General features: G+C 39.9%; 2 protein-coding genes across 6 annotated transcripts in view; both read left to right on the top strand.

Moving 5' to 3' along the window:
• The first annotated feature begins 13,256 nt into the window (after positions 1-13,256).
• On the top strand, positions 13,257-66,176 carry znf462 (zinc finger protein 462). 5 transcript variants are annotated; one of them, XM_008424432.3, is made up of 13 exons: positions 13,257-13,676; positions 42,443-42,697; positions 42,907-48,104; positions 48,828-48,962; positions 51,580-52,007; positions 54,078-54,196; positions 55,466-55,663; positions 58,598-58,838; positions 58,934-59,073; positions 59,974-60,197; positions 61,291-61,699; positions 62,030-62,159; positions 62,456-66,176. In XM_008424432.3, exons 2-13 carry the CDS (start codon positions 42,484-42,486, stop codon positions 62,673-62,675), a joined length of 7,656 nt encoding a protein of 2,551 aa, XP_008422654.2. In that variant the 5' UTR covers positions 13,257-13,676; positions 42,443-42,483; the 3' UTR covers positions 62,676-66,176. The 5 variants fall into 5 exon arrangements, with proteins under 5 accessions (XP_008422654.2, XP_008422657.2, XP_008422655.2 ...); XM_008424435.3 differs by lacking the exon at positions 13,257-13,676 and adding an exon at positions 14,291-14,557; XM_008424433.3 differs by lacking the exon at positions 13,257-13,676 and adding an exon at positions 23,152-23,650.
• A 3,161-nt stretch (positions 66,177-69,337) lies between these two features.
• The window catches only part of rad23b (RAD23 homolog B, nucleotide excision repair protein), a 6,741-nt gene continuing 3,989 nt past the window's right edge, over positions 69,338-72,089 (top strand). The window contains exons 1-5 of the mRNA XM_008424437.3: positions 69,338-69,544; positions 70,189-70,270; positions 71,399-71,478; positions 71,726-71,997; positions 72,070-72,089. The exon at positions 72,070-72,089 is cut by the window's right edge and continues 33 nt beyond it. Coding sequence (XP_008422659.2) covers positions 69,479-69,544; positions 70,189-70,270; positions 71,399-71,478; positions 71,726-71,997; positions 72,070-72,089 — 520 coding nt within the window. The 5' untranslated portion in view covers positions 69,338-69,478. The remainder of the gene's footprint in view (positions 69,545-70,188; positions 70,271-71,398; positions 71,479-71,725; positions 71,998-72,069) is intronic.

Genomic DNA, 72,089 nt, shown 5'->3' with positions numbered 1-72,089 from the left:
AAAACACCCAGCTTTCTAAGATATTTAACATTATCATGTTTGGTATCTAAATTCTGCATTCTTAGCTGTCTCTTTAAATTTACTGTTGCACAAAATAGATTGAATTTACCGCTGCGTAAAAAAATGCTGTCATGAATATTTAGATATGTCTTGAAGCAACCATAAATCGCTGCAGTTTGATTATCTCATTTTTACTTAGTTTAGCAATCATTAGGAAGATTTCCTAAGGGAATCGAGATGGCGATCATGCTAATATTAGCATATTAGCTCACAGAGAACTGCTGTGCTTTAGATTCTGTTAGCTGGTGGAAACCTAACTCTGATCTTCAGATAAAACACACCACCCCCATAGAGAGAGACATGGTGGCGGCCTCGTGTTATGAGGATCTTTTTGTCAACAGTGACAAGAAAGCTGGTGACAAGATGGGTGGTAAATACGGGGCAAATCTAAAAAAAAAACTGGGAATTTCTAGCAAGACTTGAACATCTCTTCCCACTTGTACCACTCAATTTGATTTGGTTTAAGCTATGTTGCAAAGAAAAACGGGCAAAAATATCCTAAAATGTTCTAAATTATTAACAAAAGAATATTAATTAAACACCTAATATGTGGAATTACACAGTAGATATGAATTTGAGAATCCATAAATCTGTGAGCATCCGAGGACAAGCTTGAGCGATCAAAACCGATTTGCATAAAATTGCTTCAGAGCAGCAAAGTGAACAATGCAAAGATAAAAATGTGAAATGTTTCCCAGACTTTTTTGTGACTGTTGGCAATAGATGTTGCTGCCTTGTTTGCCTCTTTGCTGCAATCCCAACTCTGCCTGCATTAGCTGAGATGCTTTTAAGGGGAGCTGACAGCAAAATGGATTAAATGGGGTTTGCTGACAGAATACATATCAAATCTTAGGGCATGCAATTGTGGGGCTGCAGCATTTGCAAGGCTTATGACTTCTGCTGAGGCTGTGGATCCATCGCGCCTCTGCCGGCTCTCCTCTCCTCACCGCCGTTCAGATGAGGAAGAAGGAGGGAGGAGAGGGGAAAAAGGAAAGAGCTCTTGATCACTTGCTTTGTCTGAAGTGAGTCACCTTGCAAATATATGAATAGCAAATGCGGGAAAAGTAATCTGGTGGTGCACAGGTACATCCTGCCATTTGCATATCTGCCAGCCCCCGTGTTTAGCTGCCGCATTTTGGGACTTGGCATCTGAAATATGCAAAGGTATGCATATATTTCAACCCCTTTTTACACTACGCCATTCTTCTTCTGCAGGTCACCTACTTTTGTCTCCTCAACCCTGTACATCTTTCCCCTTCACCTTTCAGCTCTTCCCCTCTGTACCCTATCCTTTCCCTACCACCCCATGATTTTATTCTCACTGGGTCTCCCTCAGACATCAGGGTGCAGTTTCTCCCCTCCTGATGGGGTTCACGACGGGGCAGCAGGTGGAACAAGGAGCAAGTGACAGATCTTCCCTTTCTTTCTCCCTGCATCTCTCACCCACTGTCCTGCCGGAGGCTTTCCTCGGACATTCTTCCTCCTTCCTTCCAACAGCTTTCCATCTCATCTGACCACATTGATATTCAAATCTGATGCAGGCTGAGTTCCACCTTCACTGAAGGTCTTTCCAGACAACCAAGAGAGAAGAAAGTTGCACCACGTTTCAAGCCTGACTAAGTGACAACCTCAGACCTCTAGCCAATAAAATGCATGCAGTAAAAATGCACAAGCCTGCATGCCGTCTTTCCAGAAGTGTTCGTACCTCTTGAACTTAAATTTACAACATTGTAGCTGAAATGTGTCACATTCAACGGTTATATTCAACTGTGGGATTAATGTTTTAAGGGAGACATACAAATTAGCTCCATCCATCCATCCATCCATCCATCCATCCATCCATCCATCCATCCATCCATCCATCCATCCATCCATCCATCCATCCATCCATCCATCCATACATACATACATACATACATACATACATACATACATACATACATACATACAGTGGAACCATGTTTTTCTTGCTACACTTGCTAAATTTGAGTAGAGCATGATTACTGGTTGTCTTGCCAACCAATAAGAGTGAGCTTTTGATCTCTACACTTCCTCTAGTCACCATGGGCTGTTCCTCTGATTAATGCTTAACAGCCATTTTGTTAGTGGTATTTAGACAGGGAATAATTTACGCACAGGTGACCTCTGCTTATCAATTAGATGATTTCTGAATGCATTAATTTGCATCATAAATTCTTTCTTCTTCCATTCACGGTAAATTATGTACTTTGTTTTGACTGACAACATAAAATCCCTGTCAATACATTAAAGGGTTTATGGTAACAAAACATGGCAAAGATGTAAACATACGGACATGATTGTGCAACAAATATAAATGTTAGTCAAAAAGGTTCCGCACTGCAAATACGTGTGCAGATTAGGTTCACTTTATCTTTCTGCTGAAGAGACGATCCTGGAGGAGAGGTGAGGAAGCACTGTTTACCTGCCTGCTGCTGCTCTTATTGACATGGTCCCACATGACATATGAAGGGAGCCAGAGTCTAGCATCTGGCCATGAGCTATCATTATCTTTGCCTTCTCCTCTCTGATGAATCTTGCCCAGCTCCTTGCTGAGGAGCACGGCTTTATTTAATGGGCTCTTTCAGCCGTGGTTTGCCAGGCGGAAGCCTCTTACAAACCCATTTAAAGAAGGTTCTATGGATTTCATGGCTCCCCGGGCACTCTCTCCTCGTTTCAATAAGGTGAAGTCCAAGGCTTTATCCATCTGTCAATGGGCCAGGGGAACGGTGGATGCAGCAGTTTTTTAATCCCTGAGATGCCACTGTCCACTCTGTGCTCGGCTGTTCTCTGATAGGACAGCCTCGTTGTGCGGCGCTCACCTGGGGACTTTTGAGTTCCTGTGGCAGAGCAGATTTATTGTTGCATTGATGAGGATAAAGTCAGGGCATCTTAGACTGTGCCTGTACACAGAAACTCAGATAATAGGATGGGGGCGGGAGCGACAGAGAAAGAAGATCCAGGTGCTTCTGAAGTAATTACACATCTACTATGTGGGATGTGCAAATATGTCTACCTCAAATTTATTCATCATTTTCTTGTGAATTTTACACAAGAAAAAAAGCAATTTTTTTGTGAAGTTGGTTGTAAAGTTACAATCACATTTGCAGGAAAACATAACGAGGCCATAAGCTAAAATAAAAAGAATCACACACCAAATTTTTATAAAACTCTCACTTATTAGTTGCTGCATTGTATTATATTTGTAATGCTGATTATATCAACGGTATTAGCGATATATTTTGATGGATTCAAAAGGATATTAAGCAACTTAAGATCTAAGAAGAATACCGTAAAGTCAACTTCATGAGATGCAATTAAAACCAAAAAGTTAAAGGTTTAAATCAAGGTTTACAAATGGATCATGTAATGAGATAGATTTTTTTAATCTTTTTTTTTTTTTTTTTGACATTCTCGTTGCTGTTTGTTGTGGCAAGATAAGCTTAGCTTGTCATCAAGCCTTTTCTGCCCCAGTTCTAGTTGTCTGAAGAATTGCTCTGAGCACAAATACGAGCAACTTCGGGTGAGTCGCTATTTTCCTGACTTACGAAGATAAAACCACACCAGCCTTCCCTGCACTGGTTTTTCAAACACAATTCCACTTTGTAGGTTGGTGGCTATTTTTGTAGCCGATTCCAGACGTGTAAAAGGTTGGCACACATGCACCTTACTTCACAGATTTTTTTATTTTTATTTATTTTTTTATCCTACATACATGTGCTTCCTCGTGTTCCCGTATTGGTGGTCTCTCTACATGGTCACTTAGAACGAGTGTGTACATGCGTAGCCGTTTCTCTGTGTTTCGTTCACCTATACCTTTCGACCAATGATCTCTGAAGACAGGTCTCAGCCTCCCCTCAACCCTTCAAGGATAAGCAGATTAATATTCTCATTTTGGTTTTATTATTAAACAGTCAAGTTGGTCACTCCATCATATTTTTATTATTATTATCATGTTGGGATGTTGATTTGCTATGATAAATTTATAATAAAGTTTCCTTATTAAAATAGAATAAAAGAAAAATAGATGAAGACTTTAACTTATGATAAATGCAATTCTGACTTCAAGTATTCTAGTGTGATATCACTTAGATCATTTTTAAGCAAAAAAGATGTAGTAATTTTTTTGGTTCTGATAAATCAAGCCAGAGGAACGTCATCAAGTGTTTCAGAAATGAAAGTATTCTTCACTCTGAGTCTCTTGATTGTGCCCTGGAGAACGGGGAGGCACTCGTTAATGGCATTATCAGAGGCAATCACTTCACTGAGGTCAGACAATGAGGACTTAAAAGCCGTAAAGTTTGCAACAATGAGAAATTATCTGCCAACAGCGCACTCAGAGTCACACAAAAACACATTTTCCCGTATTTTTTGTCTCTGGTTTGGAAAAACCAGAGACTGGAAAATCAAAGAAAAACTCAAATTTACATCAATATAAACTTAGACATTGTACATGCGTCAACAATATTCTGGAAGAAAAATAACAGAAAATGCGTTATTGCATTCTGTCGTGTTGAGCAAGATTTAAATATTTTACATTGTATGTAAACTTTCATGGTCCTCAGTGTAGAAATTATGGTATAATTTTTCAACTTAAGCTGTTCTTAAACCCTGTAACACACCTGAAGTATAACAAAGCAAGAGACGAACCATAATCTACTAATTAATCTTGAAAAATCTTCTCTGAATACAAAGTATTACGTCTTAGTCTTTGAGATCAGATTGTCATAACTTGACCTTAAGTGCAAAACGTTGCTAAACACGCGACTGATCTAGAAACACTCTGACAACAACTGACCTCCTTGCTGTGAGCTCATTCCACTGACACTGAGGAATTTGAAACATCTGTAGTGGGGGAATTAAGCCCACTCCTCTTTACAAAAAAAATTCTCTAAATCCTTTAGGTACTTGGATTCCACTCACAGCTCAAGCTTCAGACCTCTCTGCAAATGATTGAGGTTCTGAGACTGCCTTTGCCACTCCATGACCTACATGGGATTTATCCACATCCGCTTGTTTTTCTTGTTGGTTTCGGGTCACTGTCATCCTGAAAGTCCCAAACAGGACCCGTCTACAGTGTCCTAGCTGAGGGGAGAAGGTTCTTCTCCTAGCTTTTATAGTACGTGAACTTATTTATCAGCTCTTCATTGCAGTGACGTCATCATTCACCCCTATAAAAACAAAGATCCAAGCATGATGATCCATCTCCATGTTTTACTGTGAGGATAGGGCTCCTCGGGTTAAAGTTCTTGTCTTCAAAAAATGTGAGGTCCAGTTTGTGTCAAAGAGCTTGACTTTAATTTACATCTGTCAATGACACACGCTCCTCTTAATATTTTAGATTGATAGTGTGACAAATTGGTCAAAATTATCAAGTTAAAGGGATGGGTTAGATTAGACTTTTGATTTAAAAATGATAAAACTATTACTATTTCATTAGTTTTAGCTATTTAATGATAAACTAAATAGCTTAACATTAAATGTTTTGGGGGGAGAAAGTACTCTGTTAATCAATGTTGACATGAAAACTAGAAAAAGTCTTATGAAGATCTTTTTAAATGAAAGGTATAACATTTATAGCATTTTTGGTGTTGATTTTTTTTTCCTTGTCTGGAAGGACTTTTGTCTATTCTAATAAGTGGATATGGGACATTCTTTTCTTTGGAAAATACTTGCTGTTGTCATGAAGGAACGTCATCAAGTTGGACCCAAAATGCAGACAGGAGTGTCACCAAAGTTTTGTTTGTACTGCAAACAAAAAAAAAGGTTTTATGTCTGTTTAAGACACAATCTTAATATTCAAGATACTAAATTATATCCACAAAGACTTTGCCATACACTCATATACAAATTATTCAATTCAAACTAAACCCATTCTTATATAACATGTTCTCATTTGATCACAGGTTGAGAAGCTTAAGAAATGTCATAATATTTTGCATCTAAGGAATATATTCTACTAGATCTACCGTCATTGTGACAGTTACTTGTGACCTACGCTGGTAATGATCAAGGAACTCTCATCTTTGCAGGCTGAGCAGTCTAAGCCAGCATCCACTGCGACTGTCAGGTACAACAGAATTTTAAGTGACAGAGAGGGAAATGTGTGAAGATGTGTGAAGAGCTTCCTAAAGCTCGGGACTGTTACTGTAGAGTAAGCACATCAAGAGGAAAGTTTATCATTTAGGCTTGTTTGGTGTCACAGAACCCGGGGTGAGTTGTCCATTTAAGGATGAACTCTTCTGTTGCTATCCAAACCAGAGTCCGACATGCCATGAATGTTTAAAAATAATGGACAGAATTTGTATGTGGAAAAGAGGAATGAAGCAAAACAGAGATGCTTTGCTTGGTCTGGTGGCTTTTCTGTTTTTGCATAGATTGTTTTGGATTGTGACAATGGCTGATAATCAGAATCTTGTTGCAGATCAGCAAAACTCCCTTTTGGCTCTGTGCAAACAGCAAAAGAGGGTGTTTACTCATTCAATATAACCTACATGGATATAATAGTAAGTGATCAGGATGCCTTCTGGGCACCATCCTTTAGAGGTTTTCCTGGGTCCAGCCCCCTGAGAGGAGATGCAAAAAACATTGGAAAAGCAATATTTCCCTTCTGGTCTCCAAATGCCTGGGGATCTCCCAGGATGAGCTTGAAAGTGTCACTGGGGAGAGGGTTTTCTGAGTTTGTCTCCTGGATCTGTTACTGGTGAATGAAAAAAAAAAAAAAAAAAAGACAAATGACCTGATGGTCAGGCAGACTAAAACCAACATATGTGTAACAGTAAATTCTGAACTTTATTATTCTCCAAACATATCATTGCTCAGGTGAGCTGAAACATTCTGCTTTAATTTTATCCCCAAGATTTACTGACAGCATCTCTATCAGCAAACGTCTGATACTAAAAATAGCATGGAGGAAATCAAAGAAGGTGTTCTTTCAATGAGTTCTCTGTTTTTTCATAAGAGAAAGGCTGATAGACATTTGGAGAATGTCTATCAGCCTCCTAAAGCAGAATGTTTTTTTTTATATCTCATTATTGTCCATTCCAGGTAAACCGTTTCATTTCAAAGGAATAGGTAATGGTGTGGTTGGATTTGAAAATTCAGTTTTCTTTCACCTTCTCTTTTCTAATTACGCCTGGATGTCTCTAACAATTTGACTAGATAGACCATGCTTGTATCCCTTGACATAGTCAAAGTTCTGACTGATACTGGAGTCTTATACTTTTCTTTAAACTTGCATAAAATAAAAAAATAAATAAATAAAAAAACCTAATTTGTTTCTTTGGTCTGTTTCAAATTAATTGTTTTCAAGCATTAACACATAACTAGCTTACTGTTTTAGAGTTTGGCATCGTAGTATCTGCTTAATCTGTATGACTGGTTCTATTGATTGTAAGTAGCTAGGCTAAAACTAATTGCAAATAATTCAATTTTTCACCTCGCTACCTCTTTACATGCAATAAATCAATCAATTTTGTTTGTATAGCACATTTCAGCAACAAGGCAGTTCAAAGTGCTTTACATTATAAAAGCAGAGAAATAGTCATAAAAAATACTTTGATATCAATAATTGAGAAATCCAGTAACGGACATTACCTTTTGATGAGTGCAATGTTTCATTCATCATGTTTCAAAGGCAACTCTAAACAGTCTTGATTTAAAAGAATTTAGTGTTTCAGCTGTTTTGCAGTTTTCTTGAAGTTTGTTGCAGATGTATGGTGTATAGAAGCTGAATGTTGCTTCTCCATGTTTGGTTCTGGTTCTGGGGATGCAAAGCAGACCAGAACCAGAAGACCTCAGAGGTCTAGAAGGTTGATACAACAGCAGACCTTTAATGGTCTTAGTAGGCCGTTCGGTGATTTATAAACTATCCATCCATCCATCCATCCATTTTCTTTACACCCTTGTCCCTTAGTGGGGTCGGGAGGGTTGCTGGTGCCTATCTCCAGCTAACGTTCCGGGCGAGAGGCGGGGTCACCCTGGACAGGGCGCCAGTCTGTCACAGGGCAACACAGAGACACACAGCCATGCACACACACACACACTCGCACCTAGGGGCAATTTGGAGAGGCCAATTAACCTGATAGTCATGTTTTTGGACTGCACAGGGAGAACATGCAAACTCCATGCAGAAAGACTGGGGTCGGGAATCGAACCCAGAACCTTCTTGCTGCAAGGCAACAGCTCTACCAGCTGCACCACTGTGCAGCCCGATTTATAAACTAACAACAGTATTTTAAAATCTATTCTCTGAGCTACAGTGAGCAAGTGTAAGGACTTTTGAATTGGGGTGATGTGCTTTATCAAATGAAACATCAGCATCGGTCCCCCTACAACCCTGCAATAAAATGCTGGGATACATGATGGATGGATTTCATAATAATCATTCTACTTAAATTTTCTTATATAATTTAGACTCAGAAAATGTCCCCAGTTCCTAAAATGCCCACAAAGTTCCCTGTCACTGTTCACCTTGTAACTAACGACACCCCATCTCCTGATTCCCCACTGCTTTGACCATCTGAATCTGTGGTGGAAGGTCCTTTTTTAGCTGTGCAGGCTAAGTTTGGAAGGTGTGAGGGGGAGGCCGGACCAGTGGGGATGTCCTGGCGCAGTCTATCCTCTGTTGTATGCCGGACTCCTGGCCATCCCGTATTAATCAGATTTGCTTCACCGGCCATATGTCCAAGCAGCATGATAAACCCTCACTGCTCTCCAGCACCTCTTAGCATGCACTGTCAACACAGTGTGCATTTGTCTACAGTACACGTGTTGTTCCTCCAGAGGTGTTTCTTCAAAGAACTGCTGAGACATTGAATATGTCTCGCATCTATATCTGAGGTGTTGTTTGTTTTTTTCTCTAAAGGGTGTTAAAGAAACAGCTAGAACAGTGACATTGCATCAGAGGAAAACCCAAAGGAGGAGGAAGTCACTTTTTGGCAAAGGGACCATTGCCACATTGGTAGGGAAATACATGGGGCTATGTACGTCACTGCAACAGGAGAATTGGCACAATAGAAGTGCATTAACTAAAGCTCATTCCTGTTTCCATCTGTCATCTCATCCTTAACAGGATGTTTCATACTTTGTATTCTTACACGAACCCGCTCCCAAGGTGTCATCGTTCGGATACAGTTTATTTCACACTGCTTAGCAACAGTGTTGAGGAGATACTTGTTTCAACCCTAGTGGCAAGGATTTCACATTGATAACACAGAGAGCAAAAATCATTTGTCCATCCAAAGCTTTCTATTTCGCTCCACAAAAAGATGCATCTTGCAATCCATAATTCATAAACGAAAGTCACAAGAGGGAACATCAGCACTTATCAAACATGATTAACTACGTATCTTGTATCACAAATTGAATTTGGTTCTGTATGGATGCATGGATCTTAGACAGCAATCATCAGAAAGCCTGAGGTTGTTATGTGACACAAGCAGGAAAATGAGTAAGAGTTGGAGAGTCGAAGCCTCTCAATGTTAATGAAAACAATGAATTCCAATGTTTGAAAAGTCGGATAAGATATGGCCATTTATTGTCCACAAACAAAAACCAAAAATAAAAATATTACAATAACGAAGACTTCTGATTCCATTTTATTTGTTTTGTGGGCATAACAACGTGCCTTGTTAAAGTACTCATACTTCTTTAACTTTTCCTAATCATGCCAAAGCCATAACTTTTCTTGCTTTGTATTGGAATTTTATGTGATAACCTGTAGAATGTACCACATAACTGCAAAGTCTGAGGAAAATGATTCTGTGCAGATCTCAGACGGTTTATTCAAGAGCGTAAGCAAACAATTTCTATCAGAAGACAAATGAACAAAGCAAACTGGTTCAGGAGAAAGTTGTGAAGTCAAAGTTAGTTTGATTCATTGTTAAGTTTATATGACAACAACCCAAGTTTTAAACATCTCAATGAGGACTGCTTATTCCATCATCTGAAAGTGGGAAAAATATGATACAACTACAGACCTAATACATAGCCGTCCTGACTGCCTGTTTCACATGTAGACCTGCTCCAACATACCTGAATCAAATACCTGACTTAAGTCAGGTGACCAACCATTGAAACATCTAAAAAATGCAGGATGTCAGCCCATGACCTAAACTGAAAGGCTTGGCATTAGAGAAAGAACCAAGAGGTCCCTAGTAACCTATTGGCAGGAGGGATAATGTGTTGATAGAACAAATGTCAGTCCTCCAATCTACAGATCTAACAATAAAGCCATTGTTTTATTTAAATAAAGATAAATTAAAATGTGCATTTTGAAGAAAATGGAAGATGTGAGCTCTTATAGTATGTGTGTATATATATATATATATATATATATATATATATATATATATATATATATATATATATATATATATATATATATATATCAGAAGACAAAAAAAAAATATTGATATATATATATATATATATTTTTTTTTTGGCCTAAGAAGACTAACACTGCACTTCATGAACAAATGTTTCACCCTCTGGGTGTACAGTACTTGTGAGACCAGTCGTCTCCATAGTGAGTCAAAAGGGGTTCTTGTCCTGCATGTTTCAGATATTTAGACATGGACATGAAAATGCCAATGACCACCTGACTGAACATGGGTAAAAGAAATAGAAACTTGTGCCCTCTCTACCCTGCCTTTTCTAATGCTACCCTGGGCAACCGCCCATATGGCCGTTTTAAAAACAGCCACTGTTTTCAATACACCCGAATCAAGTGAATGGCTCACTACCATCCTCCTGTCATCCGTCTGATGAATGATATTAACTCAGAGGGGCTGAACTCAAATCCACGCCACACTTTTTCACAGATATATATGTCTTTTTTTTTGTAAAGCCATGTATTATTTTCCTTCCACTTGAGGAACATGCTCTACTATGAGGTCTATGAGATAAAATACAGTTAGATAACATATACTAAGCTTTGTGGTCATAAAGTGACACAATTGATCAATTATTGGGGGCAAATACTTTTCAAGGCACTTCATATTGTCCTACAGAACACATCTTCTCTAGTAAGAGGACCAAGGAGTCCTGCAACAGATGGCATTTCCCATCCCTCCCCTTTCCTCCCCCAGGGCCCATATATCAACAACATAGTCAGTCTGGGATTAGATGAAGGAGCAGAAGCTGCTGGATAGTCTAAATCCACAGAGGAACAGTGGTAAGATCTCCATGATGCTTGGAACAACCTTCTGGCCAACAAACCTAAGGAGCTGTGTGTTGATTAATAGACAAGCACATGCCGAGTCAAACACTGACCTGATTTATGCTGCCATTTGAAGACTTGTAAGGCCTTCAAAATGTTCTTAATCTGTATAAATATGACCTCAAAATGTCATCAGACTCATGCGTGAAATCCCACAAAGCAAATCACCATATTGCAATATTACACTGGATAAAGTACGACATGTCAGAGGTCAGATGTGGAAAAAATGGGTTAAAACATTTGCAATTAAATCTCTTTGTGTTTCCTTATAGCTATCTTGGAGAAATACAGAGTTCTGAACTGACCAAACAAAAATGCTAACTTACTTTCTCATTTTATAGAATACTTTTTTTATGGTGGTATGATTAGGAATTTTATTTCTCCAAAATCAATGGAAAGTTGCCAAAGTTGGGATAAATTGAACCTCATTTGAACATTCTGCAGGTGGCCTGCAGAGCCATATCAGGTGAACAGCAGTTTCACTCTGTGCAGTTAAAACTGTTCCTGTTGGTTGCTAATCAGATCGTGAGCCCATTGACATCAGTTATTATTAAAGGTTAAGTTTACATAGCTAATCTTGAATTTTCACAATTTGTGGTTTGTTTGGACAAAAACAACAATTGTACTATCTGTTAAATCTGTGTGGATTTGCTCAAATAAAAGTAAAAATACACCTTTCTCAATCCTCTATATAGACATGGATATGTCATATTTGTACTACAATAAATTTATCTCGACTCATCTCTATTAACTCTAAATAAGTCTGTACATTTATTTTTATCTCTTGAATGCTCTCAAACACTTAAAAATTGTTTATCAAGAAGTATCACATTTGATTTTTGACTATTTCTTTCTTTCGTTGTTTTAATGATCTTCATCTGGTATAAGGGAAAAAATAAATAAAATGACATGGCACCATAATTGTTCATTAAACCTTTAAAATCTAGGTCATTTTGTCAAATAAATTTAACTTAAATTTAACTGAAAACTATAAAAAATAGACATGACACAATAAGGATGATCTCTGATACTTAAAAGGTTGGAACATTGTAGATATTTAATATATTTGTTGATGATTCATTGCATTCAAATGTTGAACCTTAACACTATAATGTAGAATAGCATAACTATCTTCATAAGAGAAGATGAAATAGTTATTATATTAGACAAGTTTTACAAAAGCATACTGTATATAAACTGCACAATGAGGCTTTTTTTTGTTGTTGCCCAAAACCCTTAAATTAAATAAAAGAGAGGTTCTCAGATTCCAGTTCTCTTGTCTTTCCCATTTTGAGTGGTGTGTCAGATATTTCTTTTCTAAATTCTTCTATGCAACTGCATTAAAATGTGACTTGTGTGACTTTGCTGAAACACAGCAAATATAGTAATATTCACCTATACCTCTTCACTAAAAAAAAGGCTCTCAGGTGATATATTACACTCTAGTTGCTCAATCATGCAAGGCAGGTAGGTTGCTTCTCCTCACTAACCACCCACCCACCCATATATGCATGCCTGCCCTCTCTGCTTCTTGGAGCTCAGCTCCCTCCGCCCCCCCTCAGGCATCCAACCCCATCCTTTTACTACTGACATACATCTGAGTAGGACCCCCGCACCTTTTGTGCTGGGCTCCTTTTGTTAGCTGGTCACAGCAGTAGCCCGCAGGAGCACATCAGCCATGTTTTTTTTTTTTTTTTGTGAAAGGAGCAAGGGGCATAAAATAAGAAACAAAAATATGAGATTTATGTTAATTATTTAGAAAAACCCTTTGTGGTAAATGTGGTTGTGTTTACAAACAGCGGAAACGGTCTTTTTCTGTCTTACTAAATACGCTTTAAAAAAAATAAAAAATAAATATATATATTTATTTTATCTATGTATTTGTGTAAATATCTATATTTTTATGTATGGTGTGAAGCTGCAGCATCACCAAGGTGAACTGCAGATAACCTCATGACGTTGCGCACATAGTATTGCCAGCCTATATAAAATTCACGGTGGCCGCGTGTATCTGCTGGTGCTCTGAGCCGCTGATAAGGCTTTGCAGATCATCTGACTTCAGTCTAGATGAAGGATGAGCTTCTCGGGCATAGACATTGTCCATCCTGCTGATGCTCTCTCCTCGTCTCATCGTAAACTCTTGTGCACCCTCTGGTGCTTGCTAGTCTCCCAAACTTCTTTGTGTAGCCTGCTTTGCAGATTGTCTTCCTTGTCTGTGTGGTTGCTCATTATTCAGAGACAGACGGATCTCAGGTCATCTGCAGCTGCAGCGAAGGAGAAGCAGGAAAGATGGCGATCATCCATTAGACCGACCGGGCGCACGCATGAAATACGAGGACAACTTTCGGGAGGATCGCTCGAGGAGAAGATTGTACCAGTGAGTTTTTTTGGTTTTAATCTCCCCCTTCTTGTGATTGTGCGTCCAGTTTCGTCAAGATTGCTGCTGGGCTTTCAAGGTCCAAGAGAACGTCGGTGTGGTAGATCATGGGATATAATTTGGAGAGCGCCTCGTGAATGACCTGGAAAGAGCTGCGTGCTCGCTCGGTTTTAGTCCAGGGTCCAGACGAGGAAGTCGGGGCGAGATTTTTTTTTTTAGTCACTAGGCAGCCCAAAAAGTCAAGTGGGTCTTCTCGCTTCCCAAGCCGCTGCTTCCTCGCTTATGTCGCCTTTCGGTTTGTTGTCAAAGTGACACAAGGAAATGGACGCGGCGGCAGCGTTGGTGGTGGTGGTGGTGGTGCAAAGAGGCTCGCCTGCGTGTTTCGGCAGCACCGGAGCGGAGTGTTTTGTTATTCCGCCGGCATGTCTGGTCAGGGGAATTAGTCGGTGGCCCCCCTCTCTCTCTCTCTCTCTGGTGCCTGCGCGGTAGCTTCATGGAGGAGCCATTGCTCTGGGTTGATCTCCTCTCCCAGACTCCATTAGCGACACAGAGAAGCTGCCATAGCCGCTGGTCCAGCCACACACACACACACACACTCACACACTCACTCACTCACCATGAAAGCCATGTCCAGTGCTTTCCTACCCCCCTCCTCCTCCTCCGCCTCCTCCCAGCTTCTAGAGAAAGAAACCTTATCAGCTAGCGATTTTTGGACTCCGTTCTCCACAGCGTTGGAGTTAGATATCTCTAAGATAACCCACAGTTTGGTTCTACCTATATTATGTTCTAAGCTTTTTTTATTTCTTGGGTGCTTATTGCTTCAGTGTTACCAGCTTGACTGCTTGGAGGTGCTGTTTTGCTTGTCACTGGTCTCAAGTCAGGTATGTCACACAAAGTAGGGCTTCACCATAAAATGGAGGAAGGAAAGATGAGTCTCCAAGGAGAGCCCCTGGAGTCAGACAGGCAGGCAGAACAAAGGTTGTGCTCAGAATGAGCTCATCCACCTTTTCTTCTTCCTCCTCCTTCTTCTGCTGCGTTTTCAGATCTGAAGTTTTAGCTTGCTGAAAGGGAAGCAGGAGAAGTTTAAAAGTGGTGGTGCTTTCAAGGTGTTAACTCCCATGAGATTCTTGCTTTCGCTTACATGCGTACAGATAGTCTCGGTCGGGTCACCGGTTTGAAGATCTACCAGGGTTTTAAAAAGTTAATGTTTCAAAACTACTTAAATGTTATATAGTATTGTTTCTCTGCACTCATTTTAATGATGCCTAAGAGAAATTGCTGGAGTGAATGGAATTTTGGAGCATGGCGTAGCATATCACCTCAATGACCTGCACACTGCTAGTCAGCTGGCTGAAAGAGGACTACGGCATTTCCTGGGTGCTGGTCATTTCACCCCTTTGCTTTTAAAGTGAATATTTATTCCCCCAGAGAAATGATTTTATTGTAGTAGTATCTAGCAAACTACTATTTGCACTTGTTGCACATTTTAAAATTTATAATTATAATCTATTAATATTCCACGGCAAAAGTATTGCAATGGTTAAAGTGCATACTTTGTTTATGGCTTAGCAAATAAAACGGGGAGAGACAAAATGTCAATTTGAGGGAACAAATTGGAGAAAGAAGAAAACTGGTTAAGATCTACACTTTTCTTTATTTATAGCAAATACAAATTTTTTCCGTTAGTAATTATTTTGGATGCAGAGATATTGGAAACTGTTAAGTAAAAAAGTGAAATACTCTTAGTGACAACACTAAGTGTCTGTTAAACTGGCTGTTTTGGCTACTGCAACAGATTGCCTGACCAATCGGCTAATGTTAGCTTCTAATAGCCTGTTATGAGTACAGAGCTGGACAGCAAATTTGAAAGCAGCTCAATTACTGCTTTTAATTAAAAATTATATAATTATTGTTTATCTGAATAACATAAGCCAAATGTACTGGATATGTATAATTGAATAGTCGGTGCACTATTTTGTTGGTAGGATTAACTGTTGCTCTTTCCGTCTTTTAATATCAGTGGCACTTCAGTCCTGTATGATGTTTTGAAGTGCTTTAAAAATAAAGCTAGATTTTTATTGAATTTGACTTTGAAAGTAAAAGCAATTAAGTTATTACATGCTTTCACTTAAAAATTACACTCACAAATACAAATATACTTTGATGCTTGATCATTTTTCTCAGTTATTATAATGCGAGAATCTTATACCAGGCTGTGGAAACAAACTTGCCTGGTATAACATTGGAAGATCTTCAGCAAAAAAAAAAAAAAAAAAAAAAAAAAAACATTTAGAAAATTCCCTAACACAGTGGATCTCAAACTTTTTCTAAAAACTGCTACAGCAGGAAACTGTCCAGGTACCACAATACAGTCACACCTTTTATTATTGGGTATTATTTGTGCGCTTTGGCACAGTTTTTCGAAGGATGCTGTTTAAATAAGCATTAAACCTTTACTCAAAATTCAACTTTTCCAAGTTTTGGGTTTGAAAAATATAGCACAAAGATTCCCAGAAGTCGAAATTCTGCTTAGAAAGTTGGACCTCAAAATCCAAAATGGTTGCCTTGGATATAAAACTGAGTGGTAGCTGCAGTCAAAATGGTTGATTTTAAACATCAATCACCTGATATGATGCAGTCTCCTGCGATAAATATGTCATTATTGTGTAAAGCATGTACATTGTAGGCGTATATTGCTAATAGTAGTTCATTTGGTCACTGATCATATTAATTTGAATATCTACAGTTTTCTTATTTAACTGGAACACATTAGGTGAAGTTTGTCGTCATTTCTAGGCACCAGTTCATAGTTTAGCATTAACTGGACCTACTATATGTTCCTATTAAGTTTGTACAAGGAGGTCTTCATATTTCTTCCTCTACTCTTGTTTTATGATGTTTTGATGAGGCAACAATCAATATGCTTGGACAGCTCATCTTTTTGGCTGTTGGCATTATATCTCAAATCTTTTGTTTTTAATTATCTAGCACATTACTCTAGCCAAAGCTACTTTTTAATACCACTGAGAGCAGCCCAACCTGCACCAGCGCTGCTTGTACATTTTCGGAACCGTGACTCTAGCTACAGGTGGACATGGGGATACGACAGAATTTTAAAAGCAGAACAATGCCGTTTTTTGTTTTTTTTGGTCTTGCACGTAGTTAATGATCAACAGAGCTGTATCAACACGCACGTATGCACGCTCTTCTGTTTCTCTCTGTGTGTGTGCATGTGCGTGCGTGCGTGCGTGCGTGCGTGTGTGTGTGTGTGTGTGTGTGTGTGTGTGTGTGCGCGCGCGTGAGTGAAGCAACGGCTGTTGCAGGCGGTTTCTTGTAGGAAATTCTAATGATGATTCTTGCTTTGTTTTGGATCCGTTTCCAGGCTGCCCCATCCGGCACTCTTTAGTGGTTTTCATTAAAATAAAAGCAGATCGTTACAACTTATGATAGCTCGGACTCGAGGGAGTGGAGATCTGGGCTGCACATGTTCATGTTATTACATAATTACTCGTATTGATGTGGTTTTTGAGCCATTTAGAGATTAGGTGTCATGCATGAACATGCTCTGTATTATCTGCTCAGCCTTAGGTGACTTTGTGTGCATAATGGACTGAAGGTGTCCAGCCTGCCTGGAGATTGAAAGGAGTGTGCGTGAATGTGTGTGTGTGTGTGTGTGTGTGTTCTGCAGCTTTCCTAGCCACTGTGTGAAATCTTGCTGACAAGAAGCCTGTGAGCTTGACACGGTGTGCTGCGACAAGGCTGGGGCTGGGAAGAGCAATCAAAATGGTGGCCACGCTCCTTCTCTCCCCACCTCGGTAGGGCAGACAAGTTCTCGAGGAGGAGCCGATAGAGGACGAGCAGGCGAGAATCTGCTGTGGTAGACACATTCGTCTGGCAAGACAGGCTGGCTGCGGCGGATCTAGTCTGCTAGAAGTTGCTGCAAATGAGCTTGGGGATTGCATGCTCAAGGGGTGATTAAGGTCTTTTGGTGGAGGAAGCTCCAGCGTCCACACAGATAACTCGTGCTCTGTTTGCACTTCCAGCTCAAGCTTCAACTTTCACAAGTCTGCAACACATTCCTTATCTGTTATTTTATTTATTTTTTTCTCCGCAAACAGTTGATTGATAGGATTCCACCTTTGGGTTGCAGAGTCTTTCAGACTCCTGAAGTCTGTTTTCTGGCTGTGTTGGTTTTGTAGCATAATAGACGAACATCTCGCCACGCATTTCATATTAAGAATAGGAAGCACACTTTTGTTCTAAATGTCAGTCGATGAATCAATAATCTGATAATCAAAAACTGAAGCGGAAAGACCATAAAGCTAATAATTGCCAATAAACTGATCCTTTTTTTTTAAATTTGGTAATCTAATTAAAGCCTCTTAATGTTCATATTTAAACTTTGCTTTCACTTTTCACCCAGTTTGTTTCAAAAATCATTATTCACACCTTAAGCCAAAGTTATACTCATTTAATGTTCTTAACTTTATAATTTTGCACATCCCAAAAAAAAACAACAACTTTCTTCTTACAATATTAGATTCAGAATAAATATAGAAATGTTCTCATTCAACAAATAGGACAATAATCTTAAAGCTCTATATAAAAAGTAACAGGACTTTTGAAGACCTTTGAACTCTCATCCAAACCAGGATTAGAATCATGCATTAAAAGGATCTGGTTTAAAACTTGAGACCAGAGCGATGATGGTGATTAGAGATTACGACACTGATTGGGCACTGTGGTCACAATAAGTAATCAACATAATTAAAGTTAGTGACGAGGTGTTTTACATACAATGAAATAAAAGATAAATACAGACTAAGGGGGAAAACATAGAAGTACGTCCCCTGGTGAACCTTTAATGGCTCCCTCCTTAAGAGCAAACCCTTCTCGTTTTGTTTCTTTCTATATTTTCTCTGCATGCAACTCCAGCAGATTAATTTTCTACAGTCCTACCTAAGCTCTGAATTTTTTTTAGAGACAAATATTTTATACTTTCTTTCTTTTTTTTATTGTAGGTTTTTTTTTTTTACATTTCATCAAATTAGATTTAAACTTGTTAGATAAGAACGTTTTTTTTTTTTTAATAAATAATTGTGATTTACATTTGAGGCCTACATTAACCCAAAATCATTTTCCCTTAAGTAATACTGCAAGTTTTATTTATTCTATAACTTTAGAAAGTTAAATACAACTTACTAACTTTAAGTGAAATAGGTGTTTCTGAACTCTGATGCTAGTGCTACACCAATGGGTTACCTATTATGTGCACAGAATACATTTTATATAGAAAATGCTACTGATAATGTGTATTTCCAGCCTTTAACATCTCTTTTCACAAGCCAAATTTTCTAAATATAAATGTTTCTTATGCTGGAGCTGGTTGTGGATAACATAAGAACACCTTGATTATAATTGCATAACTTTGGGTATCTAGGGAATTTATTTTCAATCCTGCTTATTGTTTCTTTAATAACTAAATAAAGATGCATATCAGTCTTCCTCCTTAACTTTTAAAATAAATCTGACGTGTAATTTTGATTTCTTTTTAATTTATTTTTCTTTTAAATTGTCAGAACTGTAAGAGTTGGAAGATAGATTGTACCGAAGCTCTTGGTTTTGTTGCATCTCAAGAATATTGTTGGAATAGAATTTTTTCATATTTTAAAATCGTTTGACCTTCTGATGTCCGATGTGAAAGCGACCAGCTTGCTGCGTCTCTATTCAGTAGTTTTTTTCAGTAGTTTCGCAGCATATTACCACCCGAACTCCTTTGCTAGAGCAACAAAAGAACGCGGCTCATTTATCAACAAAAAATAAATAAATGATGGAGAAGCAATGAATGAAAAAAAAAAAAAAGTTCAACAATTTTGGGCTTCCTATTCAATTTTGTATATCACTTAAAGACCTTGCAGGAGCCATTTGCCTCAAGTGAAGGAGCTGAGTGCCTCTTCACAGCGACTCACAACTAACATTTATGAACGATTGTCCAAATCTGCGATCTATTGTCCCAATATAAATTGACATCAAAATTCAGCACTGAGGTGACGAAGCAGAGGCCAAAAAAATTGCTCAAGCCGTTGCGTTTGTGAGGTGTAGTGAAAATCATTTTTAACTGGTACAGCGGAGGATCAAACGGCCCCAGAGACCTCTAATGCTGGAAGGAAGTGGTCATGAAGCTCATCAGTCACCCCTGTTTCTCCATCTTTCTGCTCTTTACCTCCTCCTCTCTTTCTCACACGTACACAACGTCTCCCCTCCTCCTCCCCGTTGTCCTGACCTCACTCATTCACTTACTCACACCGCATGATGCACTCCTCCATTCTTCTCTACCTGGGGCAGTGAAGGAGGCCAGGAGAGACGCACAAAAGCAAATTGAAATGCTCCAGTGAGCGCTTTCTTGACGTGATACATGGCACATGAGATGCGGCCCGGCCCTGCTCGCTATTCCACTATACCAACCAAAGCACTGTCCAGATAAACACTGCAGCCAAATTTTGTTCCTCTTTTGTCTCCTGCGTTGTTAATTTTGAGACTCTGAAGCCTCAAAACTCATTTGAGATGGTGTCCAAGCTGCGATATGATTTGCAGTGTGATCTTTCTGCCGTGTAACTTTTGACCTGCTTAAAAGACCTAAGTGCACCATCATGTCTGGGTTTTAGGTGGAACAAGGAAGTGGCTAAGTAGAGGTGTCATTCCAGTTTCTGTTGCCAGTTGCCACTTTACACTGCTGCAGAACTGGTTCCTCCTCTTTGCTTTCCATCTGAAGATCACAGTTTCACCGAGCTTCCCCTCCTGGAAGAGAAAAAAAAAGTGTTTGTATCTCAGGGAGGTTGTTTCCTCAACATATATGTACCTAAGGAGTAGATTTAAAAAAAAAATTTTTTTTGGAAATGCTGATCTGAAATGACTACAGATGTGACGGCGTGTCTTGTGAGACGAACGAGGAGTCCTACGGTTTCCAAATTCATCATGATTTAATGTCCTTCTGCAGTAGGACACAGTAAACCTACTCTGTCAGCCTCGAGCTGCCTGTGGTGGAGGGAGGAAAGAGGGGGGGGGGAAAAAAACCCTCAGGCTTCTTTGGAGACGCCCGTTCCTTAGGCAGTGTGGTGCCTCTGGACAAGGCCTTCATTGAGCAGGAACAGGACTGGTCTTGTAGAGAGAGATCCACACTGGCTCAGCCTCTGAGACAACAGAGCTGTCCATCCACGATTAAATATTTAGAAACTCAGAAAGGAGGTCCCTGTGGTAGGTTAATATTGATGCGTCTCTCGTCTTTCCCTTCTCAAACTTGTTGAGTTGCCTCAAGAGGTCAGTTTGGTAGAGCTAGAGAAGCAGAAGAACAAGCTCACCTCCTCTCATCTTCAATAAACTTTGAATGTTTTTACTGCATTCTGATGGTAATCTGCTCTGAGTTTTTAGTTTGAGCTATTTGGTTATGTTTTTTGTGGGGGAGTTTAACTGTTTCCCTTGTCCTCTGGGTGGTTGCTCTGAAATGCTCCGTCCTGATGAGCTTGTAACCTCACCCACCTCCTGTAACTGAAGTAACTGCCATGTCAGGCTTACAAGGAAGTCAGCATTGCAGTGTTTTCTGGCAGTTGTCCACTGAGTGCAACTCACAAGAAACCCTTCAGTGCATCCTGCAGCTTCTTTTTTTTTTTTTTTTCCTGGTGATTTGTTTCTGGGGAAGAAATGCAGAGTTGGACATGCCTTTTACTTTAAATCAGTAGAGACATATTTGAAATAAAATGGCCTTAATGTTTGGAACCTTTGAGATAATGAAAGGTTCTTTGCACAATTATTCATACCCCTTGAACTTTAGCCCTAAGCCTCCTTGGTGAGTGCTTCATGAAACCTTTTTGTTACACTTATAGCTGCAAGACTTTCGTGGGACTGAAATGAGCACTCCTTGATTATCGCAAAACAGCTCAAGCTCTGTCAGATTGGATCGAGAGCTTCAATTTTTACATGTGTCGATCCAGATTTACCTTGATCCGTCTTCATATCAAATCGGAACAACATCCTTGTGTCTGCTGAAGAAAATCATTCCCACACAATGAAGCTGCCGACACCGTGTTTCATAGCGAGAGTTGTACATTTAGAGTCAGAGTTTGCAAGTAGGCAAGGAAATAGAAATGTTGTTTCCTCTGACCAGAGCGCCTTCTTCTAGATAAGTGCTGAGTCATCTGAATACTTCTCATCGGTCTCTTTCAATAATGACTTTCTTCTTGCTGCTCTTCCATGAAGGCAAGGTCAGTTAAATGCAGATTGGTGGACAAAATATTGTCAGTGGATTCTCCCTCCTGAGATGTGACATCCCGTAGCTCCTGTGGAGTTATTAATGGGGGTCTTGACGTTTCTTCTCTAATTGTCAGTCATGTCCTGGTAGGTTTTTGCTGTCGTGTCATGCTGTTAACATTTTTGGATGACTGATCAAACCGCGCTCCATGAGATGATCCTAACTCATAATTTTTAAACGACTTCTCAGCTATATTCCTGACCAACCCATCTGCTGTGTTCTTCGGTCTTCATGATGCTTTTTGTTCACTGATGTTTTCTATCCTGCCTCTGAGGCCTTCAGAGAACAGCTGTATTTAAACTGAGATGAAATTACACACAGGTGGACTCTGTTTAAAAGTTAGTTAGACTTCAGAAGCTGATTGGCTGCAGAGGATTTCATTCATGGGGATCAGATTAAAAGGGTTGAATACATGCACACGTTTTTCTGGCACTTCACTCTTTTGCTTTACTTAAATGTGGTGCATCTCAGAGATGCACACAGAAGTTTGAGCGTGAAAAAATGCCAAATAGTTCAGGGGTTATTAATACTTTTGCGAGATGCTGCATCATGGTGGCATTTCGTACGCTGTCGCTGGAGTTTATTTCTGAAACAACGCAGAGACTTGGAGATGGCAGCAGATTGATTTGTGTGAGGAAGCCATTTCCTTGGAGAAGCCGCTTTCCAAGGCTGCGAAGAATGTTAGGTTTCCTGGACTAATTGTCCTTGTGGAAAAGCACTTCCTGGTTTCTCTGTAAGGTCTGTCCTTGTCTCCTTGGGCATGTTTGTTTAGCCCATGCTCGAGCTGATGAGCTTCATTTCAGGAGCTCTGACTCAGCTCTCCCGTCCAACAGTGGATATGGTCTGGTTGGACTTGCTTGCTGGGTTTTTTTTTTCTTTTTTTACCCTTTAGCCTACTTGTGTATGAAGTTTTAATTTCTCAGAATTATTTATTTTTTTAAACTTTAAGTTAAGAAAGCTCTTGAGAAAACTAAAAATATCTACCTACCTTCCACTGCAAAATAGTAAAAATAATCATGCCTGGAGCTATTAATTAAATTGTGCACTTAATCATTTTTGGAATATTTAATGATGTTGCAAAGGGTTTGCCCTGAGATCCATCCCTCATACTATAAATGCTTCCCCCCCCCCCTCTCTCTGATTTTATTTGATAACGCAAACATCTCATTTACACAAGCTTCCATGCATCATCTTAATGTTTTTTTCAATGACAGGATCGCTGTAGGTTTTTTAAAAGCAAGCTAACCAGACTTTGGATGCTGTCTTTAGCTTCTCTCATGGTTTGCTGAGATCAAAACCACACATCTCACTTCTGCTTTCTGCGTCTCGGTCATGACAGCCTGCAGAAGGAACCGGCAGGAGGGGAAGCTGCTTGCTCAGGTCTGCGCTCTTAAAGCTAAACACTTCCATCTGTGTAACAGGATAGCAGAGGCGAGCAGCTCCTCCACTCAGCTCGAGCAGGACGGTCAAAGACCTTGAGGAGCACAAAATGGCTGGCCGGCCGTGCCACTAATACTCCGGCGCGATTGGCTGTGTCTCCTCGGCCGCTGCGGGGTCTGGCTGTGCGAAATGGAGTCCTCTGTGTGGAGCGTTGGCCCAGCCTCGGCTCTGATGCAGAAGATAATTCTGTCAGCCTCGAGAGGGAGAGACGCGAGAGCAGCCAAGTGAGGTGACTATGCTAAGAGAAGGCTGAGCAGAAGACTTTCAGGTTACTGCTCAGTAGACTTGCTTCCTCATTTAGTCTTGATTTGTGTTGGGAGCTATTTTCACTTGGTGCAATTGAAAAGGTTCAATCTATGTTATTTATTTTTACTTTTGGTGTCGTACCAAAAAAGAATAAAGGGGTGCGTCAGGGTCTTTGTTACCTAACCTTCGCACCCGGGAGGCTCTCACTCTGGGATTCTCCAGCTTGATGTTTTCTGAACATGTCGGCCCTGAAGGTCACGTAAATATCTCTGAGAATCACATCCGAAAGCAGATGTAAAAGATCGTGTTCTGACTGTATTTTCCTTGATAGTATTCACCATGACAACCTGAAGACGGTAACAGCGCAGAAGATGGCCCTTAAATGCCTGCTTCTTCGTAATCTGCCCGGTCATTATCGTCTAAGCAAAAAGAGGCCAAACGTTGTCACCAAGTGCTGTGTGCTGCAGTCGTCGCTCTTTTCAGAAGGAACATTCAGAGCCCTTTGCTGAGCACAAAGGCTACCCTTGGAGCAAGGTTACTTGTTCCATGATGGCCGGCTTCTTTCTCCCTTTCTCTCTCTTTTTTTTTTCTTTCTTTCCCCCAATGCAGCTTTTGACAGAAATGTGGAAAAAGAGAGCTGGAAATATTGGGAAGAGAAAATGTCTTGTGTTGTAATGAAGGACAGAAAAAAAAGAGCAAGTTCACTGATCTCACTGCATGTGCGATGCCAGGTAACCATCTGCCACAGATAAAGAGCTCAACACACGAGGTGTGTCTTATCTGGTGAACCTCAATACATGGTGTGCTTTTAATATTTTTAATGTCACGATTGGTGCAGAAGAAGGAAATTGAGTATGGGATAAAGTTTTGGTTTCTATCCTTGATTCATTAACACATTTTCTAAAAGGTACAGATTTCTTTAAAAAATATTTGTTACATTTATCTTTAAATTGCATCATCAGATCTGGTCTTTAACCTTTTAACTTTATTGACTGAGAGCCTAAAAATGAAGGAACAGTCATTAAAAGAATATGTCATTTCGCAGCTTTACAGCATAAATCCTGGATTAAACAGGACCTGTAGTTCTTAAAACTGGGTCTGTTTTGCAAAACACCTGCTATTTTTGACAATAAAACTACCACAATAACAAAGTGAGTTGTAAGGCAACTGTGTTGTAAAGCATCTGTAGGGCAGTTGTGCTGTTTTTTTATGACGCTAAACACTATTGTTACACTAATTAAACCACAGCCATATTGTCAAGACATCTTTAAATAGTTCACCTGCAGGACCTGGTCTTCTTCCATACGCTGCCGTTCTCACTATAGACGTGAATAAACTCTTGGCAGTTTAAATGTGCAGTCTATTTTTATTCAGAGGTGAAAATGTCCCAAGTTTAAAGTTAGGGAGAAGTAAAAAATTCACATTAAGCAGAGATTCCATATGGGAGAGGTGGAGGCCACCCTCTATCCCCATCCTCATCCTCAAAAATCTAATATGGCAGCCGTGTGTTTACGACTTTAATATCCGCACTAATAAACGATTTATTTGCATTTCTAGTAATTTGTTTCTCGCTGAGTCTTGTTTTAACATATAGTACAGTTTTATTCTTTTTTTTTTTTGAGTATGAAATGCAGAGACATGCATTGCTATTGGCTGCTGCTGCTAATTGTTGTTAGCCTGGTCAGTGAGTAAAATAACTGACTTATTTTGATTGATCACTGTGGTTGTTTGGGTTGCAGCTAATAGGGAATGGTGTCTGTGACGCAGCCTATGGACCAATACTGCAAAGCTTCCATCCTATTTAATATGAATAATTTGATAATTGAAACATTTGTCACTAGACTGACTACGACTGACACAGCTTTGGTTTTGTCAGAGGTTTAATCTTTTGAAGGACTCTAATCATTTCAAAAACTCCTTCCAGTGAGGAAAATTAGTACCAGATAATGTTTTCCTTTCAGTAAAAATGCCTTCATTAACACACACAAAAAAAGCTACCATCAGTAGCAATTTTTAAATCCTTGTTTAAGATTAATGGATGTAGGATAACTGAGTAAGTTTAAGTGTTATAGATTGCGAAACCAGTCAATTCAGAAATCCCCAAAAAAGCAGTGAAACGGCCCTTTACAAAACTGCCATATCAGCAGCCAATTTAAGCTGTGTTGTGTCATGATTTGCCAAACAAATAAAACTTGACTACCATACAATCCTTTTTAAGATATATATTTTTTACATTCTATTATCTAAAACATGGGGGGGGAAATTGAAGTTTCAAATGGAAATTGTGTAGGAGCCCCGAACGCAAGAACTCTTTGACTGCAGTATAGATGATCCAGATGTTTCTGGGATGATGGCCGTATGACTCCAACCAGGAATCGATGTTTGAGGCACAGCTTTCTCCCTCCTCCCTTCCACCTTCCTTCTGTTTTTGATCTCAGGACTGGCTTGGAGCCCTCAGTCAGCCGGATGCTTTGAGGTTCAAAGACCAAAATGGCTCTGCTAGTTGTCCTCCATTACAGAGGTGGCATGTGTTCAGGCTGTTATGCATTAACTGAACCGACAGCGAGATTTTTATATATTTTTTTGTCTGCATTGATTCTTTTAAAAGTGTTAATAAAGCTGCAAACTGTGCTGATAAGAACGTCTTTCGTCTCTAGCCGGAATATTTAAGTAAGCGACCCCTATCCTGCTAACATGAGCTGTTTTTCTCTCTTACTTGCTCTGAATGTGACACAAGTGAAGGTCAGGCAGGAGACAGATCAGCAAATCTTGCTGGACTGCAGTGTCTGAAAGGCTCTGCACATGTATTTATGGCTCCTCTAAGGCGGACTGGAGTCTATAGAGCAGAACTTCTGAATGTTCACGAGAACCTTGTCAAAAGAACTTGATGTCACTATAAATACACAACGTGACCTTGGATAGGAGAGAGCAAAATAACACATTTTGAAAAATTTGAAAAAATCAATCAAAGCCTCGTAAGTATTCCACAAACATGGTGACAAAAGAACAGAATGACAGAACGGAGGCCATGTCTACTTGAGGTCATCTCTCTATGATGGATGGTCCTATTAAGCGGAAGCTTTGAAGAAGAAGGGGGGAAAAAAACTACCAAGAGGCCCACAGCAATGCTAAAAATAACTGAAGGTCTGTATGGTTGAATCTGTCTGCAGCTTGCACTTAGCTTGAGTTTTATGTGCTCTGCATACTTCTGAGCTTTCCTCAAGGCAACAACATAAAAGAAGTCTTCTGGCCACGAGGTCTATTTTAATGTTAATTTCTCCAAGCATCTGGCTAATTCCCAAGCTAGGAAGCAGAACTTGTGGCCTGATGAAATCAAGGTAGAAATCTTAATTTGTAAATGTGGAGCACTGGGACATGGAGAGCGCAGCTGCTGAGTTGGAAGAGATTAAAGTTCCTGACGTTTGTATAGAGAATCAAAACAAGAAGGCCAAGAAAAAGTTGTGGCTTGATGGTAATGTCCTGCACCTAGATTGTGAGAGTTTAGGAGCTGCTAGAGATTTCCACAGATGCAGCTGTCTGTTGTAATATTTGATGAATTTGTAATATGTGAAAGAGCACATAATTGTTCCTACACATAATAACAACTACTTAAGTCCATAGTGTATTTATCTCAGGAGGAGTGGAACCTTTTTTTAAATCAGCTGAATAGTTTTGTTTTCCAGCATCTTAAATACCAAAAATCAACTGACTTGGCATGGGAGCACAAACTTTCTAACCAAGGAACAAGCTGATGTCCCTTTAGTGACGGTGAATGCTACATTTTGTGCTTTGATATTTGATATGTTATATTTTGTGAGTGCTTTGATTTATGACGTTATTTTCAAATTCAACCTGAATTTAACAATTCTCAAAATTAGCCAAGTAGCGTGATGATCAAGTCTTTGGAAAACGAGTTGATCTTTGACCTCCTGCTATTATTACTATTTAAAAAAATATGCTTAAGACTTAAGTTTTGGGTTGTTTTGGGCAGTATTTTAATAAAGTAGAGGAAATTATGCATTTTTTTGTGGCAGGTCAAACAAGTTTTCAAAGCTTCCAATACAAATTGATGGAGCTGAATTGACGTTTACAATTCTGTCCTAATTTGTAACCTACGCAGGCAATCTTGGCATATTTGAAAGCTATTCTATTCTTTTAATTGTAATTGTGTGACTTTTTGGAAAATGTTAATGCCATGTTTATTTTAAGTGACTAACTGCCGAAACATATCCACAAAGTTAACAAAGTAACACCTCAATGCAAAGCAATGCCATAGCAACAAAAACAGACTGGTTCTATTAAATTAATTGCTGCATCAAAAAAAGAGAAAAGTTGGAAAAAAAAAATCTGTTGGTTCTCTGACTTGAGCAAAGATGAATTTCATTAGTTTAGCTGCACTTTTGACTCATAGGAGGAAGCGTGTGCCAGATCTGATTTCACAAATGGTGATTTTGCTTCATGATGGACCTGCGTTTTTGATGTGGAAGTAATTGATGACTGTTTCTAGTCAAATGCTCTATGTTGGGCAGAGGTTGACCTACTTTCTAGAATGCCATAAGCTTTGAGAGAAGTGTCTATCTCCAGATTATTGCTTGAGGTGGCCGGTTTTTATTTTTGGATAATTTTGTCTGTGCCATGATGTAAGGACACTTTGGACTCTCCAGAGCTGGTTGGTCTGCTCTGGTCAGGGCCTCAAATTTATAGTCGATTTACTGTTTCACAAAGTTTTGCCTACACTTATTAATTATCCTTCCTAATATGCTTTTTTTTTTTTTTTTTTACCATTCAAAAATGACCCCATTTAACGGAATTACTTTTGGTGTTTAAAAATTTCATACCCTTCCCATCGTTTTTATTTCATTTGAGGAGCCGTCTGATGAATGTTCTGACAAAATGTTCATAGTGAGCATTATTGATTCCTCGCATCCCTTCTGAAACGTGCCCCCTCTCATTGATCGGGCAGGTGGGATTGATGTTTCATCTCTCTGTATTCAGACTTCCGCAAATGAGCCGCACCATGTGATCACATTTTTTTGGAAAGGGCTCTGCTCCGGCAGAGAGGAATGAGGTCAGCATCCATCTATCTGGTCTTTATCTCACAAGAGCTGTAATGCTGTTGTAATATGGCAGATATTCTTGTCAGGATTTCACAAACAGGATATCTATATATGTTATAGATACCGTGTTGAGTAGGACAGTTTGGCAAAGTATTTAATTATTTTGTCAGTACCTAAAAAGTCAAGACTTTGCAAGCCAGTTTCATAAACGTGTTTTTATGAATACTCATTAGGCATTTTCTTCAACTGTTGAATTATCCTCCATCACAAAATAATTGCTTATCGAATCCCAATCAGTTCTGCATCAGAATATTGACTCCAAATCCACGCATTGGTTGTCGTATCTTCATCAGCAAGAAGAAAAGAAGTCCTGCAGCAGATGGTCTTGCACTCTTCCCTGTCCCTTCCCCCAGCCCATCCAGATCTGGATCTGAACAACATTCAGTCAGTCCAGGATTATGGAGTGATATAAATCTTCTGAATCAACCTAAATACTGAAGAAACCCCCTGAAGGTTTTAAACTGCTGTTTCCAAGCTCAACTGTTCGCATGCTAAATATTCAGATTGAGACTTAATTAAAAAAAAAAAAAAAGAAGGTTTTTGATTGAAATAATTCAGCTCAAAACTATTCACACTTTGGCAGATTTAGACTTAAAATCCACCAGAAAGAAAAGTTTCTGAAAAGAATGGGATGAGCGCCTCTCAAAATATAAAGCAATGTGAAAGGATTAGTAATTTCGGATAAATTTTTTTAAAACAATTCATTAAAAATGTCCCAACAACAATTATCTACATCCTTCTCAGTAATGGACTTTTTTCAGTAATACAACTTTTCTTATGACAGCTAAACTGCTTATTGCATATTTTCAAAGACTATTTCCAGGATTTATCTTGGGTGGTGAGTTCCAAGTTTTTTGAAGTTAGAAGACCTTCTTATTGTCACGCTAGTCATCACCCTAATCTCCTATTCTCTTAACATTCAAGTTATCACTCAGCCTGGACCACTTCAAAACATGAATCCTACTTTCGATCATAGGAGAGATGTTGACGTAGCTACTAAGTACTTTAATCGCTAAATCGTATTTATGCAATAATATGTATCTCTCTGGTCTTTTTGCTATACAGACACTCTTTTGTTGAATTTATTTACTAATAGATTGGAGACCCCATCCAGGCTTGATGCTCTGTGATATCACTTCTTTTGTTTTTAAATCTTCAGGTAAAGATGATCCACCAAAAACCCAGTTGTGCAATTTAACTGTAACCTCAGTCTGTGAGGGCGAATGTGTGTGTGTCTGAGTGTGTCTGTGCCTACAATCTCTGCTGACTGATTGTTGTGTGCAGAGCAGTTAATTTAGGTGCAGATGGGCGCATGTTAGCTGACAGTCCAAATGTTAATTACACTTCCTGGCTACCCTTTTGCTGTGGTCTCAGGGCCTGCAGCTCCCTGTGTTTGTTCACCATAAAAAATTTAATTATGTTGTAAATGTGTGGAAACAACTAAAGTGTTAACAATGTTGAATTATTTAATTATGTTGTTTTGGGCCATCAAGCAGCTACCTGCTTTGACCACAGCACTGATGCGTCGCCACCTTTAAAGTAAACGTGACAAACTGTCAGCAAAGTGTTGTTTATTTACACAGCTGACTGCTGCAGACCGGCAGGGGCCATATTTCTGGTCACCTAGTAACTGTTACTCACTCCATCTCTCTCAAAAAAAAAAAAAAAAGAAAAGCGTGAGGAAAAACGACTATCAAACAATTTTCCTTTTCTCAAGAATTTTAAACAAAAATGTGTCTAAAAGATCTAATTGCAGTTATTTAGGAAGCTTTCCAGCTGTGGTTTTAAACCTACTTCATAGGAGTTTTGAGTGACTGTCGGATGAAGAAATATTTTAAAAACAGCCAAACAATAATTTGTTTTTGTGATCAAGCTAAATGTGTCATGTATTTATCATGCTGTTTATTGCTGATCATTTATCGTGATGGCCGATGACAATCTTCTTGTCATGATAAGAATAAGAAGATTTATTGTCGATTTGATAAATTACAATTAATGGTTAAAATGTCCTAAAAATGTCCGTATTGTTGGAATTGTTTGCTTTACTATTTTCTCCACTGTTTGTTCGACGAAAACGTCAATACATTTGAAAATAATATTACTGCAATTATTTAATGATGCAGTTTGCACATCTTTATGTGGCTGGTATCCTAAAGAAGTGTGTTACAAATGGGAATAATTTCCAAAAGCAGCATTTATGTTTGTGGGACTGTAATTGCCGTGACACGCAGCCACATTCACACATATTTCAAAAAGAAGCAATAAATAGTTTGTATTGTCAGCCAAACAATCATCTCTTTTTGATATTGTATGCGCATCATACTTATTTGTGGATAGTAATTAAATGTTAATCACAGAAAATACTTATTCTTTTATGAGTGCATAATGTTTATTAAACTTGTCAGAGCTCCAATAGGAGGAGCGTGTTGATATTTCCCACACATGTGGAAGGAGTGACTCAGTTGTCCTGACCCTCTGGTCACGTCTGTGGTGACTCTGTAACTCAAGGAAGCCGCGTCTGTGGAAGTCACCTTGTCTGACTTGTTTTGGTTTTTCATCAGACCGAGTCTGTTTTCAGCCAGTGGATGTTTGTCGGCTGAATCCTACGTGGTTTCAAGTATTGAACCGAGTTGATGAACAAAGATAACCTTCTGTTTGGGTCTTCTGAGAAATGGTTTGTGGGGGTGGTGTCGGAGCAGCCAGGGGCAGCTTGATTGTTTGAGAGAAAACAATCTCCATAACATACTTTGAAGACACTGGTCTGATCTCCCCCAAAACACACACACGCACACGCACACACACACATATATACACACAAACAACACTGTCTGTCCTTTGGTTGTTGCCAAAACAACTTCGATCCACCAAGGTGCGAAGTCCACAAGACCTGAAGGTGCCCTGTGGTATCTGGCACCAGTATGTCGGCAGCAGGTTTTGCTACGGTGCCGTAGGCCGGGCTTGTACCGACGAATGTGAGATTGTAAGTTCTAATTTGAATTCAAAATGTGTCGTTGCTGGCTCTAAGTTTCCAGTCATGGATCCTTCCACTTACTGGTTCCTGACTAGAAGAATTTGTCCTGACCAGGCTTGCACTGACCATGATTATCATGGTATGATAAACATGAGTGCAAATAACACAGCGTTTATAAGAACTCACTATAACAATGTAGTTTAATTACTTTTGTTTGAAGCAGAAAATCAAAAGTAATATTGTATATTGATTATTATTATAATCGTCTTTGTAACATTTGTTCTGATTTTTTTTACAGTCTGCTCTTTTATTGAACAACGTTACTTTAGCTAAGCGGATACAAGCAGATGCTAGAGCTTATAATTAAGGCTGTTGGTGACTTTCACTTCAGGCCAGTAAGCATCTGCAAGAAAAAAACTTAAGTGACAAAAAATATATATACCGTATATATATCTTCAAAGGCCACATTTCTTCCTATGTTCCAAATTTGCCTGTTTGGACTTTGCAAGTGACCACAAATCAGGGAACTGGAAAGGTGGAAGAGCAGTTTATTCTCAGATGAAAAAAAACTATTGTGGTCATTCATGATGGTTTCTAGACTTACTGGCATGACAGACGTATTCTTTTGGAGAAGCAACAATATGATCGGGGAGCCTTTTCCTTGGAACTATTGAGCTTCATGTTGTGCAGTGGGATCAAACCACGGCTCATTATGGAGAGATGACTGTGACTTGATGACTTGGTATTTCAACAAGACAGAGCTACAGATTCAATACATAACAAAGGACCTTAACCAGCAGAATAGGTTACCTCATTTGGACCATCCTGCTTATTCATGTTTCTCTAAATTGTGTGATGGATGGCAAATGAGGTTTACAAAAATGTATTTAAGTTCCAGACCGTGGGTGCCTTTTATAAGCCATCTTTTACTACACAGAACAATATTTCCACCAGCTTTGCTGGAAACACTCACACCAATCATTTTTAAAATATATTTTTTTAAGTAATCAAGAAGACAAGTGTGGCTACTCCTCTTAAGTCCCTTTTTGACAATTCAAAATCTTTTTTTTTTTAGTCTGGTCTCTGAAACTTTTGATCTGTTGACGCATAGAATTTAGATACAGATTTGAATGTGCAGTGTTTGGTTCAGAAACCTCTGTTTACAATGACCAGAGGCCAGATATTTTTGTCTCATCTGTCCTCATGACCTTCTCCCATGCTTCCTCTGGATCATCCAGATGGTCATTTGAAAACTTCAGACTGCCCTGGACATGTGCTGGCTTGAGCAGGGGGACCTTGCTCACACTTAATCCTTGATGGTGTATGTAGGGTGTTACTCATGGTAACCTTTAAGACTACGGTCCCATCTCTCTTCAGGCTATTGACCAAGTCAATAACCTGACTAACATGTTGTGTTGTTCTGGGCTCTTCTTTTGATCATTTACTTTTTTGATGCAATAACATAGGATGGGAGGATTTTGATGCATAACATCTTAATGTATAACATATGTATGTGTGTATATATATATTTATATATATATATTATATATATATATATTATATATGTATATATATATATATATATATATATATATATATATATATATTATACAATAAATGTCATATAACATGTAACATCCAAATGTAAAAAAAAAGAATGTCATACATTTAGCAAAGTTCATTTGTTTCAAGTTAACTGTTTCAAAATTACAATATTTCACAGAGTGAAGCACCAAATCCACCATAATGTTTCTCATCCACTTCAACCTGTCAGACTTCATTATTAAGCACTGGTTGTGTGATTCGGTGAGCATATTTTTATACAGAATGTTAACACGTAGACAGGATCAGAATTCTCCATTTCTATGAACCCTCTAATGATCGGGTTCAGAATGACCTACAGAAGAAAATCAAACTTTGAAAACAAACTTTGACTTTGAAATTGAGGCCTTACGTCAGTTTAATGCTGTTTTCAAAGTCTCTCAGTTGTATCTGGGAAAGAGAATGATTAAAGCCAAGGTGCCAAAACAGATACCTCTTGCTGTGGCTTGACTTGGCCCTCACTTGCATCAGCAGATGCTTGATTTCACCACCAAGAATTGATCCTTCACATACAATAAGTGTGCAAAGGTTCTTCATACTGTGCAAGTGACAGGTTTTATTAGGATCATTATACAAGACTGTCAATTAAACTACAACTTGATGTCTTTCTACATTTAACAAGGCAAAAAGTCAGAAATTCAGAACTAAACAAAATTTATAATTTAGCTTTATTTATTTTTTATTTTTTAGAAATGGCAGGATTGTATTTTCTGTAAATATATTTGAAGTCTGTTCCAAGTAAAAAGGAACAGATTTGAGTTAAAATGACAGATTGGGAAATGAAAAGATTACTAAAATTGAAACAGGAATCTTTGCAGGTGGAGTGGAGGAAGTATCCGCATAAAATGCAAGATCAGTGACATATTATTCATAATATTTATTTACAGTAGTTTTGAAGCAGGGCTTGTAAGTGTTGCTAGCAACTTTAAATAAATCTTAATCTGTGCAATATTGATTGATTTTGAAATCCTTGCGAGCCATTGATGACTTAAAGAATAAAGTGGAAAACCTAAATAGAATTACAATTTTAAGACGTAATTTAAGCTAAAACCAGCAAAAAACACACAGCCTTTTTAAAGAAAAATACTCTAGTTTAACGTCATTCTCTAAGATCTGCAAATATGAAATTAATAGTTGCCCTTCTGCTTTTTGTAAAGTTACAGAAAGGCTAACAAGGCAATATTAGCTAATTGTTTTGCTTGGCTTGGTAAAATGTGTTGGTAGTTTTATTTTATTGACAGACATGGTAACTCTTGAAGGTTTTTGCAAATGTCTTTCAAAACTTTAATTTTAAATCACTTTTAGTATCCAAACCATAGTATTTCTTTCAGCCCCCCCGCCCCCCAAAAGATACTCATAACTACCTTACATGATCCTGTTTATTTTTTATGCAAATAGTTGTACTTGAGTTTGACCTCCTTTTGTCACTACATACAGCTGCTTGATGGCACACAGCAGGCACCTAGCATTTCACTGAAGTGTTTCTAGTTCAAGAATTGTATGGCGGAAAATTTTAGCGGTTTTGAAGCATCACTATGTCAAGGAGGTCAAATGTGACTTTAAAATTCAAGGCATAAGAATCCTGCCGGTAGCGTTTGCTATGTTTTTTCACTGTGTTCAATCTCTAGCAGAAGCGTGGTTTTCACGGATGAGTCGGAAGAAAAAAAGTGTTACATACAAGCTCATCAAAACAGCATCGTCTTCTGTGCAACTCAGCATTTGATAATCTATAAATCTTTAACTTAGGTTGACAAAGTTTTGAATGTGCTTCTCAAAAAGAGATGCAGTTTAAAAATTCTTCAAAAGTATTCATTGTTCAAGTGCAACAAACATAAGTCATAGCATAGTCTGATAAATATCTGTGTGACCTGGAGACTTAGTCAAGACAGTAAAACCTTAAAGAGTCAAGACAGAAGGATCAGAAATGCCTCCAAATCCATCATGAATTACTTCTAAAAAAACACAAGCTTAAGTTTTCTGACATTTAAAGTCGGCGACTATGTGCAGATCGGCCCAAAATCATCTTGGAGCTGGAAGCGATGTTGTTGAAACAGTAGGTGCAAATTAGGAGTTGAGGTGTGCTCTCAATTAACAGGTTTAATTCTGTGAAAATCAAACGTGTTTGCTCTGTTAGTGTTCATCTTGAAATATCTTTAAGAGACATGACATTTCCCTACAGCGTAGTTTTACATTTTCATGAGCAGCACGGAATAATCTCAAGTAATTTTGATCCGCAGTAGTTCTTTGTCACATCTCAGCAGGTAAAAGTGCACTTCGATGTAATGCACCTTTCATTCATGCATAGATATTTCTAAGATCACTGTGAACCTTGCTCTACATATCATATGCTCCGAGTACCATAACCTGACATGTTTTTGAACAAAATGTGATAGTTTATCTACGAGTAAAGTGATTACCATGAGGGGCTGGCAGGAATGCTGTGGCAGGGGTTACTGTGAAAACATAGGACCACCGTCTTTGGCATGGCTGTGCAAACCTCCCTATCTCAGGAGCTGAATAGTTGTTATTTACACAGAGAGTCGGTGTGCCAACATGCAGGAGCTGACGGTCGTGAACCTGTTTGTCTTGTAGGGCTGTACGGCAGACGCCTCGTCTCTGGTGGCTGCGATGCATTTATGATAAAATAATCACAGCGGAGAGCTTCAAACCCTCACCCGCAAAATCTCACACTTTTCATCAGTCGGATCATGCGATCTTTTTGTTTAATTTTTTATTTATTTTTTTGAGGCTCACCTTTGTCAGAAGCTGATGCCAGGATGTGCTCTTAGACTGATGGTCTGAGTGATGTTCAGCATATATTACTGGTGGGTAGATAAATAGCTTTGCTTGACTCTTGGCCAGTAAATATTAAATAATAATCAATATTCTATTCATACGCCTTCAACATTTTTAGCCTCCCCTCTTTGCTCTGAACCCCTCTAATAAAATATAGCTTCCTTCAGAATACCCTAATTAGAAATGACTCCATCGATGTGTAGTTTAATCCGCATGCATCCAGCTGTTCTCTGAAGGTTTCAGAGGTTTGTTAGTGAACATCGGTGAGGGCCAAGGAATAAAGTGGTTGACACATTAATAGGAGGAACACTCCTCTCTGGAAAAAAAAAAGTAGAGTATATTGTGCTGTGCTAACCTAAAAATAATTAGCCAACAACCCAAACTGACAAGGAGTGTGTTAGATATCGCATTAGGATCAAAGAGTCCATCAAGAGAACCGTATAACTCTGGAAGAGAAATCCAACGCTCTGGTGTAAGTGTCATTAACGGTTAGAAAGCAACAAGAAGTTATGTTTGTAGTTTGCTGCTAGCTGTTTAGTGGAAAAAAGATGCCTTGTTCACATGAGACTAATTTTATTTTTTGTTTAATTCCAGTATGAGACGAGGAGTGGAAGATTTACAAGTTAACACTTAATTTCAGTCTGAACACATCGTCCACGCAGTGAAGCTTGGTGATGGAAGCATCATGTTGTGGGGATCGTTTTCTTTAGCAGAAACGAGGCTAAGCTGTTAAGAAAATGGGTGGATTTAAATACAAATCAGTCCTGGAGGAAAACATGTTGGCCTGCAAAAGACTTAAGAGTGTGGGTGGTTGAGATTCACCATGTTTATGTGCTAGAAGTGCCCAGTCAAAGTACACCTAAATCCAACTGAGAGTTTGTAGAAAGAATAGAAAATGAACACTCTTAGATATTCTGGGACAAATGAACAAAATGTCAGTCTCTAGTTTGGCAAAGCTGGTCGAGACATGCCCCCAAAGACTTTTTGATCTTGTGTTTGTCAAATAAGATCTCATTAAGTTATATTTAAGTTTGTGGTTGTGTTGTTGAATGATGAGGGTCAAGGAGTATGAATGCATTCTAAACAAAAGTTTGACAATGTTTGACTGACACTTGGTCAGTTAAAGCCCAAATTTCCTAAGTTTTAAAACATCAATTTGAAGTAGACGTTTTGACACGACTCTGTCGTCTTTGTTTCAGGAAGCTCATATGTATCTGTTGAGAGACGTTGGAGGATGATCTCCCAGGTTTTTCTGCTTGAGGCTGCTTTTCGTTGAAAGTATGGAGGTCATGTTTCAAAGCTTTGGTAATTTTATGCTTTAGTCCTTTAAGTCATTATCCTACCTGCTTGTGGTGTGTGCAGAATAAGCACTGCATCAGATCTGCTCCGGTGAACCCTCCTTTTAGCCATCGTGATCAGTGCAGCAGTTTTGCTCTCCAGTTTCTACTCTTTGTGCACAAAGCCAACTTGCTCCTCTGCAGACACAATGGGAGCTTTCTCCGAGGTCTTCTGGGTAAATCTGAACGTGGAATAAACTACCGCCATCTGAATTTGAAGTGTCGTGTGGCCATCTTCTTCTTTCGCTTAGTTTCTTTAATAACTTCCTTTGAACTAAAAAAGCATTGATTCCTCGCTGATGTTGTCATCTCATCTCTGCAGAAATCGATTCTCGCTATCTGCTGCTTTAGCTGGTGTTCCCCCCCCCCCCCTTTTTTTTTTTTTTCTTTTAAAACCCAGGCTGTCATTTTCAATCAGCTGGTCATTAATTATTGAGGCAGCACAGGTTGACAAGATGCACATCCTGTCTTGTTTGCCAGATGATTCATCTGCAGCCAGAATGCCCCGACGTATAATAATGTAACGTGTCTGTGGGCTCCTCTCTCCCAGGAGGGTATGAGGTGGTAGCTCTAACCCACAGTTAAGGACAAAACCTCTGTACTACTAATCAGCTTAATGCTGGCTTATTCAAAGGCCCTCTTTCAGACCGAGCAGCTGCTGTCAGCCAGTTTGAGTAGAGGGTGTGACTGCTGGCAGAGCTTGCTTATGCAGAGAGACCGGTTGGTGATTAACAAACGTCAGTAGACTTTGGAATCTGGGAAGCCCAGTCCACTGGCTTTGTCTTGTGAAGGTCTACCAGGTGGCTCCGTCATGCTCCCTCCCTGCTTTTCCTCCCTATCTTCTCCCCCTTTTTTTTTTTTTTTGCTCCTACTTCTCCTTGGGGTTGCAGAGCTCCGGGATAAAAAAGTTCAGACATGCCTCACATTTCTATCTAGACCTCTCGTGGAGGCTAGTTGGCAGCTTCTGCAAAAAGCAGTAGCTCTCTCCATTTATGTGGTTTTTTTTTCCTTTTCTTGGTGCATGCTGCCTGCTCTGACCTATTCTTCCCTTCCCTCTGAGAAGGGAAATCAAGCATTTCTTCGAAAATCTCCTGATGTGTGAGATAATGTTCCCAAGAAATGAAAGGACTAAAGCAGAGCAAGCCTGGCGAGAGTGGGAGATGTTTTCTGCTGAGCTGTGTGGGCAGACGGCTCGGGTACACCGCCGTACATCTGGCAGATAGATTTCTGTCAGCAGCTCTCCAGTGACAGGCTGCCTGCCTTTCAGGAAGAGGATCAGATCTGCGGGTCCATGTTGTGAACACCTAAGCACACATAGCCTGCTCCTAAAATGGCTGCCCTTGAAGCTCAGTTCAGAGGAGGATCTGAGCTGCTCAGGCGCTGTCTGCTGGGGCCCCAGCTGACTAGATGAAAGGAGTTGCGCAATCTCCCATTAGCTCGGTGTGGCGCAGAGACTTACTGGCTGAAAAGACACAGCCAACTGTAAGGCAGATGGTGGGTTGAGAAGGAGGGCTTTCTTCCCCACTTCATGGCTGTATTCTTCTCTCCTCCTTCCTGAAAGGCTTCTCTTGATATCCATGTCAAGGAACCTTGTGTTGGGAGCCAACTTTGTTCAGAACAGGAGCAAACTGCCAGGAGTGGGGTGTGGACATGTGATGAGGCTGTAACCTGACCCCTGGACAACAATGAATCCACTGGTTGCTCAGAGACATGCAGGCAGTTGGGCTGGTTCACTTGCAGTTCTCCACTTGCCAGTCTTTAGGGTTTGGGAGGTAGGATGGGAGGATTAGTTTCTCTGGTTAGATCAGATTAAACACTTCACTTTTGCAAATGAACTACAAATAATAATGTTCCGCTCTAGATCATTGTACAACAAAGCCCAAAGTAACTCATGGCAGATTTAGACTTGCTTTTCAACCAACAACTTTGTTTTTGAGAGATAAGACAATGTAGCCGGTAAACGTATTTTTTAAAAAAAGAGAAATCCTCTATTTAAACTTTAACAGTATTGGCACGTCAAGAGTTGGTTATACTCTTCTCCAGAAACAATAAAATCCCTATATTATCAGCTGAACCCTTCTTATAACTACTCACCCCCATTTCTTTACTGTCTCAGTTATAGCGCCATTCACTAATAGTTACACCTCTGTTTAGGATCTGTACAAAAGATTTAAATAAATTGTTGCCACTATTTACCGAAGTTCTTGAACAGTGACCGTTCACCTTACTTTAATTGCCAATTCTATTGTCTTTCCCAGTTTGAAGAGCAACTGAGTCATGAGCCTTCAAGTCTGCTCACATTCATACTCAAAGTAATAGGGAATTTTTTATGGGTTTTGCATTATCTTTAACAGTGTTGCCAATTCCAGTGGAGGTGACTGTCCCATATAACATTTTTGTGATCCTGTCAATCTCTCAACGAGAACCACACACTCGTTCCTATTGTAGATTCTTTTTCAGAAAAGTATTTTTGGCAGCTTGATGCAATTGGGCAGACTTTGTTCTCCACTGCGAAGTTGTTGTTTTTTTAATTAGATCACATATTGCAGAGATAGACTTTTTCACACACCCACCTCTTCAGATATTTTATTTTATCTCAACAAATTGTCAGGTATGAAAGCTTTAAACTCGCCATCAAACAATATGATTTACTCAGTTTCAAAGACACTACTCAAGGTCATACGTTTTTGTGGTGAAGGAGTTTTTAATTCATGTGACTTGTTTAAAAATAAACAAAAATAATAATCAGAGGAAGAAAAGTGTTGGATTTTCTTAAGATGCTTTGTGCTATTCATGCTAATCTTCATACTCGGCTATCTCAGTTAATGCAAGTTAAATCCTTAAGAAACTGTCAACAAAATGTGTAAAAATTGTCTGCACTCTTAAAGTACTCTTTAAGAGTGCAGACACTCTTTTGAGAGCAGGTACATTTTGTAAAAATGTACCTGCTCTCGTAATTTTAAAGTTGTACTTAAAAAAAAAAAGTAGTAGTTATTACAACACAAAGGTCACCTAAAGTGTGTTTGAGTGATATCCAAAGAAAACAGCAGGGCTTAAATTAGTCCTGAATTCATGTTCTGTACATGAACCACCATGTTGACTCCTGTCATTTACAACAATAAATGACCAAAGAGTGACATTCACATTTTGAGCATTTAATCTTCTTTGAATGCATGCAAACAGTTTGGTCTTTGTCTAATGGAATAATCAAATGAGCTCTTGCTGCATGGAGACAGTTCTTAGAAACATGGCTTTTTAAATCTTTGCAAATGTTTTAGTTTGAAGCATGCATATGTTTTTCTTTTAATTTTGAAGAATACAGACTTGTAGCATACTATGCTACATTAAAATGTCTTCCCATAATAAACATACACTTGCCATCAATATTTTTAGTAGAAACAGAGAGACGGAAAGTGGTTTCAAGAATATTTCTCACAGCATGTTCAGTGTGCTTGTATACAGCTTTTCATGTGTTCACTCTGTTGTGCTACTTTTTGTGCTTCTTTTAAAGTTTCTTCTAGGTTTGGGTTTCTTGAGTCAAAGTAGGGATTCCTCCGCTTTTAGAACATCAGAAGGTAGACACTGTTGGCCGAGGCTATAAACTCTACATCCTGACCTATAGAAATGGCATAAGTAGTGGTTGTTTGTATCCTGTGAGAGTTTAGTCCTAAAAGTGGCATGACGTGTCTGTTATAGATCCATGCAGGTTCACTGCCATCTTCTCATGTTCTAAAGTAAGTGGCAGAGCTGTCAAGTTTTGTAATTTTGTGATAGTTTTGTGTGAGAACATTTTGCCCTTGGCTAGTGTCTCTTGTTCAGTTTCAAATTTTGCAGTTTAAACTGATTAATGTGTTGAAACAGTCAGTCACTCTTTGCTTTTGCCTGTCAATGCAGACAAATTTCATAATACATTTTATTTAAGTTTATTGAATAAAAAAAGTATTCGATTTTAGCAAAAATTAAGACAACCTACAAAATGATGCTTTTAATTAACCTCCTTTTCTCTCCAGAAGAGGTTATCTTGTAGAATTGTCAGGGATCTACCCTTAGACCCAACCCAACCCAGAGGTGTCTGGTAACATTCTGCCTTTCTACGATTTGATGCCCTGGCTACAATACAACCAAAGGAAATATTTTTCACCTGGATTACAGTCTAGCTCTCTTCTTTGCCAGATTGTCTATCAACCCTTAAAATGTCGCAAGAACGTAAAACCGCTAGCTTCCATTTTTCTAATACATGTCAGACTAACAGATCCCCTTACCCCCAAAAATGTAAAGACTTCATTTCTTAGTTGATGTATTCAATCTTCAGAGCAGTTAATGCAATCAGATGGAATATTCTGCTCTAAATACTGAGCTCTGGAGCTGCTCTCCAGCTGTTGCTTATCCCAAGGTAAAAAAAATAAAAAATGGGACAAATCAACCCATAATCCCTCCTCAGTCCCTGCATTGTTCTTGGAATAATGCTACACTGAAAAAAAATTGAACCTGCAGCATCTGCTGAATCGTCCCCTCTGCCAACTCTTGCTAGACTACTAGAATTTACTGACACATCTAAACATTTCAGAGATTTCAAGATACTTCATTATTTTTTGGTACTTGCTTCTATTGGCTTATGTTGTGAAAAGTCAAATATAAGGTTTTAAACTGTTCTTAAGCTGCTTCTAAAAATATTTTTTCACATCTAAAAATGTTTTTTTTTTCAGAACATTTAGAATTATCTCATTTATTCTGTGCAAAAGCATGTCAGCGTCTAGCACCTGATTATTCATTGTTCGAACCAGGAACCATTAATTATAGCTATCCAGGATCAAGACTTGGCCCTTACTTATGAAAAACCATATGATGTAATTCTTGTTGAACTTGCCGTCGTCTTCAATTATTAAGTGAAATTAGTTAAATGTATGTAGCAAAGTAGCATGAACTAATGATTTTCCCTCTTTGTCTTGCAGGCTTCCCTGATTTTTCCAGGGAGTTCTCCCCCTTTTCAGTGATGGAGGGGTTGCAGTGTGATGGCTGTGACTTCCGTGCCGAGTCATACGAGGACTTGAAGACACACATTCAGGAAGTGCACACTGTTTTCCTGCAGCCATCAGATGCAGATGAGTCGGACTCCCTGAGAGGAGAGGATGAAGAGGAAGAGGAGGAAAATGAGGATAAGGAAGACAAGGATGACAAAGATTACACGCCTCCTAAAGCTGGAATAAGTATGCCCACCACAATCAGATGCTGTCTTTATTTTGTTTAGGATTAAGAAACATTTCTTTTCTCTGTTTTAGAGGCCTTGTAAGTGCTGATGCATTTTAATGAGTAGACTAAGAAATGCGTTTCTCTGGCTGAAGAAAATTAATTATATTAATAAATATTCTGAAATATATCTTCAATACTTGCTATTCTTTTCTTTTTTTCTTTTTAGGTCCCATCTCTTCTGAAGGGCCCAACAAGACATCACAGAAACCAACTACTGAAACCCATCTCCCTTTTTACCAATGCCAGTTCTGCGTCCGTTACTTTCGGTCAAAGTCGTTCTTGAGAAATCACACCAAAAAGGTCCATAATGTCACAGAGGAAAAATCAGATGCAAGAGTCTCCTCAGACAACGCTAAGCAGGCCAGCTACACTGTAATAACGCACAACGATCATTCAAAAGTGTATTCCTGTCAGTATTGCACATACAAGTCTCCCCGCAAAGCAAGGATCGTAAAACACCAACTAATGTATCATAACAAAGTTCCCTCTCATAGCGGCAAAGCTCAACCGGAGGGCACAGAGGCTGAGGAGGAGTCTGAAGTAGGTGCGGAACTCAAGGGAACATTTCCCTGCGAATGGTGTGACTACCAGACTGACCAGAAGGACAGCTGGACTGACCATGTGGTGAAGGAACACAGTGATAAGGTGAAGATCGTTTCCGGCCCTGAAAATCTAGAAGGAGAACCAAGTGCAAGCTCACCCAAGCCCAGTTCTCCAGCCTCTTCCTCTAGCCCAACGAGATCAAATGTGACTTTCACCGGAAAGGAAGATTCAGTGGAGAACACAGAACAAGTGGTGGAAAAGTCAGTTGCGGAAATCTCATCCATTCAATATGCACAAATTAGCGCAGTCACTCCCAACAGCACCGGTTCTTCTATTTTGTCAAGAAGATTCGCCTCCGCTGATGTCTCAAACAGCGTCTCACATGTGGACACCAACTTGGTCAATGAGGATGACTCCAGGAGTAGCTTGGAGGACGACGACGACGAAGAAGAAGTGGGCGATATAGACGATCCCAGCTATACGGGAATCCTCTCCGCAGACGCAAAGCAACTGCTAACAGATGGCGATAATAAATTACTGGAAACTAAAGGGATCCCGTTCAGAAGGTACATGAACCGATTCCAGTGCCCCTTCTGCTCCTTCCTTACGATGCACAGGCGGAGTATCTCCCGCCACATCGAAAACATTCACCTCTCTGGCAAAACAACAGTGTACAAATGCGATGAATGCCCCTTTATTTGCACCAGCCCTTTGAAGCTCGGCACGCACAAGCAGAGCCATAATCCCTCAGATTTAGAGACATTAGACCTTACAGGGGATAGCCCGGAGCCTCAGAACGATGGTGCCACAGAGCCACTTAATGGGGGCAATGTAAGCTCCAGAGTAAACGGGAAGAAGCCAACCAGCACATCTAATGACCAGCAGAACCCTCATCGCTGCACGCTCTGCAGCTTCTCTACCACCACTCTAAAAGGTCTGAGAGTCCACCAGCAGCACAAGCACTCCTACTGTGATGACCTTGATTCCACTGTCTTTGAAGCCCAGACGAGCGACCAGCCAGACGCTGAAGTGGAAGCTTCTCCAGTGTTTCTGCAAAAAACCCAGACGTCCATATTGGGATCCACCACCAAGAAAACATTAGTTGCAGGAAAAAGAGCTAGGAAGTCCATAAATGACCTTCCTTTGGATCTGTCCTCTGTCAAAAAGAGAACTAGAATTGATGAGATTGCCAGCAACCTTCAAAGCAAAATAAGCCAAAGCCAGCAGGACATGATCATTAACCTGGATGACATGGACGACGAATACAACGGGGAAAATAACGGCAGTAGTGACGAGGGTAAAAACAACGACAACAAGAACCCGATCTTTGCTTACAACACGCATCTGTTCAATCAAGAATCCTCAGTCTCTCAAGAAGTAGGCAGAACAGGGAAAAGAAAAAACAACCCCAAGTTAAAACAGAGAAACATTCCAATATCTCTGACTCTGTCTGATGACGGTGAAAACATTTCAGCTGATCCCAGTGACGGCACCATCCACGAGAACATGGACTATTCAGATGATTCTGGAACCATGCGCTTCTACTGTAAACACTGTGAATACCACAACAAATCAGCTCGAAGTGTCAGCACTCACTATCAGAGGATGCACCCTTACATCAAGTTCAGCTTTAAGTATATCCTGGATCCTGAAGACCAGAGTGCTGTTTTCCGCTGTTTAGAGTGCTACATTGAGTACACGAATTACAATGACTTGCACCAACACTACATGGATCACCACCCGGAAGCAAGCAACGTGCTTAATTTTAACCAACCGCATCTTTTGTACATGTGCCGCTTTTGCTCATACACAAGCCCCAACGTCAGGAGCCTGATGCCTCATTACCAAAGAATGCACCCCACCGTAAAAATCAACAATGCCATGATCTTCTCCAGCTACATTGTAGAGCAAAGTCACAAGACCAGTGAATCGCAAACCCTTAGGGAGATATTAAACTCTGGCCCCAAAAGTTTTAACTCCTCTTCTTCACTACCCAGGTCCTCCTCAAGCCCTGTGCCAAAAACGGCTCCAAAGTCTCCAGAGGCCAGTGTTGAGACAGAATCTCTAAAAGAAACTATCAGCAATGTGGTCGTCTATGACTGTGATGTGTGCTCCTTTTCCAGTGCCAACATGCACTCGGTGTTGGTCCACTACCAAAAGAAACACCCAGAGCAAAAGGCATCTTATTTCCGTATACAAAAAACAATGAAGGTGGTGTCAGTTGATGCGTCACATCCCTTAGCAAACTCCTCCTTCAGCCCTGCCATTTCCAGCACTCCGAAACAATCCAATGTAACTCCATCCGTGTATGGATCAGATGAAGAAATGTACTACTGTAAACACTGCGTGTACAGCAACAAGTCTGTGGTTGGTGTGCTGGTCCATTACCAAAAAAGACACCCGGAAGTGAAAGTGACAGCGAAATACATCAAGCATGGTCCTCCCACTCCTGGTCTAATGAAATTAATGGATGAACTGCAAATTGCTGCTCCCAAGCAGTTTTTGAAGCAGTTTCAAAATAATGGCCACGATGGTTCGAAAAACTCCAAACTAGGTGGTGGTGGTGAAAAAGGGGAAGAAGAACTGTTCTTTTGCCAGCACTGTGATTACGGTAACCGGACTGTAAAAGGAGTGCTTATCCACTATCAGAAAAAGCACAGGGAAACAAAGGCCAACGCCGACCTGGTGCGCCGTCACACTGCAGTGGTGAGGAGCCAGCGTGAACGAGCACAGATGGTCCAGTCTGGCAGTACTTCCTCCACTGCGATCTCGGCTTCTGCTGATCACGAAAATGCGACGCCTATGCGTTCCCTGAAGTGCAGACACTGTCCGTATACAACCCCCTACGTTTACGCCCTGAAGAAGCATCTGAAGAAGGAGCACCCTACTGTCAAAGCAACAGCCATGACCATTTTACATTGGGCTTACCAAGATGGCATTCTGGAGGCAGGTTATCACTGCGAGTGGTGCATCTATTCTCATGCTGATCCCCAGGGCCTTTTGCTTCACTACCAAAGACGCCACCCTGAGCATAATGTTGATTATGCATACATGGCCAGCAAGCTGTGGGCAGGGCCAGAAACCACCCAGCAAGGAAATACGGACACAAAACATTACAAATGCAAAGATTGTGCCTTTGAGGCTTGCTCTATATGGGACATTACAAGTCACTACCAGGCCGTCCACCCCTGGGCTATCAAAGAGGATGAATCTGTGCTTTTGGATATCATCAAAGGTGATGGCACTGTTGAAAGTTTCCAGCAGCAGGTTACAAAGGAGCATGGACTTCTGAATTGCCAGTCTGATGAAGGAGTACTAGTTATTGCCACCCCACCTCAAGAAACCCATTCCCACCCACGCCTTTCCATTTCTAACAATCCTTATCAATGTACTGTGTGTCTGTCAGAGTACAACAGCCTCCATGGCCTCCTCACTCACTATGGCAAGAAGCACCCAGGCATGAAAGTAAAAGCTGCAGACTTTGCACAAGAGGCAGACATCAACCCCAGCTCCGTTTATAAATGCCGGCACTGTCCGTATGTAAACTCCCGCATTCACGGAGTCCTCACTCACTATCAGAAACGGCACCCCTTGGTGAAGGTCACTGCCGAGGACTTTGCAGACGATATAGAGCAAATCTCAGAATTGCACGAAGGAGACGACAAGTTCAAAACTCAGAGGCAGGGCTACGGTGCCTACAGATGCAAGATGTGTCCATACACCCACGGGACACTTGAGAAACTTAAAATCCATTATGAGAAATATCACAATCAGTCGGCCTCAGATATGTTCACACCCTCTTTGAGTAATTTTGCCTCCTTCAGAGAAACGGAGCCGATGGCTGAATGCAGCAGCAGTAATATGTCAAGCACTGCTAAAGTCCAGGAGGTGAGTGAGTTGGACTTTGCCCTCTCTCAGTTACCCATCAATAAGCCAGAGAAACATGCTGTGTTCAAGTGTCAGCTTTGCAAATACTTCTGCTCCACAAGGAAAGGCATTGCTCGCCACTACCGCATCAAGCACAACAATGTGCGCGCTCAACCAGAGGGTAAAAACAACGTCTTTAAATGTGCGTTGTGCTCTTACACAAACCCTATCCGCAAAGGCCTGGCTGCACACTACCAAAAGCGCCACGATATCGATGCCTATTACACTCATTGCCTGGCTGCCTCCAAGACGATGAGCGACAAGCCCACCAAAGTGATTGCTCAGCCGCCATCGGATGGGGAGTGCTCAGAAATGAGCGAGGAGCTGCGTTTGGCGGTAGAGAGGCGGCGATGTAACCTCTGCGGATTCCAGGCCTTCAGCAGGAAGAGCATTGTTTCACACTACATAAAGCGCCACCCTGGTGTCTTCCCCAAGAAGCAGCATTCCAGCAAACTCGGCCGCTACTTCACCGTTATTTACGCTAAAGAGCCTGAGAAGGCCGAGGAAGGCGTGCCGGACGAAGAGGACAAAGAGGTGTTGGAGGTCCCGCTACAGCCGGAGGAGGACGGTGATGATGACTGGCTTCCTTTCAAGTGTCTGAAATGCTACCGGTTGTCCTTTAGCACGGGGCAGCTGCTATCTATGCACTACAATGACCATCACAGCGTAGACCTTAAGAGGGATTTCTTGGTGTCATCAATCCCTGAGGATGAGGAGTCTGAGTTATACGAATGCTCCCACTGTGAATTGAAGTTTACGGGTCTACCTGATCTGGCCGATCATCTGCTGCAGCACAACGAGGAGTTTGAGAAGAGAGTTATGAGACTGGAGAGGAAGAAGCAGGTTCTTGGCAAGCAGAAAGGGACAGAGCCGCCGGATAATAAACATGAGAAGGTGAGCATAATGAGCTCTCATGGAATTATTTTGGCTTCAGATGGACAGTTCAGAATGTCTCTTTTATAAGCAATTAGTATCTGTTGTAGCGTATGAATGTGTGTATGAACGGGGAATGACTGATTTCATTGTAAAGCGTGTTTGAGGGTCCTGAAAAGTTATATGCAAGTCTGATATCAATTCATTTCATTTCAAAGAAAATGCTCATAGCATCTTTATGTAATATAAAACTTGACTACCAGGTCCCAGAGGCTGAAACTTATAGATAGTCCAAGATGACAAAAACCAAAGTGGACTTCTTCCATTTTGCAGGTCCAAGTTGAAAAAAGAAAACATCATAGAGGTTACTGCAAATAGCATTATAAAACCCTTGAAACCTATATTGTTTAATCATAAAAGTCACAACTATTCAAAAACATAATGGCATCATTCCATTTGTGCTTTCTGCCTTTCTATAGTTGTACATAACAATGCATTTTAATTAGTTTCATTGAATGGTTGTTAAAAATACCTCCAAATTTATCAGAACTGTTAGAAGTTTTAACTTCCTGGAGAAAATGTAAGCTAAAACGAATATGAATGCCCTATGACTTCTCAGATATTTTTGTTTTATTAATATTTTAGTCATTAGGTGAATCTTAACTGTATCATTTATCTACAGCTTCTACAAAAATGGTTGAATAAACCACATTCAGTCTTTTTTTTCTTTATTTTTGTCATCAGGAAAGCCTTGCCAATAAAACCCCCATAGGATTCAGGTGCAACTTCTGCGTGGAAATCCACCCGACCCTCCGAGCCATCTGCAACCACCTTAGGAAGCACGTCCAGTATGGAGAAGCCAAACGGGGTCGTGTCAAGGTGAGCAAAGCTGTTCGATATCTCTGTGTTACAGATGTAGTCGTAGACAAGTCATTCTTTCCGAGGATGTAATTGCACAAATGTTTAACACAACAATAATACATGTACAAAAGGTAAAAGATGCTTTCAATCACACTTTAATGCTAGTATCTTTAGATCGTGAGCTAATCATCTCGGTGTCTTGAGATGCTCGTGTTAACAACTTAATTGTTATGTAATTGCGAGAATCCACTTATGGTTATCAGGAGGTATGCGGAGTGTCATGCCGGCATGCATGGCTGGTATTTTAATCACTGCAGCAAGTGATTGGCTTAAAATGTGTCATCAAACAGGGATGCTCCAGCTCTGGCAATCTCTCATATTTTGCATACTGTAAGAAAAAAGATTTTTCACATTTTTGATTTAACATGACAAAAGGTATGAAAGAGTGATGTGGGACAACTTGAAATTGAAAACTTGTGAGTTTGTTTTAAATCTAAGAGGAAAGTTCCACTTAGTGTTCCTAAATGATCAAGAAAAGTTCTGAATTTAAATTATTGTCAAATCTCTGTAGGAAGAAAAATAAAATGCGCTCTTCCATCCATCCATATCTCTCTATAATTTGTACGTCCATCCATGTTTGTGTGTGTGATCCATCCCTCCATCCTACATAGTTTATGTTTATCTTTGAAATCAAATGGACTTAAAACTTCTGAAAAGTATCGCAATTGGATCTGAAAAATTTGTAGGCTCTTCATGCTTAAGAACTGCTTTATGCTTCATAACAAATGTATGTAGACTGTGTCCTAGATTTCCTTCAGTACACCAAGCTCTAATTCCTGCCCCCTTGCTGTTGTAATTGTCAACAATAGGATGTCAAACTGTTCCTGTAAGAAAATTAAGCTCCCCTCAAAATGACACTCCATGCAAATGTAAAGATTCCCGCTGTGTTAAAATGATCCACAGATCTTTTTTTAGGGTGTTCTAAAAGCACACTCTGCTGGTCCCCGGTGAGTCTGTTGTATTTTCTAACTCCCAGCCTCTGAAAATTGCAGTAGTCTTTGGTTTATGCATTTTGTTTATTGTTGACAGAGGCCGTCATCCTCTTTCAGAGAAAATGAGTTGTGCTGTCCCATCCTAAGCAAGACGATGGAGCTGTGAGCCGTAACTTTTTAGACAGTCACTGGCAACAGTTTGTGCATTAGTAATCCTCTGAGACTGCCACAGAGGGCAACGGGCCTGGGGATCCAACGACATACTCGGACAGAGGCCTGACTCGTCCATCAAACTTAGCCTGTCTTTACTTGTCCAGGAGAAGGTAGGCTGGCAAGCACAGAGCATGAAACAGGAAAAGTTTTAGGCTTGCCATATATATATTTTTTGTTACTATCAAAATGCTTAAAAGTATTTTTCACATTTTTGTTGGTAGCAAGTAGTGCATAATAGCAAAGTGGGACAATAACTGTACATAATTTTCTTTTTTTTTCTTTGCTTTCCAAATCAAAATCTGCAAAGTGTTGGGTGCATTTGTATGCAAACTCCAGGAGTAAATATTTAGCAAAACCATCTTTCACTGTGATTTTAGCTGCGATTCCTTTGGGCTATTTCTCCGCCAGCTTTTTGCCTCCAGAGACTGAAATCTTTGTCCATTCCTCCTAGAACACATCTTTGAAGATCAAAATTCACCTTTTGCCACATATTCTTTAATGTAGGTCTGAACTTTGTACCATTGTGACACATGAACAGGCTTCGATCTAAACCATTTCATTGCAGCTCTAGGGTAGGATTGCTGTCTTCCTTAAAAGGCAAACCTCTAGGCACTCTTTAGTTTTCACACCTTCAAATAAGGTTTCCTCCAGGACTAGCCCTTTATTTAGGCACTTCTATTTATTTAAGAAAACCATACCCACAGCCTGTTGCTGCCCCAGCCATGTTTCAACATGGGGATTTTGTGCAGTGTTGGTTTTTTTCACCACCCATGGTGTTCTGCATGCATGCCACACAGATTTTTACTTGAGTAACAATTCACAGCCGTGGCTCCTTTGCATTTCACTATTGTAAGTTTTAGTTAATTACTTTATTGATTAAGCTTACCATATAAGAGGAAGAGTTAAAAGCAATGTTTTTCAAATGCTTTTTTTTTTTTTAAACCAGTTTTAAATCAGGTAGTGCTTCTGATGTAGATGAAGAGCAGGCAGTAATGGTGAATTCAGGAACTGGTTGACTCTGTGGTTGGTGCTTCTTATTTATGGCTGCCTGAAGTGCAGGGTCAGGTCCTTCCACAGGCAAAATGAGTTTTCTCTTGGCAATAAAGAAAAAGAGTGCAGTGACTGTCTTTCTGCTCTCCATGGTCGTAGTTACTGGCCTGCTTCTCCAGCAGACGAGGAAAGTAAAAGGGAAACCGAAGGATTTTGTTTGCTTGTCTGTTTGTGTAAATCGAAACAAAATTCACGCAAAGTTCCAGCTTTAATTTCTTATCAAACCAAAGTGATCCGTTATAATAAACTGTTATGGGCTGACATGCTGATTGAGTAATAATAATGAGTTTTAAGCACCACAAATTAATCCAGTGGGTTCAAATTTGATTGGTGCATCCGTCTCAGTGAACGAACAAATTTTCTTTTCTTTTGCTTTGCAGCAGGAAGTCGCTGACGTACCCCTGACCGTGCCCTCACACACTCTAACCAACGGCGTCCTGGAGGAGGATGAAGCAGCCGAAGTCGACAGCACCGACAGACCCGAAACCTCATCGTTCTCCCCTCCGTTTTCAACTCATTCCGCCGATCAGAACATTGACGACGTCGATCTGAAGACCCTGGATCCGGACGCGGAGGTTGAGGGACGAGCAGCCGCCCTCGTGGCGGCCGCCAGAGCCACGGCATCGGGGACTCAGCTGAATCACCGGCTGGCAACCGGGGGCCACGCGTGCTCCCAGTGCGACCGGGTCTTCATGTCCATGCAGGGGCTGAGGTCCCACGAGAGGAGCCATTCGGCCATGGCTCTGTTCAACAAAGAGGACAAATACAGCTGCCAGTACTGCCATTTCGTTTCACCCTTCAGACACAAGTAAGTGAAGAGGAGTCATGCTGCTGATACCTGACGTTATTTTCCTCTTCATCTTCGATGCAAATATAGGTTTACATATGAATACGTGCTTTTACATACAATCCTGCATGTGGCTCTGCGGTTAGGTTGGTCCATTCTTACAGGTTTAGTTTAAAAGAAATGAATTGAAGAAAAGAAATTGAATGGATCCCAGAACTTCACCATTTGGTCACTAAAACATTGTTCCTACATAGTCTGGAAAATGAATCAAATTAGATTCCTGCTTCAGAATGGAAACAGTTTCCATCTTTCCTTCTTCCTGTCTCTCTTCTGTCCTTCACTTTCTGTCCTTGTCTCCCATCCTTTCCCGTGTCGTTCCCTTTTCGTTTTCTTCTTGTCTTCTTCTTCCATCGTCACATTCCTCGTTTTCTTTGTCTTCCCTGCATTGTTCTTGCTGTCCTTTCCTGTTCTTGCTTGTTCTATTTTCATCCTTCCTCACTTGAATCCTTCCTTTTTAAATGTATTTCTTATCCTTCCGATACTCTTTCTGTCCTTTATTTCTTGCTGTCATGACTAGTTTCCTTCCATATTCATCGTTCTTTTCTTTCCTACTGTGTGTATTTCTGTCCTTCCACCCTTCTTTATTGTGTCTTCTTATTCTTGTCTTTCCTTCCATAATGAGATCCTTTCCTAACTCCATCCTTGTTATTCAATCCTTCCCTTCCATGCTTTCTTTCCTGTCTTTCCTTCCTTGTGTCCTACATTTCTTCATTCTGTTCTTTCTTGTGTCCTTCCTTCCTTCAACGCATGTTCTGTTCTTTCACTTTCTTTCTTCTTGTCTGAGTTTGTGCTTTTTGTTACGTCCATATATAAAACCTCCCTAGTGTAGAGATTCATTAGAAATTTTTGTTTCTATTTTTAAGAAGTTGAACAGGACAGAACACTCTGGGAATCTGAGTGTGGAACATTTTAGTATTTTTTGCGTTAAAAAGCAAATAACAGCTGGCGAATTGGAAGGACGGCGTTTGTAAGAATAAAAACTAACTCAGGAGTTAAAACATTTCATTCACTCCACTTGTATTGGTCACCACCAGCCTGCCTCCCGTTACTGATAAAAGCATTTGCTTCTCCTGGCTCAGCAGAGGTTTGGAGCTCAGATCAAACTCGTTTTTTCAGCACCAGAGCCAGTCAGGAAAAACCCGTTCTAAGTAACCGTTTCTTTTTGCACACAACCCGGTTTCACATTTGTCCAAATATCCATTTTAAGCATTACATTTGTGGGACAATGATAAAAGAATACCTTGTTTTTTTTTTTTTTTTTTTGCAATATATATAATTTCTTGAGTTGTTACATCATTTGTGACATTATTTGCTGTAAGTGCATTAATTCTTTTACTTCACATCAGGAAGGGAGAATGGTCTCACTTAGTTTAAGCTGAATCTGCATGCACCGTTTGTTGGAGATGCAGGCCCCAGTTTCCTACGTTTTATACCATTTCCTTGAACACCCTTCCATTCTGACAACATCTGCTGTTTCAATCGCCTGGGTGTTGAACTCATTTTGTTCCGAGCACAGTTTTACACCTCGCTCTGTTTACCTGATCGCAATCCCTCCGAACCTCCAATCTTCTCCGAGATTTCCTGCCTGTTAGGAGAGAGAAGGGCAAACATTACAGCGAGAGACGGGACATTTTGGTCCTGCGATTTGTTTTATCTGCCGCAGAAACGGCGAGAGCGAGAGGGGAAAGGGAGAATCCTCATCTCCTCTGAGCTCCCAGGTGTAATCCCTCTGCACTGTACATGCCCCGACCCAGAAAGAAGCTGCGTTCTCGTGCCACCGCAGAGGGACTGGCGTTAAAAAACACAGCTCCAACCATCGCCACAGGATACTGACCCACTCATTCCCTGCTGGGGATTGTGGGTAGATGAGTTCATCTCTCTTGGCTCCAATGTTATGCAGTCATTAGCAAATATTTAGCTGTTGTTAGTTAGATGAACATCATTACCCCTTTCTCCTTTCTCCTGTGCTAATCCAAACACTCCTCCTTTATTTATTTTATTTTATTTTTTTGATGTTTTGTGTCACGGCAGCCTGGACAGACATGTGCAGTCTCACCATGGTCACCACAAGCCGTTCAAGTGCAAGTTCTGCCCCTTTAAGTCTGCCTACGCGAGTCGCTTGAAGAGCCACCTGCATAAGGCCCACACAGGTAAACACACACCTGCACACAGTTGCATTGAGTCACACGTTACAGCAGAAAGCAGAAGGCCTAAAACGTCAACAAATTAATTACTATACAGAGCACAGCTTAAGATCTGTTTCTGCTGAAACGCAAAGTTGCTTATCTTTAGTTGAGGAGAAATGTTCGCTGATGTCTTCTGCTGTTCGACCGGGAACTTGAAATGTTCAAAATGTGATGTTCTCCCTAGATAAAGCTCAGTAAGGCAGTGATTTTCCAGCCTAACCACTTCTTGTGAAGCCACATTGCAGTCAGATCAGATTTGCTACCTTGCGATGTCGGCAACACCGACTGATGAGATTAAGCTTTTTGAAATGGCTCGGCCACCAGTTTTACCAGCAGTTTACTATTGTGAATCATTCTGTGAGATCTCTATAATTAACACAAATTAAAAAAAAAATAAAAATACAGTTTCTCAAGTGCTCTACCAGAAGCATTTTTAATTTATCTTGATGGAAATCAAATGCTAAAATCCTGGTCAGACTTTCAGTTCAGTGGAGAATTTTTCAACCACACCCAAATTCCTTCCACTTGGTCTCCAAAAGTCTGTATTTTCTTTTGTGCCATTTGAAAAGTTTCCATGCCCCTTAAGACTTAGAACTTTAAAAAAAATTAAAAATTATTGTTATAGCCTCGAACGTTAATGTATATTATTGGGATTTTATATGATACACCAACACAAAGCGATGTATAAATGTGAAGTGGAAGGGATACCATAAAAAGATATTTAACATTCTTGACAAAATAAAGATCTGAACCTTGATTAGGCTGTGCTAACACATTAATCTGAAACTATTTTATTAAAGCTACAGGGTCGAGAACCATTTTTGACAGCCTCTAACTGGATTGAATATTGGTTTTTGAACTGTCCAGAGCTTTAGATGTAGTTTTACAGCCCACTGCTGTCTGTGTTTCAGATTCTTGCTTGCCAGTATCTTTTAAAAACCACGTGTCATTTGCCGTCCAATTCACAATTATGTGCTATTTTGTGTTGGTCCCAAATAAATACAGTGTAGTTTGTGGTTGTAAAGTCACAAACGTTCCAGGAGTGCGAATATTTTTACTAGACACCACGAATACAAAAGGGAGCCCTAATGAATCCAGGTTGTCTTGCCTGTTACAAAATAATACAGATGACTTTATTTCTGAAAAAAAACAAAACAATCATTGTCAATTGTTTCTCTAATAATGGTAACAATATATATACATATATATTAACATTTGTTCATTTCCTTCCAGGTGAGCAGTACACATACAAGTGCTTGTCCTGCCCATTCTCCTCTATGACCATCAGCCAGCTGAAGGAGCATTCTCTGACGGACCACGGCGAGGTTCTGACCCTCCCGAAACTCCGAGCTGCCACCCAGGCTGCGCACGCTGCTATCAGGCTCCCCCGACAGGCTGCGCACACTGACCATTCTCATCTGACCACAGATGGTATAACGTCATCTTCATTAAGTTTTTCAATAGATGGGAGACTACTCGATAGTATCAGGTGGAGAAATTGAGACGTTTTTGAAGGTTTAGACGGTGATGTGCAGATTACAAAACGGGCCGGATGGAGATAAAAGTAAAAGTTGCCCTGTGTACTTTCTCATATTCTATGGAATTAGTTGGAAGATTCCCCCCCCTCTCCCCTCCCGCAAGTCGAGCAAACAAGTTTCACATCAACTATTTTCATTCCCTTTTTTATGTCAGACATCTCTATGCACTTACAAAGACAAAATCTGCTTTGGATTCTTGCCATCCAGGTCTCCCCTCGGTTTCGTCTTTGATGTCTTTTCTTTGCCGAATATGTTTAGTCGAAGCTGCGCTCCGGCTGCAGCTTGACACGCTGCTGTGTTTTTTTAGGTGTTGCCGTGTTTTTTTGTTGTTTTTTTTCTGCAGCAGCGGCGTTAGCTTGCAGGCTTTTCTTGGCAGCAGCTGTCACCTTGCTGCTGGAGCTGTGGAATCTTCCCTGGAGCCGGAGCAGTGCAGCATTCCTCAGTGCACCATCCACTGCTGTCAGCTGTGCACTAGCAGGACAAATGAAGCATTGAGAGAGAGCAGAGCTGACATATTGAATGTCTCCATGCTGCGTCAAACCAGCCACCTTCCGCTGAATATCTGAAATTCAGACCGAGCAAGTGTTTTTTTTTTTTTTTGTTCTTCCTTGTGAAGATTGCCTGGTCAATTGCCTCTGCTTTTAGAAGCAAAATCTGTCAGTAATCGAACTGACACTCGAACCTGAAAATATTTAAGCTGACGATGTGGCTGTGATTTTGATCAAGACCGTCAACAACTGCATGGTTCTCCTTCTTCAATGGCGGAAACAAGAGCTCCGGCTCTATTTAATTCAAATCACCACTGAATTTGCTCTGTTTCTGCTTTTTTTTTTATTATTTCCACAGTACAGAGAGGATAATAAAACATTAATCAATTGTGGTACATCTGAAATTCTCTACCTCTTCTGCAAATGTCTAAAATCGGATCTTAGAAAAAAAAATGTAAAAAGTGCAAGCTTTCCTTTTGTAGTTCTTCTCACTTTGAGTGCTGAATTCGGCTTTTCCTACATGGGTACATGATCTATTAGTGTGCCTTCCACTTATTTATTGATGTGTTGGAGGCTCAAAGTAGGACGAAAGCATGAGCCCCAATCACTGATATCATAGAATATCATAGACCCTTGGGAGAGGGGGAAGGAGGATGAAGATGACTGAAGATGCTCATGCTTACTCTCTTTTCTTTATATATATATATATATATATATATATATATATACACACATACATACTTACGATAGTGAAATTGCGCAGTTTGACGCAGCAAATCAAGCCAGTGCTGTAGCAGTGGGTGGATTACTTTGTTTTATGCAAGATGTGTCTGGGTGTTCGTTTGAAGCTTAAGCTACACAAAATGTGACTTCAGTGACTTGAAGTTTCTGACTTGAAGTTTCGTTTTGTTTGTGGGGCAAACAGATGTTGTTTGATTTATGTTCATATTTTATAAGAATGACTCAACAACCTCAAGTCTGCTACACGTCAGCAGATCTTGTTTTGTCTTCGTAATGCGGAGCTCCGCTTAAGTTCCTCATGAATACATTTCAAAGGTGTGATTAGCACGGATACCGGTCGCATCATCAATAAGCAGAAAATATGTAAATATGTGTTATCATCCTGAAAGCTACAGGTTGATCATGCATAGGACAAAATAATTTTTTTGTAGTCTGGAGATGATGGAAATATGAATTTAAATGGATATTAATTTTGTCAATATAAAATACAGTATTTCAGTTCGAGCCAAGTTGTGTTTTTGTGTTTGCCAGTTCCAGAAAGAGCTAAACAGCTAAATTATAGCTAAAATTATAAAACCAGAAGTGAAGGAAGGTTTGTATTATTCAGTCAGTTATTACACAGCCGAGGAAATTTAAAAGTAGTTTTGAACAGTGCAGAATTGTGAAATGGAAAAAAAAACAAAAAACTACTGGCTTTTTTAATTTAGGTTTTTTCTCCTTTATTTATTTATTTATTTTACAAGAAAGGCTGAAAAGTAGGATGTTCAGTCTCATTTATTCCAAACTGTGACATTTTGTTGTAATCACAGTTGCAACTTTGTTGGGCTATGTTTCCAGCTACTTTAATGACTGTTATTTCTGGACATAAATCTATTAGAAGTTCTTTTTTTATTCAACTAGAATGATGGAGAGGGCTGTGAACAGCCATTATCAGGTCTTGGTTGTAAAGGTCTGGACTCTGACCTGGCCATCATAAAACATGATTATGCTTTGAGCAGAGCCTTTCCATTTTATCTCTGGATGTGCGATTAGGTTGTTGTCCTGCTCTCTGCCCACTCTCGTGTCTTTAGGTGACTTTAACAGGACTTCTTATAGGATTGTGTTTTGTTTAGCTCCATTCCTTCTCTCATCATCTCTGACCATCTTCCCTATTCACAATTTTTCCATCAAGAAGCTATTTTCAGGTTGACATACAGTGTTGCTTTTAGCTGCAGCGTTTTTATGTTGCAGTGTAACGACGGCTTTCTTCCAACTGGATAGAAGTTGTTCCGTTCAGAAATTCTCCCACCTGAGCTGTAACTCTCTGCAGCTCCCACAGAGTTGCCACAGACTTTTGGCTGTTTTTCTGATTGCTTTTCTTGCCCGTTCTGCCAGTTTTGGTAGGCTTGCCGTACTGTTTCTGTTTTAAAAGGATTCATTGGGCAGTGTTACACGAACTGTCCAAAGCTTAGAATATTGCTTTGTAAGCTTTCACACAGTCCTTCATTCTTGACATGTCTGGTGTTTGGTTTGCAATTAACAGCTGTAATTTCCTGAGATGAAATGACTCGATTTTTAAGATTGTAATATTCTCTCTCTTTCTCCCGCCTCTTTCTCAGATCCGTCGGACCTGGAGCCAGCTGATGTTTGCGAGGAGCTCAGTCGCTACAAGATGGCTTCCCGGAGTCAGATGTCTTCCAACTTTCAGCCCGGCGGCTCCACGCCGTGCGGCTTGCTCACGTGCGAGTTCTGCGAGTTCAGCTCCGGGTACATGCAGAGTCTGCGGCGGCACTACAGGGACCGCCACGGCGGCAAGAAGCTCTTCAAGTGCAAAGACTGCTCCTTCTTCACCTGCTGCAAGTGAGAGAAAGCTCTCGACCTTCTTATCGAAGCGCTCCCGTTTTTATTTTGAAATGTTACTAAGGGTGCAAAATCCGTCCGTGAATGTTTTTCAGGGATAACTTTTCACTGCATGTCGAGGCTGGTCACAACAACAGTGGAAGCGGGGATTTACCTAAGGAACTGCACTGCCCTCTCTGCCTCTACCACACCAAACACAAGAGCAACATGATTGACCACATTGTTCTGCACAGAGGTACGCATTACTGGCCATGGGAAATACGAGTTTTAAAGGAGTGGTTCGAGATTTTTGCTGTTCGTTTTTATCAGTGAAAACTCTCCTGTTGTTCCAAGGTTCCAACATACACATCGAGTAAAGAATTGATATAAGAAGAATTTTTTAACAGACACTTATTATTTATTTTTGACATGTAATGTATTTTTATATAAGGGTTTAATTCTACGATTCAATTTGAAATTCAGTTTTATCTACTCTGTTCAGCGAATGAAGCTAAGCTTAAGGCTTAGTTTAGGTTTAAAGAAATTTAGTTTAGCTTACTTTATTTTATTTTAACTTTTTTGTCTTAGTTTAGTCAAGTTTCTCTTTGTTTGGGTCAATTTGCCTTCATTTTCTCATTTTAAGTGAATGAAGGTCTTAAAATAAGGTTCTTGGTCAGGTCATTTTTACAGAACCTGCCAGTTCTTTAAACACACTAAGAAAATCCAAACCGAAGAAACAAACTTTCCATTAACTTACACTTTATGAATTTTCTGTGTTGGCAGTTTAGAAAAGTTTTATTTCTACCTGACATTTTTATGGTGGATGGAGAAGATTTTCAATAATGCGTCAACTGTAAGCCTCGACCTAGTGTGAATAAGTCAAACGTAAACGTTAACATTTTAGTTCCACAGACTGGAAAACTGCTGTTTCTTTACTTTTTTTTTCTTGCCTTGGGGTCTGTCGCTGGTTACCTGGCAACCTCATGGTGATGTCAACGATTACAGGAAGTCCCACAGTGCTCTGTTTGCTTTTCCTCACAACAGCCCACAAAATGCGCAGCGCTGCACACATATCTAATTTAGATTCACACAAATCTTCCTCCTCCTCTTCCCGTCTGTTAAGAATGAAACTAATTTTCACTTCCCTCTCCATCAGAAGATCGTGTGGCTCCTCTGGAGATCAGCCGCTCCAAGCTGTCGCGTCACCTAGAGGGCCTTGTGCTTCGCTGCCACAAGTGCACCTTCACATGCTCAAGTGACCATGCCCTGCAGCTCCATCTGCAGAAGCATGACGAGCTTAAGCCCTACCAGTGCCAGCTCTGCTACTATGACAGCAGCCGCAGCAGCCAGCTTGAGGAGCACCTTCGCCTTGAGCACAAGGTCAGTTGGAGACCAGTATGTGCGGTTTTGCATAGCTACATTTTCCATGGGTACACAGAAACTATGAGTGGACTTTCAATGAGACTTGTTGGGTGAACTACAACAGGGAGGTTAGTAGCAGCAGAAGAAATGCATCCCTCTGTAATTAGGTTAAAATCGGAGAAGAAAGTAAATGAGGCTGGACTTGGGATGTTTCAGAAAGGAGATTTTTCTTTGATGGTTGCAAAAACAAATGATCTCTTAGTGAAAATAAACTATCTTTGCCTTTGCCTTAAAAGGGACTCTGTATGTAAGATGACTTCAGCCTTTTATAACTAATGTACATGTTGTGATGTCATCACACATTTATGTTGCTCCGTTTATTCACTGGCAACGAGTAGATGTGTCGTAATATATTGGGTTTATTTAGTTTTTCTCTGGAGTCCAAATCCTTCAAAAGCCTCCATTTCTAATTAAAATTCTTTTAAAAGTGTGATGAAGAGAGCAGCACCGTTTCAGGGTGAAGCTAAAGAATTCAGAGATCGATCTTTTTGTGCTGAGAGCGTTGCAGAGCACCATTTACCTAATTCTTCAGCAGGTGTTTCACAAAGTGCAAAAGAAAGAATAACCTCTTTTAATCTGTTTCACGAGGTTCTAAAAAAATCATCAATTTAATTAAATATATGTCTGAGTAACTGTGTTTTGTGACTCTTATAATTGTAGCTCTATTTAGTGCAAAAATTCAGGCCTTCTAAAAAGCAAAAGTTATCCCAAAACACTGAAGAAAACATAAACATTGCTTTTCACTCCAGCTTTTCTGATTATACAATTTTTAAACGTGAACCTGCTTTGCTTTTATATTTAATGTTCTGAACTTGTTTAGATCTGGTTATTCTAGCTTTTAAAAGCATGTAAAAGTCACCGAATGTTCCTGATTCAAATTAAAATGAAAGAAAAAAACCTTCTTTAGAAGAGCTTTGTTTAAATCCTGCCTTTAAAAAGTGAAAAAAAAAAGGTTGTTCTTGAAAAAGGCTCTTGAGTCGCAGTATTTTAAGCAACTCCAAATGAAATACATAATAAAATCTCTCAACGCTGACGTCTTGTTTCTGATCAGGTCATCCGTAACTTTGAGCTGATGGGCCGAGTCAACCTGGACCAGCTGGAGATGCTGAACGAGCAAGAGAGCAGCGCAGAGGAGGAAGCTGAGAGTGAAATTCTGGAGATGGTCGCGGATGGAGAGACCACCATGCAGGGGGAGGAGCAGGGGGACGACGAGGAGGAGGACGACGAGGAGGTGGACGATGACGATGAAGGAATGGAAATTATCAAGAACATGGTGGATGACCAGAAGGAGACGGATGACAAAGGCAGGGAGGAAAACATCAGAGAGGACGGGGAGAATGAGGCAGTGGAGGAAGAGGAGCGAGAGGAAGAACTGCAGGAGGAGGAGGATGATGATGATGAAGAAGAGGAGGAGGAACAAGAAGTCAAGGAGGTAGTGAAGGAAAACACTGTCCCGCAAGGTAAAACTCCACACAAAGGCACTTCTTGTATGAAATGTTTATGGAACATAAGATAATAATAATTTAACACTTTTAACAGTGTTAGAATGATAAGCTAATATTTAAAGGAGCAGCTATTTCCATCAGATACAAAGAGGTAGAAACGGCAACAACTGGTTGTGACTGAGCTGCCGGTGAAAGTAGCTAAACTTTTCTGTGTACCAACTTTAATTTTACATTTGCTTCAAGAGTTAAAAATGTGACTCAATTACTTATCGCTGTGATTTTCTTGGGCCATAAATGGCTCACTTTGCTCTGAACTTAACCATTTGTTTCAACTCCGTTTCCCAGAAGTCCTCGCGTCTCCCAGCAGCACCAGCTCTGGGCCAAGCGGCGGAGAGAAACGGCTTCCCTGCGAGTTCTGTGGCCGCTGCTTCACCAACAGCCTGGAATGGGAGAGGCACGTCCTGCGACACGGCATGTAAGTCTCAGCGCTGCTGCTTTTTTCTCTCTTTTTCTCCCTTTGTTTCTCTCTCCCTCTAACTATCTCTCTGTCTCTCACATGTTTGTTCTAAAAATGGACCAGAAGTTGACTTGAAGCTGCTAATTTCACTCTGGAAAAGTATGGGTTTTGGAATTTGCTGTAGGAGCCCAGGAATTAATTTGTTTTTATGGATTCCATCTGCCAAAGTTGCGCCTCCAGGAAGCTGAATTTTGTGTAAGGAATGCAACTAGTCTGACATGTCTCTCCTTCATGTCCCCCTCCTTCGTCTCCAGGGTAGTTAACAACACGCGCCTGGACACCGGCTCCACGTCAGCTGCTGAGGCCTCGGCTCCGTCCTCCAGTGACTCCTCTGTTAACGCGGACTCGAGACTGGACCCGGCCAGTAACGGCAAAGAGGAAGAAGATCCCACTGATCTCTCACTGACTAGTCAGAGCCAGTATGTGGAGGACAAAGAAATGCTTCACACCAAAATGGATCAACAGTCTCCTTGAACTGATTGTAGCGACTTCATGCTTAAAACAATTGGGAAAAATCAGCGCAGAAGCCTTTGGGAGGTTTAAATTTAAAGAAAAGTGACTTTTATCAGTTGGTGCATTAGTAGATTCTTTTTTAGGTGTTACATATATAAGTATTAGGTTGTGCTGCATAAAAAAAGCGTCTGAGCCCCTTTAAATGGGCAGTCCCCTTGGACAGAACTTAATATATTGGTAACCAATAGTGAACAGAACTCTTTTATCGCTGACATTCTGGTCACATCCACCAAGAAAGATCCCTACCTTGACGAAACCAAGCTATTTATGAAGAATATTGTCCAAATCGATAACCTAAAGTAAGCATTTTATTATTTCTAGCATCTTTTGGTGAATTTTACCTTTTTAAACCAACAACGGGTGAAAGAGGTAAACATTTGCACAGCGACCAGTTCTTACTCCTTGGTGAAAATTTGGGACTTTTTTTTTCCATCCTGTGTTAAATGTGTGGGAATATTCCTTAGAAATAATGGCACCTTAACCTATGTTAGTATAAATCAAAAGTCATCTTTTCCTCATTTTAGAGATTTTGAACATTTTTTCAGCCTTTGTAGCAAATTGCTATAATCTAGGTCCCTTTATATTATATTATACTGAGTATAAGCCTTCAACCTGTGATGCCCGGCTCCTTTAACTTGTACTTTTTGTTTGACCTATTGGTGAATTTACACAACTCCCCGTTTACCCCTGTGAGATTCATGTTGTTAATAGACCTAGAGATATGATTCACGTGTCATATCTGTATTCATGTCCACTCAGAAATGAGCTGCAACTGGCTTAAAAAAATAATGGCCTCTTGACAAAGGCAGATTACACTTGTCTTTTCAGTGCTGATGGTTGGATTAGGTGTGTGCAACCACATCTGCAGAGACCCAGACAACATGAATCGAACTGCAGGTTCACTGGGTTACACCGTGCACAGAATCAGACCACAGTGGGTTCAGACCTCGTCTGTGTTTTGAAACCAGTGCCTTACAATAAAACTCCTCTACTGGCAAATATGCCAAATGGCTAAGTTGTTTAACGAAACCTAGAGTTTTAATACAAATACACACGTGTTTATCTATGTTGCTGTCCCCCACCCCCGCCTCCCGCAGTTGAAAACATCATTCAACAACCAGTTCTACTTCTATTGGTCGGACATAGCAAGCTCCTTCTTCAGTCAAGATTGGAAAGATACACACCAGTCCAGTGGCATTTTAGTCCTCCATTATCCCGGCCTAAAGCCCCCATGGCCTCCATGATCTTAGCGATCATTCCAATGCTGCTGAGTCACTGCAGATCTAGAGCCTGCAGGGAACATTCCACATGCTGGCTGATTTGGAGTAACGTAGTCCAGTCTTAGAGTAGTGAGAGCTGGTCTAATGCGTCCTCAGTTCAACAGTCAGATTTCCATTGTCATGTTTATTGATACACTATGCTGAAATATAGTTGGTAAGGCTTAAACACGTTAACATTCGGGAGGGTTACACCCAGACAATACCGTTTATTAAAAATGCAATTTGCAATCTTAATTTTTAATTTTTTTATTTTTTTTAAGACTTAGATTCAATTCTGAGGAATAAAAGAGAAATTCTCTGCAACTTTAAGTCCGTTTGGGGCTTGATTAGCAGCCAGCTTTGCTTTTCTTTAGATGCCTCCAGTTTTCTTTTTCTTAATAATTGGCTTGCAAGTCCTTAAAAATCATATAATAAATTTAGGGTGGAAGCAGTTCCTGTTCCGTTTTGAAAAGAAAAATCACAGAAAAGACAAGTGTAAGCAAAACGGAAAGTTCCAGGTACACATATACCTGACTTTTCATAAGGTAAAAAAAAAATACTGTTAAACTCTGATTCTGTGTTGATCAACATGTAGTAGTCCACATTTGTGTGCTGTTTTTTTTTATATGTTATTATTCTTATTTTTATTTTTACGATGATTTATCTTGTTGATCTTGAAAAAAAGCAGAGATTGTATTTGTTGGAAGTTGCTGCTTAAATGCCCTGAAGCCTTATGAGACAATGGTTCTGTTCAATTCGTGTCCAATTTAAGTAAAACCGACAGGAAACGGTGAACAATCTGTTATAAAAAAAAATACAAAAAACAAAACAGCGGATAGCTCTGATTTTAAAATTTGTTCAGGAGCACAACCAACGAGGCTGTGTTCTCAGTACCAAAATATTTATGAAGCCTGCTGTGTTTGCTGCTGTACTTGTCTTTTTTAAATATTATTATTATTATTATTATTATTATTATTATTATTATTTGCATTGAACTGTCAATGGAGATGGTGAATTCTAGGTTTGGACCTTGGAATCCTTGCATTATAGTTCAACATGTAGGAACCCAGGAAAGCTACATGTTTGCAGCCATGTATAGAAAACAAAACTCCTTGTTAAGTGTGTGAACTGTGGTGTTTCAGAAAGGATTAATCAACCCCGTTTTCCTTTGGGTGTTTTTTTTTTTTTTATTATTATTATTTTTCAGGGGAAGAAAAAAAATGAAGATAACCTTTAGAGACTTTTCAATCTCAATTCCAACGTTATCGAGCTGTTGTACAACGTCTGATTGCAATTTTTTTGTGCAGCAAAGGAGTAGAAAGGAAGCATAAAAGGAAACTTATGCAGTTCTCAATAATCGGGCAGGGATGTTATTGTGGCGAATGAAGAGATGACGCACGCAAATAGTCCACTTGGAAGCACGAACTGCTTGGGTCCTCTTCCTGTGCTTCGTCACCATGTGGGTTTTTAGTCAGCCTATAGATGTAGCCGGTTCATGTCTCCGAAATCGTGTCGCTCCACTGTGTTCTCTTGGTTAACAGGAACGGCGGCGACTTGTTTAGACCACGTCTGCCTGCTCATAATCTCATGATCTTTCCAGTCAACAAGAAGTGAAGAAAGCAGCCCTTATCTGCTCCTCAGTTCCTGAAATAGCTTAAATCCAGTTGAGTTGGTGCTCAATTTTAAAAACTGTTCTCCCATTTTGCAGAACAAACTTGCCTCCCCTCCCAGAAGGGGAAAAGCCCGTTGGAAGTAGTTGTCGTAGGAATACAGTTTTATTTCCCGGCCCGGCGTAAACCAGAGGATGAGTCTGGACAAGTGTGGCCATGAAGCTGTCGGCCTGGTATAGTTCGTTGTTCCGTGATGATCTTTGATGAATCCTTCACTGTGTTCAGGATCCAGACTGTAAAAATCCCCAGTTTACCAAATGTCCCCGCCCCTGCTGAAGACACACTGGATACTTGTATATATGTTTAGTTTGTTTCAAAAAGCATTTCTCTTTTCAGACTGTTGTCTCCATAGTTTGAAACTAGAATCTCTCCTTGCCTTTTTTTCCTATATACATCTGATTACCTGATGGTGGGTTGTGATGTTGCCTAGAATGATTGTTTACAATTTTATTCCATTTATCTCTGGATATTCTGTAAATATTGTAATTCATTGTCTTTTTTTAACTTGATAATAAAGTTATCAGAATACTGAATGTTGTCTTCCTCTCTGCTCTAAATGTCCTGTAAAATGTTGTATCCTTGGAAATGACACACAGGAGAACTGAAGCTTATGATGAGGCTTGATGTTATTTTAAAGCATGACTGAAGTGTAGTGAAATCATCATTTCCTGATTTTAACTAAGGTTCCCTTCAAGAATGGAATTAGAGTTGGAGAATATCTCTAAGCGCTTTGCAATTCTAGGGAGTGGAAGTTTTGCCAATTAATCTTTGCAAAGCAAAGTCTTGAACAGAGAGCATCTGTAAACTGAAATTTCCAGGTCTGGCTGCAGATTCTCAGTTGGATTCATGTCTTGACTTTGACTACGCCATTCTAACATGAAATGAATATGTTGTGACTTAAACTCTGCTCAGTTTGTATGTTTAGAATCATCCTACCGAGAGGTGATTGAAGCTCCTATATTTGTCTCCATCGTCTCTGACCAGGTTCCCTGTCCTTGCTAAGGAAAATGATCACCACAGTATGGTGCTCCTTATGGCTCTCTAACAATTGTTTTCTTTTTTTAATCGCTTTCTTTTTGATCTCTGTTTAGTTTTTTTTCTTGTTAGGCCATGCACTTTCCATTTTCTGACGGTGGATTGAACAGTAAGCACCCTGACCTGCCTGCTGTGTTCCTTGGTCTTTATGATGCTGTTTGATCTCCAATGTTCTCCCAACAAAACTACGAGGCCTTCACAGAGCAGCTGGATTTATACTGACCTTAAAACATCTGAAGGTAATAGGTTGCACTGGACTCTGTTTAGGGCCATCAGACCTGAGACTGGAGTCTGTATTATTTTATTCTAAACAAATGTTGAAAACAATGACTCGCAGTAATAACCTTTTGTGTTGGTCTGTCATATAATAGCCCAATAAAATACAGAGACGTTTGTGATTGCAATGTGTAGACGTTCTCAAGAAGTCATGGATGTTAAAAAGATTGCTTCGGTTTTCTTTTTGAGGGTAGGATCTGCAATCGGTGGCTCCAGTTTGAATTTAGAATTTAATGGTCATCGCATTGAGCAGGTCAGAAGTGAATTATTGTGGTTTTGTTCTGGATTCTCATTTAAAAATTGAAAAACATGGTGAAAATGATGAGCAGAGTTGCTAAAGCAAACCTTCATATACCTACATGTGCACCTACATTTAGACTAATTCAAGATTTTCCTTGATTTCATGTTGTAAATGGTTCCATGCACTAAATGATCATTTAAGTTACCTTGTGACATCCAGGTTTTATGCTAAATCAATCAAAATCTTGAACATAAAACCTGTTAGATTTCATCATGCTTCAATTTTGTAATTTCTTATGAATTTTAAATGTAAGATTGGGCTCCTCAGTTGCTCAGTGTTGTTGCAGTTCCTCTAGGTTTAGTAACTCATGGTGCATTCAGCAAGAATCGTAAGGTATCTTTTTGTGAAACCTTTTTTAGTCAAACCGCTTTTTTCTGTGCAAGCGGTTAATTGCATGGAGTTATTTACCCGAGGACTTCAAACTGATTAGACTAGCAAATTTTCAAAATAAAACAAAATGATTTTTTTTTTTTTTTTTTTTTTTTAAAGAAGACCAGGATTGCAGACATGTAAACAGCTTGACCATGGTGGTTCAATGATTGTCCTGATTTCATTGTGGCCTGTTTTAAGTAAGATACTTTTAGGATTTATGTGATTGCTATAATTTTTTACTGTCTTTAAAGGTATTCTATATTGCTAAATGCCCATCTGCAGTGATGTATTGTAAATTAATTAAGGCTATAAATATTATGATGGATAGATAGATGGAAACTGAATAAAATAGGTAAACAGTCACTGCGCTTGGTTGAGAAAGCCTGTCAGTAGCTTTCATTGGCTACACCCTTCCAGTCATCTGTTTTCCTCTGAACTACTCTCCACACCCTGCAAGAACCCCGCTGACCGAAACCACGCATGTTTTTGAGTATCTGTTCAAGACACTTAATCCTGCAGGGTAGATGTTTGCAGAAAATGGCTTCAAGTTTTCAGAAGCCTTATGGACACAGTTTCTTACTTTTTTTTTTTTTTCCACTAAAATTCTAATTTTCACATCCTTCCCTACTCTGCCTTCTTAAGGTGGGGGAATGGGGGCTGAGTCTTTATTTCACATGTCTAACATCATCTCTTAAAAATATCTTTGAGTCACCCGGGATCAGATTGTAATCTCTGCAGCTCTCCACTTCAGAGAATGCCGATGGCAGACTGACGACCCCTGGAGACAGGAGCAGGAGACACAGTCACAGAGAGGGAGAGGAGAGGAGAGGAGAGGGGGAAAGAGGACAACAGTACAGCTGCCGAGTGGAGCAGCATAAGGAATGCCTGATGAGAGGATGTATAGGCCAAGGCCAGTGAGGCCACTGCTCCTTCTGTGAAAACGTGATAGAGGTGGGGGGGATAGCCTGAATAGAGAGGAGGATCTCAGGATGCGAGAAGAGCAGGCCAGAAAGACAGAGAAGTGGGAGATGAAGATTGACTAAGACTACACAATATTGCAGAACACCTTGAATATTTTATTTTTTGTACTTAGCAGCCCTCCTAAAGTGACCACTGGGCAACAACTTTGAAAAAAAAAAAAACAGCTTTACATAAAAGCTTTGAATATTGAGTGATAACAGGTGATTTAACAAGTGTTAAAGGGTTGTGATTGTAGGAACTTTCTTATAATTTTCTATTGCAACACAGACATAAACACAAGCCTTTTTTCCATGTTGCCCACTAGTCAGCAAACTGAAATAATGCTACTTACATACTCGTGCTGCCTGTCCTAACTCTTTATGTTCATGGTTACTTTGTATTAAAATAAATTAATTGTGGTAAGCATTTTTTTGTTTTTAACAAAATGTAAGTAAAGGGGAAATCTGGAATATATTCACTCAAGCTTAGTGCTGAATGAATGAGGTTGATTTATAGACTGGAAGTCAAATTAAATAAGTTGTATTTATACAATCGCTGACAAAAACACCATGACCAAATATCTAATTAGCTGTAAAAGAGAGTGAATAAACATGGGTATTTGACTAACATAGTTAAATAAAAAAAATCACTCAATACAGTGCATTAATATGACAATTTCTGAGTCAAATTGAATGCAAACACAACATAGGATGTTGTTCACCATCTAACCACAAGGTGGACCATAAGCACGATGTTTAACACACGAAGAAGAGAACCGAAAAGTCATGGCGGCTGACAGGTTGTGATGAGCAAACGAAAAAAACAGTGGAGTCTTTCAAGTTGGATTTAATCGATTTAAGCCAGTGAAGTGGGTAAAGCTCGACTGACAAGATGCTGATAACTCTGAAGACATTACAACAACAAACATTTAAAATTGACATCGATGAGGAGGAGACGGTGAGAGATAAAAATATAAATGAAGGGGGTGGAGTGGGAGTGGGATATGTCCTGGAACCGAGAACAGTTTTGGAATGTATCATAACAGGCATGTCCATAAGTAGGTTTGCGAAAATTCATGGAATGCTTTTTATGTATTTGTCCTCGATGCGTCCTACTTGAGCTTTGTATAATTATGTTACCATTTCTGAACTAGTCAAAGTAACTGACTTGTACATATTGAAAAAGTGACTTGTGTTATCAGTAATTAGCCGCAGCCCACGGGATGCTCCACATGATGTTTGAAATGATTTACTTACTAACTTTTATTTTCGGTGAGCTTATATGATGTTCTTTTTTCATGTACGGGGACTGCGTAATATTTTAATTTAACCAAAAGGAGACTATAACTATTTTTTACCTTTTAATTCGTCTCTTAAACTTGGTTTAACTTGGGTCGTTGTGGCAATTTCAGGAGGAAGCTGTTATTTTTGTAGGTGATATGTCACAGGGAATTTGGTTTGTTGAACCAGTTTTATGAGAGCAGGTAAAGTCACTTCCTTTATTATTCACGGCAACTAAACGGATGTTTTAAGGGTTGTAAACAATTGTGCAACATAACATGTGAACACCATTGTTAACGTTTTTTCATGTTTTTTCTATAGGTGAAAACATTAAAAGAGAGGATTGAAAAGGAGAAGGGGAAGGACATCTTTTCGATTGCAGCACAGAAATTGATCTATGCTGGTATGATATGTGCAAATTCATGAAATAATACATTACCTTCCCATGTTTTTGGAGTCTTTGGTAGAGATGTGTGAAAGTCTGGAAAAGTATGGGATTTTATTTTTCCAGGTTTGATTAAATATGGTGGGGAGGGGGGAAGAAGACAGGTGGGAAAAGGTCTGCAAACTTTACAATTCAAACAGCCATTTTTGCCCTCAGTAAGCTAATAAGTAATTTAGAGTTGCAAATATTACACAACTATTTGAGAAAGGGGAATTTATATGTGATAGATATTATTATAAGAAGTTTGTTGTGATTTTTAAAGAACTGAACCTTTTTAAAGAACTTTTTCTGTATCTTTTTTTTTTTTTAAGTCAGTCTTGTAAGGCATCACCAACATTTTGAGATGCCAAAATCTGCCAGACAACTGAAAGGACAGTGATTCTAAACATGTGGCAAAATTAACACAGAGATTTCTGTCTTTACAGAAATCATTGTCCCACAGTTTTTCTGTCCCACAGAAAAGCTGTGGGACAGAAAAGCTCTGTCCCACAGCTTTTCTGTGGGACAGAAATCCCACAGAAAAGCTGCAGCTTGAAGAGAACAGTGTGACCCAGAAGTCAAGAGCTGATTGCATTAAGTGTTAAGAGCAGAGGAAATAACAATTGTGTCACTGAAAAAAGTAGTTTTTTCATACAGATTTTTTTCCCCACTAAATGAAGCTACCCACAATCCATGTGCAACTTTATTTTCACCTATAGATTTGATGGATTATGGTCAGCTTTATTTAGAAAGAACTGTAACCACATGGACAGTGCAAGATTAAAGAAGTCTCTGAGTGGTTAATAGTTTTATTAACTTTAAGAGGCCGTTGTTCAGACAAGTGATGCATATTTTGCTACATTTGTTTGTTTTCCATAGTAATGCTAAGTAATATGTTAAGATTTATCTATTCATGTTAAACACTGTTGCATACTCTCTCATATTTTTCTAATGTAATGGGACTGTAGCATTTTAGACTTCAATGTAAAACTTGAATTTTACACATTTGCTTTCCTAGAAATGATCTGTCATTCGTTCAACAGAGGTTTTGTTCATATAAAGTGTGCACCATTTTATATAATTGTTCGTTTTTTTGTGTTTTGGCAGGTAAAATCTTAAACGATGACACGCCTCTCAAAGAGTACAACATTGATGAGAAGAACTTTGTGGTGCTCATGGTGACAAAGGTTCATAATTTAAAGTTTCTCCAACTTGCTGTGTTTTTCTTTTTGAATTAGCATTGGCTGGTTTTCCATCATAGGATGAAAGCTGTCCAATTACTTTAGTCAGAAAAAAATATATTTTACTGTTTATTATCAATTTGGAGCAGCATAATTATGTAAAATACAACAGAGTTGATAGTTCGATCATAACGACAGCTTTTATTTGACGAAGATATTCTATGGCCTGTGATTTAAATTTTTTTTCTTCCAGCCCAAAACAGCCTCAGCCACCACACAGACTTCATTAACCTCTTCAGCTCCCGTCACCACGGCTCGTGCAGCTCCTCGTGCAGCTCCTCGTGCAGCTCCTTCTGCAGCTCCTCCTGCAGCTCCTTCTGCAGCTCCTCCTGCAGCTCCTCCTGCAGCTTTGTCTAGTTTAGATAATCCAGCAGAAACGACTCCCTCCGACAACAAGTCAGAGGACAAACAAGAGGAGACACCACCCATCTCTGAACCATCCTCCACCAGTAGTGGCAGTAGCGGGTAAGGATCAGACATTCACTCAATATCATTACGTTTTGGAGATATTGAGTATTTTCTTTTCTTTTCTACAAGCTCTGAGATTTCACCAAACT

Source organism: Poecilia reticulata, chromosome 12, assembly GCF_904066995.2.
Source record: "Poecilia reticulata chromosome 12, P_reticulata-male-v2, whole genome shotgun sequence".
Lineage (NCBI taxonomy): Eukaryota > Metazoa > Chordata > Actinopteri > Cyprinodontiformes > Poeciliidae > Poecilia > Poecilia reticulata.
Note: the sequence above shows the minus strand (reverse complement) of the source record. Positions and strands in the feature narration are given on the sequence as shown.

What these genes read in the sequence shown, in the direction of transcription:
- znf462 (XM_008424432.3), top strand. Translation starts at nt 42,484, where the DNA reads ATGGAGGGGTTGCAGTGTGATGGCTGTGACTTCCGTGCCGAGTCATAC. An exon ending in TTCTCATCTGACCACAGATG is followed by an intron (nt 55,664 to 58,597) that starts GTATAACGTCAT and finishes CCTCTTTCTCAG; the next exon opens with ATCCGTCGGACCTGGAGCCA. An exon ending in ACCTTCGCCTTGAGCACAAG is followed by an intron (nt 60,198 to 61,290) that starts GTCAGTTGGAGA and finishes GTTTCTGATCAG; the next exon opens with GTCATCCGTAACTTTGAGCT.